The 60,554-nt window shown below is 33.1% G+C and overlaps 3 protein-coding genes across 4 annotated transcripts in view; 1 reads left to right on the forward strand and 2 right to left on the reverse strand.

Moving 5' to 3' along the window:
• Positions 1 to 9,777: 9,777 nt before the first annotated feature.
• On the forward strand, positions 9,778 to 24,205 carry LOC110992053 (organic cation/carnitine transporter 7). Its single transcript, XM_022257714.2, has 10 exons — positions 9,778 to 9,897; positions 14,890 to 15,048; positions 15,645 to 15,807; positions 16,981 to 17,102; positions 17,781 to 18,025; positions 18,534 to 18,682; positions 19,349 to 19,493; positions 20,038 to 20,318; positions 20,758 to 20,885; positions 23,302 to 24,205. The coding sequence occupies exons 1-10, from the start codon at positions 9,846 to 9,848 to the stop codon at positions 23,358 to 23,360; spliced, it is 1,503 nt and encodes a 500-aa protein (XP_022113406.1). The 5' UTR covers positions 9,778 to 9,845; the 3' UTR covers positions 23,361 to 24,205.
• A 395-nt stretch (positions 24,206 to 24,600) lies between these two features.
• On the reverse strand, positions 24,601 to 43,943 carry LOC110992052 (synaptic vesicle glycoprotein 2B-like). Its single transcript, XM_022257713.2, has 11 exons — positions 43,845 to 43,943; positions 43,239 to 43,316; positions 39,900 to 40,061; positions 37,812 to 37,979; positions 37,453 to 37,569; positions 35,176 to 35,408; positions 34,116 to 34,288; positions 28,448 to 28,673; positions 27,409 to 27,689; positions 25,972 to 26,099; positions 24,601 to 25,164 (listed from the first exon to the last, which is right to left on the reverse strand). Exons 1-11 carry the CDS (start codon positions 43,876 to 43,878, stop codon positions 25,052 to 25,054), a joined length of 1,713 nt encoding a protein of 570 aa, XP_022113405.2. The 5' UTR covers positions 43,879 to 43,943; the 3' UTR covers positions 24,601 to 25,051.
• Positions 43,944 to 51,351: 7,408 nt separating this feature from the next.
• The window catches only part of LOC110992051 (chorion peroxidase), a 9,739-nt gene continuing 536 nt past the window's right edge, over positions 51,352 to 60,554 (reverse strand). For both annotated transcript variants that reach the window (XM_045629303.1, XM_022257712.2), the window contains 14 exons: positions 59,872 to 60,039; positions 58,753 to 58,901; positions 58,473 to 58,602; positions 57,585 to 57,731; positions 56,994 to 57,167; positions 56,262 to 56,455; positions 55,594 to 55,780; positions 55,076 to 55,273; positions 54,581 to 54,725; positions 54,324 to 54,477; positions 54,070 to 54,225; positions 53,210 to 53,414; positions 52,684 to 52,798; positions 51,352 to 52,124 (listed from right to left, as the gene is read on the reverse strand). In XM_045629303.1, the coding sequence (XP_045485259.1) occupies positions 52,055 to 52,124; positions 52,684 to 52,798; positions 53,210 to 53,414; positions 54,070 to 54,225; positions 54,324 to 54,477; positions 54,581 to 54,725; positions 55,076 to 55,273; positions 55,594 to 55,780; positions 56,262 to 56,455; positions 56,994 to 57,167; positions 57,585 to 57,731; positions 58,473 to 58,602; positions 58,753 to 58,901; positions 59,872 to 60,039 (2,192 nt within the window). In that variant the 3' untranslated portion in view covers positions 51,352 to 52,054. The remainder of the gene's footprint in view (positions 52,125 to 52,683; positions 52,799 to 53,209; positions 53,415 to 54,069; positions 54,226 to 54,323; positions 54,478 to 54,580; positions 54,726 to 55,075; positions 55,274 to 55,593; positions 55,781 to 56,261; positions 56,456 to 56,993; positions 57,168 to 57,584; positions 57,732 to 58,472; positions 58,603 to 58,752; positions 58,902 to 59,871; positions 60,040 to 60,554) is intronic.

Genomic DNA, 60,554 nt, shown 5'->3' on the forward strand with positions numbered 1-60,554 from the left:
AATGTATAATTGTTAATAATTAATATGTTTTAAATTGTGTTACTTAAGTGCATGTTTGGATCATTTTACAAAATAATAAAATTGTAAAATAATTTTGTATATAAGCCAGTAACATTCTTACAACAGCTTATACTTTAATCCAGTTACCTATAATCACAATTCAAGCCATATTTGATTTCACAAAATATCTGAAGTATTAATGAACCATTGGTGCTTTAACCCAATATGTGCGTGTTTTATTGAGCAGGCGATCAGCCTGTAATAATGTGTGATTGAATGTCGTCGATTTTGGGTTTAAGACATGTCCCTTCTCTTAAGAAGAAATAATTTTTTAGAGCCAAAGATTTTTGAATTTTCACAAAATGTAGTTATGATATGATTAATGTCATGTCAAGCAAACTTTAATCTCATTTCAAGGGTTTTGTCTGTATGAAGTTTGACATATTTTACAGCGCACAAGATAAAATAATAAACGTAGAGCAGACTACTAGAGCCACTCTCATTTCTTTAGCTGAACGTCCGGAATCCGGCGTTCAACAATGCATATTTTACTAAATTATATTTTATCAGAGATATTTTTTAAACATAAACTCTTTTTTTAATTAAAATTACTTTTTTGCTAATGATCAACGTTGTGAAATGTTATGTAAACGTATTAAGTTATTTTTAAACAAGCAACGACGTTATTTTTAGCATTCTTGCTGCTGCATATTCAGAGGTTTAACTGTCAAAAATGTCGCACAATCAGATAAAAAATGCATTAAAACTTGCGTATGCATACTTACATAGATCAATTCCTTATTTTAATACGTATTATTAGAAATCTCCTCACGCCATATCCATGTATGAATAGAATTTGTTAACATATAATTAAGGAATATTTAAAATTATGTACTAAAACTTTATACTCCGAAACGTTTTGCCCACACGACTAACGGATATAATATAGGGTTTAGATTAAGATTTTCAAATAAGGATTAAAATATGTGACCATGTTTCCGGTCTTAGTTAATGGGATTACAATCATGGTCATTCTTAAGAAGCCTCGCCCTTGCATTGGAAACCTGAGGTAAATAATAAATAATAAATATTAATAATATATCTTTGAAGACAGTAAATCCGTTTGTTTCGCTAAGCTTACACTTGATTGGTTTCCGTTCAGCATGTAGCTTGCCTAAAAGAAATGAGGCTAATGATTTGATTAGTATTAAATCGACAAACGCAAAACAATTAACACATTTTTAAACAATTAATTCGGAACACTCTCGGTAATCAAGCAGTTCATAGGAACAGAGAGCGACGAAAAGAGTACACATAAATGTATGACAATTATTAATAATAATAATAAATAGACGATTTTAAATTGTCCTTTCCGCCATGTCTGCATAATATAAGAAATATTTTTTTATAAATATTCTAATCTATTACTGTTTGATGTTGTGTTGTATTTTTCTGTATGTTTTGTTTTATATGTGATATAAATGTTCTTTACTTCGCATTAGAGTAAGGCAAGTTTAAGAGCCAATTTGTATCTTTTAGGCAGGCGTGATATGTAAGTAGCAATTATGTAAATTGTTTGACAATAAGGGTCTGTTTCACAATGTCCGGATAAGTTCCGAATAAGCTATTTATTTCTTATTTGTAGGATAAACAGTATTTTTGCATTTCACGACTGTCAGATAGCGCTATTTGTCATGAAATGCCAAGCATCTTATTCGGAACTTTTATCTTTCGAATAATTTATGTCTTGCATAGCTATTTGGCAATTTATCCATACATTGTGAAACAGGCCCTAAATGAAAGAAGGATGTTTTGTTTGGTAGCACTGTGTAAGATTCTGAAGCCTAGTACGCACCTCAGTTGTCTCCAGGAGTTTTTCTGTGCAAAATTGAGACTTGCTCCTTGAAGTACAGTATCTGAAAACTGGCTTAGAAATATCTATCAATCACATGTGTCTCCCACCAACTCGCATTTAGTACGAATGGTTAATCAACATCATTAACAACACTGTTAATCTTTGTATTTTGCGTTTATACTTAGGCTTTTTTATTTTTAAAAGTAAGTTAGTCTTGGCAGTAAATTCGTCTTGGTCTACGTTAATCAATTTTATGAAAACTTCCTTGCTCCTAATCTTGTAATTGGATCAGTTCCGCATTATTGAAATGGGCCACCATCGATGTTAAATTACATGTGAGGTAGTCCGGTCGTTACGTTACCAAATATTATATAGATATATAACTAAGAATATAGCTTTTAAATTTAACACTATTAAAAAAAACTTTTTCTTTATAGAACAGGGGGCAGGAGGGTCATCTGATGTTAAGTGATACCGCCGCCCATGGACACTCTCAATGCCAGAGAGAATAAAAATAAAATAAATAAATAAATGTAAGCGGATGAAGCGAGAGAGGTGTGTAATGACCGTGGCAAAATAGAGAGAAAGATAAATATTTATTTTTATGCACCAAAACAGTCTTTCGACCCGAAACGCATTGTGCCCATGGAATCTAAACGATATTGTGCTACACGGGGCGGTATACACAGAGTATGTTACCAATAATAATTATTAAAATAATTTTAACCTATACCGATCCGATAGATATAATAACACACGACACACATACACACCATCACGTACACACCCACACTTTACACCATTACACAACACATCCAATTTAGGCTTAATTAATTAAATTTAATCAGTTAGTTAATTGTATTGAATACTTTGTTTGTTTGTTCCCTTTCGTAAATCTTTTTATTATAATGTATCATGTATTCCATCTGTGGCTATGTTCTCGGTGTATTTGTTTGCTATTATATGTATTTTGTGTTAGCTGTAGGAGTACAAAATAAATAAATAAATAAATAAATAATAATAATACGCCTTTATTCTTCCACATCCTATTTACATAAATAAAATAAAATAGAGATGAATACAGTTTTAACAAAGATGCGGGCCCTGTCCGGGAGTAGGCCTCCTCCAACTTTTTCCACCCTAATTTATTTTATGCCATCGTCATCCAATTTCTTCCAGCTACCCTCTCGATCCCGTCAGCAGACCAGTCCATTCCGTTACTGCGATAGATATACTGATCTATATTCAGCTTGGAAAGGCATTACGAACTGTTAAAATTTTCCTCATTACATTAACCTTTAAAAATGACTATTATTACATTAACTAAAAAAAACTGATAAACAGCGCGTAATTGATTTAGCTCATTATTAGTTTTTTTTAATATAATTTAAAATACAAACCCTTAAGTATATTGGCCTTTGTCTGATAGGTAATTTCCTGATATGTTTATTTTACTCATGAGGTAGATACTGAATTATGATTCCAGTCATAAACAGTCCAACAAATTACGTCTTCATATTTCAATTATTTTAAACAAAGTATAAACTATATCTATCTTTATATGAAGATGCCACGTGTACAAGATATCAGGTGTATTACATTACATAGTTGCAATTAAGTATTTTGCGCATTGCATATATGCGATAACAATATAGCCATATTAAATATTACTTTACCAATACACTCCGTTGCACGAGAAACGCCGGATATTACATTCATAAAACAGAACTGAGGTTCAGAACTAAAAAGGTTGTTGCACAAGTTATGTAACCTAACATTAGTTAACGTTACATATATATATATTTAAGGAAATAATTAGAAGTTTAAACATATGTTAGCAATTAGAGTTTGGTTTTTCCAACATTACTAAATTGTAATACATATAACATTCTCGTTTCCGATAATGTTGAAACAGCGTCTGTGAAGTTAGCAGAGCACAAAAAGAAAGAGTTCTGGCAGCATACACAATAGTTCCTGATAGTTTTTAGAAATAGTTTTGGACATTTAAGACCAGATTTTTTTTTAAATCGTAGAATGCTCTGCCAGCTTCCCGATCACAGCAGAGCATTTCTTCTCGAATTCAATAAATAAGGTGTCATTAAAAAAACCAATTCAATTGTAATTAATGTAAAAACTTTCATTTAAATCCAAAAATAAAAATGTTTAGTTATAAAGAAAGTAGTGACGAAATAATGAGCGATTTTCAAACTTTTTTCTAAATTAAAAAAACATATTGTAAAAACTTGGGAACTTTTTTTCTATTAGCTCTATCAAATATCTAAGCAAAGCAATTAAAGTCGTCTCAGGACTCGTCGCCTTCTCTCAGCAGAACATACCTCTATGATTAAAATTGGCAATTTTTTCACTTATTTTATAAAATTAAAAAAAAAACATTCCGCGGTTTCTCTTAGAATTGTTTATTGTCTAGGCAACACAATTAATGCCTAGGCCTACCCGCCTAGCAAAACTATTGTGTGTGTGCATTAACCCGTGTTTTTTGTGCTCTGCTGTGTTAAGTGCTCTGCTAAATTCTCAGACACGTTCATATAGGTCACGAGTATAGTTATATTGAAGTGTCAGACTTGTAAGAACCCTCAATTAGGTTTGCCTGGAAGAGATCGCTTGTTAGCGATAAGGCCGTCCGTTGCATCCCTTGTAATTTTTATATATTGTGTTATTTGTGTTTCTTTGCAACGAATTGTGAATAAATAAATAAATTAGCCAAGGTATTTTTTTTATTTTCCAGAGTCGTAATCCCACTACCCCTAATTTTATATTACTTATAAGCTCATGTATTTAACGATTAAAGCCTGTTGACACTCACCTCTAAACAAACACTTTCACTTGTCATACATATTTTGAACTTTCCTCCAACAACCGCAACCAAAGTTAACTCAGCATTGATTTTTTAATATTTAAAAAATCAGGGGACAATGAAAGTCGAAATTTTCAAGTGTCAAGGGCATCATCTCTAGTCTTAATACAGATAAAGTACGACTTTTTATACATATTAGATTCATGATCATAGATCATCAGTCAAAAATATTAATGCCTATACACTATACTTAAATTGTGCGCTAAAAAAAATATGAGTAAAAGAAGGAAGGGAGTAATATATCTTGTAAGTTGAGTAGCTTGTGGCTAATACGACACCGGAAAATTGTAAGACCGCATGGTTTGCGGTAAGTTTCTTTTCTAAGTTAGGTATTAAAGAATAAGCTTCGATTAGTTATTACACTTGCGATTTGTAATCCTGAGGTCTTAGGTTCAAAATGTATACTATGAATTTTATCTCTGCAAGCGCAATTGCGTCTTACAATGAAGGAAATTAACGAGAGGAACCGGCATGTTTATGATTTAAAAAAACTTAATGTCTGATCTAAGGCTACAATTCAATGTGTTATTCAATCAAAAATTTATTTATGAAATTAAAAAGTCATATAAACGTAACAAATTAATATTTACTGACGTAATTAATCACCTCGTCTTCCTTAAAGTTTAATTTTAAATAGCATGCTTAATACAACAATGTTTTAAAAAATAAATACGGATATATATTGCCAATGCAAGTTGTCCAGCTATTTTTAGAATGAAAAACCTGTAAAATTTCATAATTATTGTGCAACGTGAAGAAGTTAGGGTAATTTAGGAATTCTTTGCCATCCATCTCAACTTTCAGGAATTGGCGGCGGAAAGTCAGTCAGTCGTCTCCATATCTACCTATTCTATTATAACCACAGATTATTATTATTACCTTTGTCTAAAATTATTACTTTTATTGTAAACATCAATAATGTTTTTGTTCATAATTATAATACCACCAAATAATGCTATAATTCATTTAAAAACAGTCAGATTCAGACATTGACATTGTCATTAGATTTACGGATGTAGAAAAAAAATAAGTATTTGTTTAGAATATTTAAATATATAAAGAAAAAATCAAATTTTTATTAATCAATTCTTAGACTCATTGTTAACTTCAATTCGCAGTAAGAGCTATTTAATTAAAATAATATGTATATATTAATGTACATAGATTGTTTAATAGAGTTTATAATACATAATATGTAGTTTTAGTATTTTTTTTATACGTAGTTGGTTTTTAAAAAAAGTTATGTTCTAATATTGTTGTGTATCTGTGTGAAATTTGTGATATCATAATTTCTTGTATATTTTAAGCGCACATGTTAATTTAGGACTTATAAATTAAATATAGCTAGATATTTTTTTTTAATATTGCTAATTTTTTTGTACAGGTTTTTAAATAATTTTTGTTGATTTTGACACATAAATACATAACAATATAATAATATAGTAAAAGGAGTGCTTTCATGTTACGATTTACATAGAAGCAAACGACAAGCCTAAATTAGCGAAAATTTTATCAAAATTTGTCAAAAAATGTCAAATTTTTTTTTCAAAATGTCAATTACTCTACTGTGTTACTCGTTATTTACCTGGAATACCACTGAATATAATACATATAATAATTTATAGTTGTATTTTAACAAATCCATTGCCTACTTTATTGTTTAATTTGTTTTTTTGACGTTTACAAGTGTACATGTTTACCTATATGAATAAAGATATTTTTGAGTTTGAGTTTATTATTCTACCTTGAGCAACGAGTCTTACGTATATATTCAAAAGTCTTGAATTATTGTTATTGTTACAATATGGAAAATAATCAAAATTCTTATATTTTTTCTTCGTACAGCTTTTGCGTGATTGTGATATAAATAAACTTGTAAATAACCTTTATTTTATTACGTCAGTATGTGCTTACCAGATCGATAACAATTGCTTTTATCGTACTTGTAATGAATTAAAAACACAACTCGAAACACTTTGGTTCGGTAAACGAAAATATGATTGTTTCAAGGCAAGCTGAGTCCTCTTTGCCTATTATTATTTATGGGGTAGGGGAACAAACAAGCTAACGCTCTAAGAGCAGTCATCGCAGCCCTGTAACGTAGTGTTCATTTCACAGTATCCAACTGGAACGTTGCTTCTAGCCATCAATGTGATGATTAAATTGCGAGTTAATACGTCTCGTACGGTGTTGAACCGATCAACCCAAACAACTCTTCAGAACACTCACCATAGTACACTTTGTACAATACGCATAGGTTCGCTATGTATCTGTGTAGAGATAGAGAGAATTAAGTCGTCATACATCGGAAATTGACAATTCGACAAGCTTTTCGCTGAATTTGGTATTTTAGAGTCCTAGTCCAGAGATGTGTGCCTAGAAACATCTGACGTTAATCAAGCCTTAGACTTATGGTAAATATGTCATATGCGTTAACCACTAAGTTGAAGATGAAGCCCTTCGTATCGAGGCTGAGAATATTGAGATTTTGACACAATTATCTGTATAGTTTCAAGAGCCCTGATTGAAATGCACGGCGGCGTGCGAACCTAAAAGCAATTGTCAATCGATATTTCGCGTTCCATCTGAATCGCGAATTATTATTCGCCTACCTTTACACATAATAATTATTTTTAAACTTGTATATGTATAGAATAAAGTCATATAGATACAGGTCGTGTAACTACATATATATTGGTCTGATTAACTTTCAGCCCCACTTGTTCTCATGCGCTTCGGTAAACAAATTGAATAATTATTAGACTAATATTTCAGAACACTATATATATACTTATTAAGTATGTGGTATTACGTGTTTTACAGAGTACGTGGTCACGGTGACTGTATGAAATTAAAAAATAAATTCTGCGTTAAAAAAATATTTAAAAACACTTTTAAACCCAAAAGACAAATGAAATCAGAAAAGCGAGTGGCACTATGACTGGCATAAAAGTAATATGAAGGCAGGCATAGACAGTACATGCTAGTACTTTTAGGCGACGGATTCGCCTAAAGTAAAAACTGTTCTTATTTGATTATATTTCACACATCTCCCTATAATTAATTTTCATCTTATCCTTATAATCTCAATACTTCTATATGTCGCAGCCAACGAGCTCAATTAGCCGTTCAATTAACAGTCCGGCCTGAAAGATATTCAGCCGTAACGTCTGTTACAACATTTAATAAACTGGCTGGATAATGCTTAGTCCATTCTAACGATAGATTCATTATTTGGCAGAAATAAAAAAAGTGAAACATAATATTATGACATAAAAAATATTGTTGTTAAGATTAAATTGCTTCAGTCAAATTCACCTTATTATTGTCACTACACTCTCCCATTTTACTCGTCGTTTTTCTTTGTAAAGTTTGAAGAGGCTCGTTTATGTCCGAGAGTGACAGAAAAAGGAATTAAAATAAAATTAGCAGACAACAGGCAAATAACGAAGCGTCATCGATCGATGTAATTTACCTAGCTGTTTGATAAACTGGCTGAACATCTTTCAGGTCGCTAGTTAAACTGCGCCGTTTAGTTAAAAGACTAGGGTGTTATTAAGCTATTTGGCTGTGATATAATCATTACTCAAACTTACTTATAATATGCAAATAGCAAAATTGTCTAACATGTTCTTGCTAAGATATTATTAGCAGGGTTTAAATGTCAGTACAGTACCTTAATTATCAAAAAATATTTCGTACAAGGATTCCTTCAATACTGGCAGCATCAAATAATAAACAAAACCCTTGGTAAAGCAACTCAGGTGTTTTTTTTCAGTTCACATGAAAACATACATTATATTGATTAAATTATGAATGATAAATTAATTACACATTACATTGAGGGAAGGATCCTGCGTTGTGGCAGGTTAAAATTTCATCAATGGTTTGGGTTTTACAGAACACGAAATAAAACTTTCTAAAGTCTATCCGAGACTATGTAGGCATATAACGTTTTCTTTATTAATCTCAACATATACCTTATTATTAAGATGTTCTTGACTCTCCCGCTATAACGGTAAATTGCTACAACTTTATAGCAGGCGTTAATTCTTAACTGGTTCTCATGAATTTTCATTTACAGAAAAAATCATAACAGCCATTGTTCAGTTCTTAAAAGTAGTATTAAGTGAGACATTTGTTTAAAATTCAGAAATAAATTTGAGATTCATTTCCTAAGCTATACTTTATTATTGGAAGTCATTTTTAACAAGTTTGTGTCCATTATACACATCTATACATATTACGTGTAGTTCTCTGTTTTCAACAGCTGGCATCTCAAACGTCATCGATCAAAAACATCTCAGCTTTCTGGCAACACGCACGCCATGCCGTATTGATATTTTGGTTTGAACGTGTAGCTTTCCCGACCTTGTCTTTACAATTTCATACCTATTTGGCCGAACGCCATCTTCAAACAAAGATATAATAAACGTACATTACTCCCGCAGTTTCATATAGAAATATTGCTAGTTATGCGTAGTTTCCCATCCCTATTAGTTAAGTTTTACATTGAGTTAAAGAAACGCTATTTCAAGAAATATATATAGTATAAGCAAAAAAAGCCAATAGATTTACACCGCTATCGTTTGAATTATCGAAAAATATACGATTTTACAAACGATTTAAGACATGAAAGACATCTCTTATCACTCTGTATAAAATCCGAAAATTACAATCTGTTGATTGAGGGTTTCGGAAAAATGTATTTTCATCTGATTATACAATGATAAACCATTCCTTAGAATAAACGATTTCCTTTAATAATCAGATAGTCAATCAAAAGGAGAATACTCTGTAGGTATTTTCCTTAGCAATGACATATTTGTGTCGTGTTTAATAATTGTATCATTCTATAAATACTCTTGTGATTATTAAGAAATAGGTTTAGGTTAGTAAAGTGTGTGAGTGAAGTCCTCTTCCACTTTTCAGTAAGCTTTGTAGTTGTCTATAAAAGATTATATAACTACATTTAAACAACAATTTTACGTGTGACGGAAAACGACGCGTTTGCGCTGCGTCTCTCAAGTTTATTGTGCGTCATACCGTGACTGCGAATGTTTCAGAAGTTTCATTTAGTCCAATTAGAAGATATCGGTGGACGGTCGTGTGATCATGACCACGAAGGAAGATGTAACAACCTTCGAGGCAGCTTTGGAGAGAACGGGTGAATATTGCTTTGCATAATGTCTTTATCTCTTTTTGACACGAGATGAATTTTTGGCATACTTTTAATGACTGTTATGAAATATATTGTTTGTGAAATGATATTTTATACATTTTTACATTATTATGCCATGTACAGTGACCATTGTGGAGTGATCGTAATTGATAAATATTGCTCATTACTCATTTTACTCACGTTGAAAGCTGTATCGTTTAAAAGTGAATTAACATTTTTCTTAACGTTAAAATGATAGTATAGTATTTCTATACAATACATTGACAGCGATAGAAAAGTGGAAAATTAATAAAACATTGTTTCACGATTCATGTTATGAAAACACTTAACTATTTTATCAACATTGTAATTATTACTATTCCATTTCGTTTTTGCTTTTAACACATAACTTTCGACATGAATAAATACGTTTTTTAAATAAAATTATTATTATATCCCAAATACTGTGTTCCATTTAAGTGGTATTAGCTACGAAGCGCGCACAGTTGTTACAGTTTTGAGTTACCCACAGCATCTATTGTCACAGGATTTAATTTTATACCATTCCAAACCTAAGGCTAATCTCTATTGGAAATGTTATCCGTGACTTCACTTCATATTCCATAAGTCTAATGTGACTCTGTAGGTACATCTGTGGTACGCTAGTCAGGCTTTATCCGAAGTTGATGACTATGATTTTTGAACGTAGTCGACATATAAATCATCAACTATCTCCAACTTCTGAAAAATATCTAAAATATGTAACGGCTTAGTAGCAATTTAATATATTATAATGCATTACGTAATACATTCCTATTCACAATTAATGTGCAAGATTTAATTATGATTTATTAATTAATTTGTTCTACATTCTATTAGATGTTACAGCCAATATAGTGTTAATTAATATTGTAGAGTGTTCTAGATCCAAAATCGATTGGAATATATAAAATACAACTAGGTATAGGCAATGTTATAATGACTAAGCTACCATAACGTAAACTAGTTCACAGTTTTTCATCAGCATTATGAGCATAGCAACTAAAGTGTCAATTCGATGCTTAAATGATACCACAATCAAACACATTGCAAGATATTTTAGATGTAACACGTCACTATCGGCTATATTAGTTGTTTTTCAGATGAGAGCTTGAGTTTGTGTATTTTCATAGATGGATTTCGAATTTTCTTTCAATACTTATAAACGTCAAAAAATAAATATACATTTAAGCTTCTAATTTTACATCGCAGTTCTCAAATCAAAGGCGTAGAACGAATGAGAATACGCTACTCTTTTTAATCGCCAAGTTTTTTGTTTTACACAATGTTTTTAAGTTCCAACCATTACACCATGTTCCACATAACATCAAGTGTGATAACAATCATAAGTGATAAATAATAATAATATAAATTAAAAACAAAGATCTGTCCCAGATTGTCATAGAACCCCTATCAGCAGTAGGCATGGTGAAATAGGAGCACGCATTTCCATTCTCTCTTCATATACACGAATTCAAGTACGACCGGTCATCCTAGTAGCACCCGTTCACGAGTATGCCGTAGTGCCAGCCATCGGACCCTTGGCCATATATAAGGAGAGAGACAACCCGACGCATGGACACCGCCACCTGCTTATGCAAACTATTTGTAACATTTACCAAAATTATGATAAATTTTCATAAAAGAGCTTGTAACATATACCGTAGATTTATTATTATGTATGATATGGTAAGCTTCATTAAATAAATATATAAATAATGAAGAATGTTCCAAATCTAACTAAAAATCTATATTTGATACTGAACGCCTGCCAACAACCTTTAGGGAAAAATAAAATAAAAAGAAGTTGTATAGAGTTTCCAGTCTTAACTTTTTAATTTTCCTTAAACATTTTTCCGCCTTCATATTTTCCAGCGCAGGGAAAACGTTTGAAAGCTTATTTATAGGGAAAATCTATATCTCGAGAATGGGTTTATAGAATAATAATGATATTATCTTACATATTATTAATATTGTCTTAAGTTGAAATACAGCAAAAGAAAGTTTTAATTAAACTCAATATAATTATTATTTTACGTTTAAGGGTATTTAATTTATTCCTTACAATTATTATTGACAAGAAAATGTATAATATTATATGTATACGTAACTCAATGTGCAATAATTACAATTAGTAAAAAAATATGGTACTAAATCTGAAGACAGAGAAATAAGAAGACAGACAATAAAAGAAGAACTAGTAATAAACTCTTCATCTGTCGTATAAACTCTCAAGGTTTCTTTTTTCTATGTTGGTAATCTGCAGCCATACATACATACATCACGCTGCTTATCACATATTAAAGCAGTTAATAATGTTAATGAAAAATAATCATCTCTTGCACCAAGGCACGGTGAAATAGGAGCATATACTTGGCAAAAATAATAGTACATACTACATACATTTTCATTCTCAAATTCCCTTTAGAGAAGAGTCTTCTGGGACTCTTGGGCCGTGGGGTTCAATAGCACAGGCGCATTAAATATATTAAAGATTTAAGTTGGCGCCTGGTAGATAGTACCGGTGACCCCAGAAGTGGTGCATTCCTCGCTCAACGAATAAGTATCGCAATACAGAGAGGAAATGTTGCAATTTTCTATTCATAAATATTTAATTATTTATATTATTTATATGTAGGTATATTTGTGTGTTGGAATTATTCATCTCCATTAATAATTTTTAAATAATGAAATAATAAAAATATTACAAAGCCGAATACGCATAGCTTGTTACAGATATTATTAAATTATGTACTCTTGATTGAATTCAAAAATCTAGTCTCTAGTAAAAAAACTTTAAATGATTTGGAAAAAAGAATTGATTCCATTGATTCCTTGATATCAGTTGTAATAATTGATGGGTATTTATTGCTAAGTAACGAAGCGGTTAATCTATAAATTATGCTTACACGCGCTTCAAGTTCTGACATGAATTTAAATTACAGACTTAGCAATAATCGTTAAGATTACTTTAACATTATTTCTACTGAATTAAACTTTGAACTTTTAAGACTTTAAATTTCGCAATGCAAGTGATTTAATTAAAGAAAATATAAACAAATATAAAAACAAACTAACCTATTTAGGTTGAAATTGCAGCGTTCTTTTTATATTATCTATTATTTTATTATATTTTAAATTGGGTTTAGTGAAAGTGATTTTTTTAAAATTATTTATTAAAGTTTACAGTAGTTCACACATTGTACTAAATCGACGGTATTTGTTACACACTTTTTATCTTAAATGTATGACAATTTAGATAATTATAATTGTGACTAACAAAATTAAAATAAAATAAAAATATCACAAATTTTTTAAGCAGAAAAAAATTAATAGCAAACAGGCTAGGTGCTCAACAATGCTTTTTTTAAAATTGATCAACTGAATATATACAGTTCCGGAAAACCGTTAAAATCTCGAGGATTTGATAGATGTGCCTGAACTTCTAGAACTTGCAGAATGAAATTGGACAATTTTGCTGACCATGGGCATAAAAGGGACAACGATCATAACGTCCTGTAAGAGATAGAGAGATGTTTAAATTATTATTGTATGTATCGGACCAACATTTTCATATATCCGGATCCAATAGGAGAGACACATTATTTAAAATGAATGAAAAATAGTTTTCTTTTTATCTATGTATAAGTTTTTGTATAAGGCATAATGTATTTAATTAAATAAACGAAAGTCATATTCAGCGCTAAGTCTCGACTTAGAATCAATTGGTCCTGCTACTCGATTATATTGTATATACAAGTTATCAACCATATAATAATAATCAACTATATTTTATGAGTTATTGAATGACTAATTGTTTGGTTCTATTGAAACTTACGATTTGTGGTCAACATGTGGTTTTTAATTTACAATTGAATAGAATTGTATTATGTTAGGCAGATCTCTGATCAGATCAGATATATCGTTTTTTATTTATTTTGTCCTTAAAAGTAATAATTTATCAACCACAGGTGTGATAATCGCGTAAATATAATCCTATGATCGTTGTAGTGGGATAAAATTAAAGTGGGATACCATAAGAGTAAATACATACATACTCATATTATGCAATCTCCTATGACAAATCGAATCATTATTTTACAATTTAATCAATCACATCGGATTCGTATTTAGGTTGATCTACGACTTTATACTTTAACTGGTACCCTATCTTCCACCTAATTCAATATATTTCCAACACTCAAACATACAGTATTATCAATATCCTTAACCTCCATAATAATAATAATTACATATTAATAAATAAAAAATTAAAACTGAAAATAAATTCATACCTACTCTGTGCTGTACCTTCAACCATGGCAACTGTATTGCGATACTTAATCGTTGAGCGTGGAAAACACCAGGTACCTGGCGCCAAGTTCATTCTTTAATTAGCACTAGAACCTCACGCCCCAACATTCTCTACTCCAAATTTATTTGTAATTTTTATCGACGATCGATATTTGATACTTGTATCGACGATTTTTTTTCTTTATAAATAAATATCTAAGACGCCCTTTAGTCTATGCATATATAAACATTCTTGATTGATTATTTGAGATTTTATTGACATATTTTCCAATTAAAACCAATTATACGTATATATAAATTCATAAGTTTTATTTTTTCTTCGTTATATTATGGAAACAGTTAAAAGATATGAAGATGGTGCAATTATAACGTCATTTTATTAACATAGTAATGTAAAGGAAAATAGTTTTTATGATTTATAAACGTGTGAATTTATTTAAATGATTTATTTTTTATGCATTTTAGATATTTCCAAGATTTATTGGTTGATTTTATTTTACAGTGGGTATAGTTATATATTAACAAATTCACACAGGCAAATGATGGAAAGATATACAGTAGGGTCTTGCGATGTTGGGTTCATATCCCGGGCACAGGATTATTATACTACGAAAATACTAATAATTGATACCTGTGTTATTGCAGGAAATGGACTTTATAACATTCTGCTCGTGGCTACCTGTGGGCTGATACTCCTTGGTATCGGTGCTGATCTGTTTGGGTTTAGTCTCGTGGTAGCTGCCGCCTGCGACCTTAATTTATCAGTCAGTCAGAAAGGCATACTCACTTCTTTGCCCTTTATTGGTAAGTTTCTATTTTATTTATATTTTTAATATACAAAATGTTTGTAATAAAAAAACTGAGATATAAAGAGAATCCAATTAATAGCTTATGATGATCAGATCATTTGAGGGTGTTTTAAGTCTGAAAGGTGATTAAAAAAAAATATTTCTTATTAAAATTAAATTCAATAGAAACACATGCACACATCTGTATAAATAAAAAATCATTATTTTCACAAAGTATGTATTTGTTTTAATAATTCAGTATTGTTAAAAATTAATCTTATTTGCGTATTATGACAATGATGCGTGATGACTTATCATGGCATATGATTTTCATATTTTCGAATATCATATACGAGTAGTTTTTTGCATTATTTGATATAGTTCATAAATAAAAAAGGTGCATTGAATTATTTTCTTAATATTAATAAAAAGTTTACCGTTGTTGAACAATAATGCATACATTTGACAAACAATAAGACGAGAGAAACTAAAACCTTCAGTTTTTAAAGCAAGAAACGTAAAATTACACGCTACCTAAAATAATCAAAATACTTCTAAAATACTTAAATATTAGTAAATCACACCTCAACTTAGTAATTCAATTGTTTTCAGGCATTCTTCTCGTATCATACCCATGGGGCTACGTGGCAGACACGCGTGGACGCCGGTTTGTGCTCATAGTGTCTGTCTTGACGGCATTTGTTTTGTCCTGCGTCGCTAGTCTTGCCACTAATTGGATACTACTAGGCCTTATCAAGTTCGTGTCTGTCTGCTTGTAAGTTTATCCATATTATCTGAACACTAAAAGTTATAATTAGAAGCTTTTCGGCGTCAGAAGAATCTTCAGTCAATCATGAGTGTATGGTTCCTGGGTCAGGATGGCTTAAATAATAGAGGATATTAATTTTACTCTAACCACTCGCGTACAACAATTTAAGGTACGTGAAATAATTAAACGTTAATTGCTTGGAATCGAATGCTCCCGAGCGTAATTTCGACGATTTAGGTCATCCCCACGCTTCTAAATCTAAGAAAGCCTGAATGAGCAAAATGTATAGACAGCTTCAAGGAGAGTACAAGAACAGCGAAACTCTTTGGAGCTAAAAATCAGGTTTTCCAGGCCTTTTAATGGCCGCAATGGCAGCAATAAATGAAGATACTCGTAGCAAATACGGACGGTTTAATAAAGAACAAACAGTTCCTGATTATGTTCTGATAATAAATAAATTCATAACATTGAACATTTCCGAGTGATGTACGATTGAATGAATTATATCGGTGTAAATTTTCTGTTACCATAAAAACAGCTATACACGTGCTTAAAATGTATAAATAATACGATCTTGACATTCGTCTCCGGAACATTCTCATCAATAAAGTGGGTCGAATTAATTCCTACATTCTTACACAACATAGTTAATATGATTCATTTGTTTTGCAGCAAAAAATTAATTGAAATTGAATATTCAATTACTTTACGACTTTGTATCGTGCAGTATAAGTCATTTAGGGGGTAAATAATATGCGTAGGAGTCATTTAGAGGGCAGGCGAGAGGCAGGCCTTCACAACTGAACGTTTTTTAAGGCAGTTTTTGCTGCGCACTACCACTATGTGGATCCAGCTGTCCACTGAAGAATTTCCGTAATAATTCGACTTAGGGTCCTTCAAGAAAAGAGCTTACCAGTTCTTAAAAGGACGGCCACGCAAATGCGAGGCTTCTAGCAATGTGAGTGTCCATGGGCGGCGGTATCACTTAACAACAGGTAAATCTCCAGCCCGGTTAAAATATTAGCTGGCCTAATCTTTTTTTTTACGAGAACTGAAAATAGATATTATTTTGCCTGTAAATCAAGTCTTGTTTAAATTAAAACAACTAATCGGGCTTCAAAAATAACTTAACAATAAATGTTTATTAGATCTTACCTTCCGGTTATTAAAATATTTCAGCTCCTGTGCGGCAAACTCAGCAACGTACACACTGGTGGGGGAATCATGCGTTGCACGCGTTCGTAGCAAGTACATGCTTATAATAACATGCCTTATTATTGTTTCACCAGCAGTCGCAGCAAGTAAGTAGATTCTGGACTTGAATATGTATAGCTTCTAGATTAAAATTAGGTGAATAAATCCTGGCACTGATGATGGCTTCAGCGTGTGATTCTCATCCCAGTGGTCGTAGGTTCGATCGCCGGTTGTGCATCATTGGACTTTCTTTCAATGTGCGCTTTTACCATTCGCTCGAACATCGTGCGGAAGCCTTGCCTTGGATCTAAAAAGTCGTCGGCGTATATCAGGAACAGGAGGCTGATCACCTACTTGCCTATTAGATAAATAATCATGAAACATATACAGAAATCTGAGGCCCAGGCCTACAAAGGTTTTTTACAAATTTTGGGTATATTATTTTGATTACTTGCATATTATAAAACGGTCTAGGACAAAATCCAATACATTTTTTACCAATCCAATACACGTAAGGAAGGCAGACAAAGTTAAATACATACAAACCTACGAATAAGCCGACAAATAACGCACTTCCTTCGTCTAACGCTACAATTGTTAAATTATAAAATATTAAGTGTTAATATGTCGACAGGAAGAGACCAGGTGCCCATGGCACAGGGAATCATAGTATGGGGGCTAGTGCACTCTCTTTTTAACTAAAACCCCTTTTAATTATGTATAATTAAGGTCTTTCGTTTCTTTCCTATATTTTATTAAAATTTAAAGCTTTTTATTTCTTTTAGTACTTACATATCCAACACTACTGCTCTCGTTCAAGTGGAACATACCATTATTGGGAATTACATTCACACCTTGGCGATTTTTAAACATCGTTCTGGCAATACCAGCTGGATTGGGAGGGGTGGCCATCTGCTTCTTTAACGAATCACCAAAATTCCTTGCAAATTGTGGCCGGAAAGAGGAGGCAGTTTCTGTATTGAAATCGATTTATAGAATAAATCACGGAAAGAATACACATGATTTGCAGGTGAGGACATTCTTTAATATGTTAGACGTGTTTTGTCCTACACTCAGGTGAAAAGACTTGTGTCGCTGATAATATTTCAAGCAAGTAGGTATGATTAGTTAGTTTACTGCAGCCGTACTTTTGTTTACATTTGAAGGATCATCGGACGTCAAGGCAGAATGAGAAATTCCACCCGCATCACCTTGATGTACGTCGATCCACAACTGAGCGTTTCTTAATGCAGCTTTTGCCGTTCACCACCACGTGGTGGAACTAGCTGCCCTCTGAAAACTTATCAATTAAGAAACAGCATATCAAGTCTTAAAATACCGTCAGCGCACTCCCTAACGCTCTGACATAGAGAGTGTGCTTGGGCGGCGGACATCAGGAGAGCCTCCAGGTGTTGACATGACATGTCCATTACAGATGGATTTTATTTAGTGAAAAGAAAGTAAACAAAATAAAACGTTTTAAAATAATGAAAGAGTCAATTTAGTACATTATTTAATGAGCCTAAATTTAATTTCAGCTATCAACCTTAGTGATAGAAGATGTCGCCTCAAAAACGGATAAGTCTCTCTTCCGCGCCATGCAAGAGCAAAGCTCCCCTCTCTTCAAGCCGCCTCTTCTTTTGCGGACCGTGCAACTCTACTTCATTGTCTTCGTCGTGTACATGACGTGAGATAGAGGTTTTATTCTTAATTTAACTTAGGTTTTAAAGCTAAGTAAGATCACATCGTGGATTAACATTTCCTAGTTTTTAACGCAAGTACGTACATTCAGCTCCATCTTTTAGAACCAAAACCATGTTATCTGATTAAAAAAGAAGATATGGATAAGCAGTATGCGTTCTATCCTGTTCTACCGCGTATTGACCGCACATATATTACGTCATCGTGTGTTAGGTTTATTTTCGTTACGGAATTTCTTAATTCGATAAAATCTCTGCAACAGGTTTAAAACATTACAGTGGGGAATGAAATTAAACATGAGTTCCATGTCAATAAGACTTTATTTTTTGAACTTTACTTGTCGTAGAGATAAAACATTCATAAAAACATCTTGGCGGAGCCTTCGGTGTCATTTCTTCTCGTCCGGTCTACTATAATTTGATAATATGCAGTTAGGAAATTGTCAGTAAATCTTGAGTTAATTAGTCAGTTGATATCTTAAGTGTAAAATAAATTATGTGATATGTGCCAAAGAAGAAATGGGAAATCATTTAGATGTCCTAAACTCAAAACTAGAAAATACTATTAAATTTTTTTCTTCATTCACGTACCATGTTTTTATCTTGTATTCGTATATTTTAACGTTTATTTACAAATTAAACATTTATTTCAGTAACAATAGTTTCCTCGTATGGCTCCCTTACATCTTGAACCTTGTGAGAGCTTCCTTGGAAAAGACCACCGATTTTAACAATCTCTGTGAGCTGATTTCAACACATTCCAGCAATCAAACATATATTCATGATAACTCGACTGAGGTTTGTTTGTCTTTATTATAGATTTATGTTTCCGGCTAAAGTAAAAACTTTATTAAAAATATTTACAAAACTTTAATCTTTTTGAATTATTATAATGACGTGAAGTGGTTGGTGGTAGACGTTTAAGAATAGAAGACGAATGTTAATATCAAATAGCCAATTTAGGAAAAATAACTAGAACGCGATAGTTCTTGGTCTTCATACTTCAGAATTCATCTATTTTATGATCGTGATCATTTTTTAATATAAAGCAGGTGATCAGAGTTTTGTGGCTCACACATTACCCACTCTTAGGTATAAGGCATGTACTCACGCTGTGGAAAGAAACGCATTGATGCACAGCTAAGGCTCTAACCTATGACCTCAAATTTCTGAGCCAACGCTGTTCTTTTTGGAACTTTTTATTGGAACAGGGGCAAAAGCCCCTGTTCCAATAAAAAAAATGAACAGGCTCACCTGATGTTAAGTGATACTTTATCTTTCATCCCGTGCGAAGTTATATAGGCACTGGTATCAAAATAAAACCTATAACGTTGTGTTCCAGGGTCCACCCTGCCTTGGCCACATAGAGGAGAACATAATCTTCACCCTCGTCATCTCACAGTTCACTTTCTCGTTCCTGAACTTCGTGATATCCTACCTGATGAAATGGAGACGGCTGGTTCTCCTAAGTATCTTAAGCCTCTCAACCCTAAGTGGATTGCTGATCAGTTTTATGCCAGAACCAATATCTAGTGTAGTATTATTTATGATGTTCACATGTACCAATTTGGGTATGGGCATATTGGCATCGTACTTCGTGGATTTGTACCCTACGTCTTGTAGGTTCGTGCTTTTGTTATATAATTTTAAAATAGTATTTGTATTATTAGCCTGACGCACACAGATATGTGTCCGTCAAATTATGATCATTTATTAGTCCCTAATTGAATGTTGATATCTTTATCGTCATATGTATGTCATATTTCAAAATAAATATTATTCAAATAATTGATCAATGGCGCTACAACCATCTTAGGTTTCTAGGCCTCAGATTTCTCTATCCGTTTCATGATCATTTGTCAAGTCAGTAATTAGCCTCCTGTGCCTAACACGCTGACGACTTATTGGTTCTAAGGCAAGACAGTTCCCTCACGACGTTTTCCTTCATCTTTTTAGCGAATTTGAAACGCGCAATCAGAAAGTCCACAAGTGCATAGCCAGGAATCGAACCTACAATACTGCTTTATTACATATTATTATAAATTTAATTTAATACTTACAGGGGAATGGCCACCTGCCTCAGTATAATGGTTGGAAGAACCAGCAGTTTTATTGGGATAAATATCGTTGGGAACACAATTTTTACACATTGTGAAGTAACTTTCTACCTCTGGGCTCTATTGGTCTTAAGTAAGTATTACATATCGCTCATTGAATGCAAAACAGTCACAAACCGGAATCCTCATTTTTTAAAGGAGAGGCGAAACAAAATTTCAAAAATGTTTATTTGAAAAAAAACAAGTTTTTATTTTTAATTGTTATGATGTTAATATATCATTGTTTTCCTTATTTGTTGCTCTATCTTTTAAAATAATTACCTCTGTGATAGCACTCTTCCAACCGGATAAAAACAACAAAAGCCCTTTTTGCATTCAAAATTTGAACCAATGTTAGGGTTATTATCTCAAAAAAATTAAACAAATATTAAAATGAAACATGCTTTATTTCATTATTTACTAGGAAATAACTATAAAAAATAAATTCTCGCTGTAAATCTAAAAAAGCTACAAACTATTCAAATGATTATCAGAAAATTAGTCCTTTTTAGATTGCCAAAAGGAGATGTTACAGTCCTCCATGAAAATATTACAATATATTTTATATAAAACATGTGGCTTATTTTCTTCTTTGCACTTGATAACGTACAGGCGATGCAAAGCACGACAATAATGGCTTTCAATTCTAGGGATTGAATTAATATGTGCTTGGACACCATCTTTCAAAGCGGTCTCTAACTTTAACTGGTTCCCATGTTTCCCTCGTTTTTCTTGCATTAATCCAACTCGTCCAGAATTTTTCTTGACCACACTTCTTATCGTTTTATCAGAAATAGCAAGTGTATTCATAAAATATACTTTGCATACTCGAATGCGTTTATCGTCTTTAGGGAAATAATATGCGTGATTAAAGTTCTGACTAGTGCTGCCAACACGGACATAGCGATACTTAGGTTCAATTTTTGTCATGTTGTCGCTAATGAAATGCCTCTGATTTGTCAAGTCACCCATCTTCCAATAGTTCTCAAACAAAGCCAACCTTTCTTCCTGTGAAAATTGGTTAGCACATTTTAATTTACATTTATCGCAAGTCCAATTTTCTTGGCTTCTATTTGTTTGTTTGATTTGGACATGGTTTCATATGCTTTTCCGCTGTTTTTAAGAGCCTTGGATTTATTTCTCTTTCAATGTGCTGGGTTACATTTTCTTTTTCGTGATAGCAGCTGAGGTTGCACGCTGGGTGGCTGACAATCACCACTGTTGGCTGGGTGTCAATGCTAGTGGGCTGGGTGTCAATGCTAGGGGATTGGATGTCAATTCTAGGGGGCTGGATGTCAATGCTAGAGGGCAGGGTGACAATGCTAGGAGGCTGCGAGTAAATGCTAGGAGGCTGAGTGTCAATGCTAGGAGGTTGGCTGTCAATACTAGGGGGATGGATGATAATACTGGGTGATTGTGGTTGTTCAGTCTCTATGGGTTCATTATCTGCCCTAGAAGGTCCCGGTTGCGGTAAGAAAAATTGTTACTTAGTCCGTTTTGTTTCTATGTGTTTCTCAGGTAGAAAATCAGGATCCTTTCCACTATCGTCCGAGGAAAAATCAGTTAAACTAGATAACGTACAACAGTTCATGTAACTGTCGTCAGAGTCGCTGTCTGATGACTCTGATGAGTCACTAGGTGGAACGATTTTAATAGATTTTTTCCAAGTTCTTAAACTCTCTTCATCATCACTTAACCACGATATATTGTAATCAGGCTGGCTGTCAGCGTAGGAGTCCGTATCAAAACTAAAATTTGCCATTTCTCTTTGTTGTCCATCCTGTGCTGCTATTTCAGTTTCCTGCGTGTTGTCGTGGAACAAGGTTTGATTCTGTTCAGTTCTAGATGGTGCGTATTTTGAGCATGGCCAATTGCCATTGTTCTAAAATTGACAAATTTTTAAAACATGCAGTTTAGCTGTACATAAATTATTAATACTTCTGTAAAAATTCAATACAAAAAGTACACATTTGTAAATATGGCATCGCCTTATTTTATTTTGGAATGCAAAATGTACGTTTTCCAAAATATGGCTATGTTGCACTAAAAAATCAGAATATACTTACTTGAAATTGGAATGCAATACAGACGTATTTCAAAAAGTGGCTCTTTTGCACAGAACACTGTATTAAATATTGGGTGTTTTTCCGAATTGTGGCCGTTTTGTATTGAACTGATATGCGTTCGCTCCGAGTTTTGGGTCGCAACTCACAAAATGGCGGTTTTGTTCTGAAGTTAGCGCGTAAGTCAACCCAATACAAAAAAGGCGGTTGATCAGTTTGGCATTAATATGATTGAAAATGACGGGTGTCTTCAGCAAAACGTAAAATACTGTAGCTTTAGTCCCTAATTTTGAAATAAAATGATTTTCAATAAATTTTGATTTATGGCCGTTTTGTATTCAATGAGCGATATAACCATTCATAACTGAGGTCTGTGTTTTAGAAAGTCATAAGAAGAATTTCAATCCATGAAACCATTTTCCCTAATTTTTCAATGTTAAATTACAGGTAGTGTGCTCGTAGCTTGGTTTCTTCCGCCAGACAAAGTCAAAGAAATTCCTAGTTAATATTTTAATTGTATAATATTTTTAAGTAGACATATTTTATAACTTGAACAAATTTGTGTACTTTTTGACTTTTTTATCCGATAGAATTTTGTGTTGAGGTAAGGAAGCGGTCTTTCTAAATGAAAAGAGACTCACGTTAATATTTACCCAACAAGTTGCAAGAGGCCAATTAAATGCTATTGAAAAAACTGTCGCTTGCATATTATGTGATAATGTCGGCACGCAGGCAACCTGCAACGTTCCCACTAACTCTTTTTTGAGCGTCTCGAAGCTCGATTACTTAAATAAAATTAAGTAATCTCACTTATCATTTAAGTATGCTAATTATAAAGTAACTTTGGTCTATCATAATTCAGATCTAGTTAATTTACTATCTGTGATTTATTGTTAAAAGTAAGCTAATATTAATATTTGTTTATAAATGTAATTGATGTTAAATTCAAATTACCTAAACCAAATAAATTTAAATAATCTATTGTTAATATTATCGAAAAGAATTATATTTTGTTGTCCATATTGAGCAAATGAATATTATCTGTACCAAATTATTTATAGGAATTAAAACACATATGAAATAAAGCGTATATTTAAATTATAAATGCTTAAGTATTACATACTTAAATATTACACCTATCACAGTTACCTATAACTAAAACATATTTTAATTAGTTTTAAGAGATCTTTGCTCTGTTTAGCATTATTGTATGTTAACACCTTTGTAAAATATATATAAGATACTTAAATTGACAGTAATAAAAATGAATAAATGTTTTACGTAGTTTTAAATCCTGAAAGTGGATAGAAACGATTATTACCTTTGGAAACAATTTTATAATCAGTGAAAAGGGACTACAGTAAATTCTGAAGTGCAAGAGAATTTTTCGAACGAATCAATATTATTTGTTTTAAAAATCTAATACAAATAGTCATTTACGCGGCCTTGATTATAGAGAACTGGACAGATCTTTGGACACAATTCCATCTAATGTTAAGTGAGATGATGCCTATTAAAGTCTGTCCAGGAGATGCCTGATCTGGTGATCCATTTAAAGCAATGTTGTCACCGCCTTATAGACGTAATTGTTTTACATGCCTAGTTATATCTAATACCAACACCAGCCATGTCTAGAAAGCTTATGTTTCCAGTTATAGATGGTATTATTAATGAGTTACAATTTTACTAAATGTTGCTAGTATACAAATTAAAAATTGATGGATTGATAGTTTACAAATAAGTTTCATATTGCTACTAATTATTTGTGATTGAAACTTTTTTATATTAAAGTCTATAAATATATATGTATAATTTTTCTAAAATTATGCAAATAGCGAACTTCGAATACATTTTCCACAAGCATTTTATCCACACTTTTCCAATTCATTGTGGTGTTAATTATTTACTACGAATCGTAAATAGTGAAATATAAACATTTATCAAAAATACAGAGGACGCTAAATTACCTTTTGACCTAATTTAAAGATATGAAAATCGGCTTATTTTGTACAAAAGAGCCACCACAATTTGGCAAAGTATTTATAAAACGCTTCGTTATACACGGCACTATTATACCTAGCCAAACCCATGGCTAAAGATTTATACGCAAAAGGCACTAGGTTGGATCAAGTCTTAGATCCCAATTCAATGGCTATAAATACTGTCTGCCATAAACAATCAGACTATCATATTATTACTACATATGCGTTGATATATATCGTTCTAAGCCAACTGTTTTATCTGAATCCATTTTTTCTTCTTGTTCCTTTGTCTCTTCTAGCTTTATCATCATAATACCACCAATGGATACTGAAACAATGTATTTCATAATAAATTATTAAAAGAGTAATCATAATTAGGTGTGAGAATAACTACTATGATTATATCGAATATTTATATAATTTAAGTAGCCAAGCTAGAACCTATAAATTCTTGTAACCCCAACATTTCGGGGACAAATTATATGTATAGCCAAATAGCCCTCGGAAACACGTCGTAAACTTTGGGCTTAATACACGTATTTCAACAATTATTTCTTACAGAAACCAAAATCCGAACACATGACCTAAGTAACCTTGAGTAACCTTTACTACAAATATACTTTTAGGCGGAATGCTTAATCTATAATAAATCCAGGACACTGCTGTACATACACACATATTTGTTTAGTCACTTGCAGCTTTAGAATTTTAAGGACAGACCTATTATAACACATATTTGAAACTTCATACAAGGCACTTCAAAGTTTTATCACATATAAAGTGCTATTATCAAATTTTCCGTAAATTAACATAAAATTTAAATACATTAAATACAGCAAACCTTATTCAGGATTTATAAGCTAAGGATTAAAACGCACGCATGAGGTGAAAATTGGGTGTGAAGTAATTTTTATTTTGCCCCTGCAAAATTCGCTGTAAAAAATTTGACTTGCGCAATAAAATATAGTTAGATAAATTATATTCACACCGCAGAATATTTTCAGAGTGCAATAACATTCATACATATACTTTCTTTAGGTTCCCATGGATGGAACTAATATTATATAATAAAACAGTATTACGTTACGATAAAACACTTAAGTTATAATGACATCTAAAGTCTTGGAATACATACATGCTAGTAACGCAGCGACCGACACGAATGGTGCCGGGCAAGAGTAGTCAAGCAAGACACCCACAGCAAGGTTGGAGGCAACTCCTCCAGCGCGTCCCCACCACGCACCCCAGCAAACTCCGAGGCCGCTGAGGAATAACAAATCACATTTAGGATTTATTTTATATACGAATATTGAAGAACGGTGATCCTTACATAGATAGCAACATTTTAATAGTAAAACTACCAAAGTAAACAGTTATATATCTTAAATAATTAATGACTTATGGAGTTCTGGACTTTTTTTATCCTACACAAGTGCGTTGCCGGCCTTTAATGAATCGGTACACTCTAGTTATTATTATATTTCTTTAGCGTAACAAGATAAAGCCTTTTTGAAACTTTTGTATTCCTTATTCTATGTTTGTAGGAAAAAGACACTATCAATTGAAAAAAAGGTATTTAATACATAAAAGTTTTACTATAACGCATTGTAAAGTTAAATAAAGTTTATTTAAATATCACAAAAAACTAAAATGTTGTCTATAGCTAACTTCAGGATGTCGTTTATTTGTGAAGATGTGCGCGCACATCGTAAAAAAATTACTCTGATTTTGAAGTATAACTTCAATAAGTAGTATATGTGACGGAATAGCGCTAATTCGTAGGAATTTAGTCGGTCTTGTTCTCTGAACAGTTGATCTGAAGATTATATCAAACGTATTAGCTAATTAGGTCATCCAACAGGATGAGGTTAAGAAGGACGTTAAAAGTTAACGAAACACTTTACTAGTTCATACTATGACTTTGTACTTTCACTTACACCGCAAAACAGAGTTTATGTGAAGTGTGCGACAAAGTACACACGTCTGAAGTGAAACTTCTTTGTAAATTAATTATTACTGTGACAAAAGGGCTCATTAGATAATCATGTACCAGTATGGTCACTCCGTGTATCTGTATTCCTATATTCACACTGTATACCTGCTAGTGATAATATAAAACAATGAAAAATTGCGTTTACTGCACAAGACGTTTATATGCGACAGAATTGCCGTCTTAAGTTCTATCTAACTACTTAACGAATACAGCAGCCAATAGCTTGTATTTTTTCTCGATGTCCCATTCCCACTCTCTCTCAATCGGTCTCAATCGCTCACTCCTTTTTCTTCTACAGAAATGCTGCACATCTTCGTAACGGTTCCGTAAAATTTCCATGATACGCCTAAAGAAGTTTCGTTTCAAAAACGGGAAAAAGACTGGAGAATATTTTCCATAAAGATGTCTGACCTTGTCAGAAATATTGATTTAGTTTAAAATTGTCATGTGACAGCATTTTTCTATTAATAAAACATAAATTAAGAATTGAATTTTACAATTCACAAAAGTCACGTATTGGTCTTGATTTTTACAATCGTGTAATATCTATTACAAAATAAGAAAATATACCAAGTTTACCTTAGTTTCGCTGGTAGGGCATGTAACAATAGCCTAATTAGCAGCACATTCCCATTTAATGATGCTGCATTCAATGCTGCAGCCGCCGCAACAGCAATTTTACTTGACGCAGTACATGCGCACACACAGGCTGCCAAACAGGCACACGCTAGTGCGCAAGCTAATGTGCAAATGGTAGCGGCCCTTTTGACCCCCTGGCCCCCACCGCGAGAGGATATTAGGGCACACGCTGCATTCCCAAGGACGCAGCACGCCCCCACAATTAGGCCAGAAGTAAACACCTAAAAAATGTAAGGAATTGTTACAAATCTGAAAATAATTTCTTTTGTTTAAAATTAAATCTTTAAAGTGATTTATTCAAATGTTTTATATCGTTCATTCCTTCTTATGGAAATAACAAAACCGATATTTCTTAGAAACAGTATTGATAAAATTTATAAGTTAAACGAACAACTGAAGTAAAAGTAGTATTGAAGATATCGATTCGTGTGATTGTAATTAAAAAAATTTATTTCTGTTAATTATTTACGTATTGCTCTTGATTTTTATAGTTAGATAGAAAGACTATTCCTTTTAAGTTAAATAATTTAATATGCTTTGTGTTGTTTTTATTTAATTATGTCATAGTTTTGAATCATAACCATCGAATAAAAGTACGAATATTGTTACAACCAATCAGAGCAGTGTTTGTTCGAGTGTGAGTGGGATCGAGGAGTCATCTTGACTTTGGATAGTGCGTTCAGGAAACGCGGCGTAGTACTGATTAAATATTCTGTGGAGCATTGTGGTGATGAAAGGACCAACTCTAGTGATTAAAAGTGAGATCGGTGCCCAAAACCCGCTGCTCATTATAATTTTAGCTAAAGTGTTATTCGAAGTGTTTCAAGAAATCAACCTAAATTAAATACTGTACCATAATTATTTTTGTTTTTGTGCTGACAGGTTACCCACATGACGCGAACTAAACCCGTTAATAACCCGATAAACCATCTGTGCCTGACACTTTAGGTCATATGCGGGTTAATTACATAATACTCACAGATTCGTCTATTCCCCCGTGACACGGTTCGCGAGAGTCTTCAAGCTTCGTGCTTCCATTATACCTGTCCACTTCAGTAGGGAAATTATCGTAGATTTTAGGCAAATCTTTCCAAGCTATGTTGGTAGCATTAAAGAGTTTGGCTTTCTCAGGTAATGATGATTTACAGTCCTTGCCTTGCATTCGAAGAAGCAATTCGGGGATCCAAAGGTTGAGGCCGAAACCACTTAAATAAAGAATAATAACAATTTATTTGCTACAAAAAAATATTAATAACATTACAAATAAAAACAATAAATTTAAATCATTCAATTCAATTTCAAAAATTCTTTATTTAATGTTCAGTAAAAATTAAAAGTGCTACATGTCCAGTGTACATTAATTCCTGGAATGTAGCAAACTTATAACTAACACGTTTTATTAAAAGCCGTATTGCTTTTTTTTAAAAAAACTTATGAGAAGGAACAGATAAAAACTAAAGATAAACAATAATAATTCGAGGTTTGGCATTGATAATGAGGTAAACTATGCAATCTTTAGCTGAGATTTGCGATTTTTGACATATCTAGATTTAACTAAATAATGAATTATAACTAGCAATAAAAATAGGGTATAATTATAAAAATAAAATTAAAAATAGGGTATTATAGCACCGAGAACAAAGGAGCGGACGGCAAGCAATCATAATAGGAACAGTCACCCGCTAAAGGCGCGAGCATCGATAACGCGACGCACGCGCATTCCGGCTCTATATCATTGATAATAAGATCGGAGGTCGCGCGCGACGCGATGACCAATACTCGCGCACCTGCGCAGGCCTGTCATTCATCGCACTCAAGAAACAAGTGATGGGGTAATTTGTATCGGTTGTATTTATCGATGTAAGGTAAATTTTTCTTCCGCGTTTTGCAAAGATTATTAATATATTTATTTATACTATGACGGTTGTTATGTAAATAGAATTTCTTAGATTGTTTGTATATGAACTCGTAAATAGTGGGAAACTTAATATTAATATGAAGATTTAGAAGGTTTGTTCGAAACGGAGTATTAAATGCGTATTTTAATGCTTTATTTTGGACAACTTGTAGGCTGTTTAAGTTAGCAGGGCATGTACTGCTCCATACTGGGCAGGCATATGTTATGCATGGTCGCACTAAAGTGCGATATACACTTAGCTTAGTTTTGCTACTGAGGCACGATCTTCTGTTAAGGATGGGGCTCAGTGCATTCAAAGCCTTCATGCTCTTGAGCCTAATGTGTTGCGTGTTGAGGGTCCAGTTGAGTTTATTGTCCAATATGACACCCAAGTACTTAACAGAGTGACTCCATGGAATCGCATAACCTTCAATGTTGAGGGTACGAGATGGTAGCGACCTAGTCCCGGAGAACATAATTGCCTCTGTTTTAGAGGCGTTAATTTTTAATTTCCACGTCTTAAAAAAATTAGTCAATAAATCGAGTGAAAGTTGGAGGCGACTTATTATCAAATCCAGGTCTTTGGAAGAGGTAAAGGATGCCGTATCATCGGCAAAACAGGCGAGATTGGTGCGGGTTTGTATAGGTATATCGTTAAGGTATAGTAAAAAGAGCTGGGGACCAAGAATTGATCCTTGGGGGACTCCGGCTAGGACCGATTTGGGGGAAGAGAGTGTGCTATTTATGTGCACCTTAAAAGATCTATGGGTTAAGTACGATTTCATTATTTTAATTATTGCTATAGGTACGCCAATTCTTAGTAGTTTGTGGATAAGGGCTTGGTGCCAGACTGTGTCAAAGGCTTTCTCAATATCAAGGAGGAACATGCCTGTCGACTCACGCAAATTGAGTCCATGAGACACAGTCTCGGCTACTCTAGCGAGTTGTTGGGTAGATGAATGACCTTCACGGAAGCCAAACTGCTCATCAATTATTATAAGCTCTGTCACTCGGCGAAGTCGGATGCATAAGATTTTTTCAAAAAGTTTTCCTAGGCATGGTAGGAGGCTAATTGGACGATAACCTGCAGGATCAGATGGATCTTTGCCCGGCTTGCGTATTGCGATAACTTTGGCTACTTTCCAGTCATTAGGGAAATATGCAGTCAGTAAGCAGGCATTAAATATTTTTGTAAGCAGCACAATACATTTTTGGGGTAAGTGTTTGATTAAGTGATTCGAGATTTCGTCCGGTCCAGCTGCTTTACGAGTTTTGAGAGAGGATATAAATTTAGCTACTTCAGCTGGTTTAACCAGTTGAATTTGATAACCATCTTGTTGGAGGCAGTCTAGAGAGTGCCAGGAGGCATCGACAACAGACTGCTCGTCGCTGGGCCAGTTATGGGTGAGCATCATATTGTTAGAAAAAGCATTAGCTAAAACTTCACACTGTTCCTTGATATTTGAGGTAGTGGAACCATCTTTAGTTTTAAGTGGGGCTAAAAGTGGGGTAGAAGTTGATTTCAGCCCTTTGGCAATGCGCCATAAATCGGCACAAGGATTGTCAACTTTTCTAAGTTTACGAACCCACAGGTTGTCATGGTGATTTATTATTGCAGCATTGATATCTTGTTGGAGGTATTTCACTTTACGGTTTATAAGTTTACGAGTTAGAATATTCGTTTCTCTAGCGGAATAACGTCTGAGACGATTTTTATTTCTTATTTTTCTTTTAATACTTCTTGGCAGTGAGGTCTCCCAAGGTTTAAGGGTTGTTACCGGAATATTGAAGTTTTTTGCAGAAATTATAGAGCTTTGAAGGTTTGAGATGGCGGAGTCAATATTATCGGGAGATTTAAAGGTAGTTTTGTGTAAAGATATATTTTTGTTTAAATATGAGCGGTAACCGTTCCAGTCAGCCCTTGCATAATTTAGCTTAACAATGGGCTTACGACGCGCTTTAATAGCGAGGCGTACGAATACTGGAAGGTGGTTAGAGGAGAGTGCATATATGGTCTCAACAGAGTCAACAGTATAAATGTTTTTAGTAAGTAACAAATCAGGGTTGGTAGGTAGCCTATTTTCATTGTAATGCACTAGAGTAGGCTCACTAGGGGCATGGACAATGACTTCGTCGTCGAGCATGAGTTTGTAGATTATATTACCGTGGGCGTTAGTTGGACCAGGTGACCAATAAGGGTGCCTAGCATTGAGATCACCCATAATTAGTATTTTATTTTCCGACGAAAATAGCGCGTTTAAATCACTAGTGAGCAAGGGCATATTGGGTGACTGGTAAACGGAATATATGGTAATTTTGCCGTGGTTAAAATAAAGGGATATTCCTATGGCCTCTAGGTTAAGGGTTGGCGGAGTTGAAAGAAGTTCGTGATCTAAATCGGCCCTAACCAAGATAGCAATACCCTGACCAGAGCCGTCGACCCGGCCATCGAGTCGATAGCAGAAAAAGCCTGGAATTTGGAGAGTAAGCCGCTTTGTTAATCTAGTTTCGTTGAGTGCGATGATGTCAACGTTAAGATCTCTTACCGCCAGCTCCGCGAGTTCCTGCTGCTTTTTGTGAATACCATCGGCATTCCAATATAATACACGTAGTTCATTAAAGTTAAACATAATGACCAAGGTGAGACAGAATTAATATTACTTTGTCCATGAAAGTATCACACTTTATGAAGTCCTTCTTGAGGGTTTTGATAGATGAGAGAATTTGAAGCATTTCACTAGTCGTTGAGTCTTGTTGGAAGTTTGTGCGGTCCTCACTCGTTGGGGCAGTCCTTGGGGGCACTCGTGGTGGCACTGGTTGCGAATCATGGCATTTAGGTGCCCCTGTTGCCTGGGCGGGAAACATTTGGGAGGGCATGCTATGCTTGGTAGCCGCGTGGGTTGGTTTCATGATGGCGTTGCGAAACGATTCTCTCTTGGACTTGATACGTTCAAGGTACTTAACCCGCTCCTTGCACTGCGAGAAATTAGCTGCGTGGTCTTGCCCACAATTGCAGCAACGAACAGTTTCTATAAAGCCCTTTTTGGGGCACTCTGAAGTAGGATGTGCCAGAGAGCATTTGACACATCTAGCGGGTCTATTGCAGTTTCGGGAAGCATGGCCGAAACCCTGGCAACGGTAGCACTGGGTACAGTTTTTACTACTAGTCCTGTAGCGCTCAATCACAACAACGCAGTTGGCCAGGTACTTGATTTGCTTGAACTTTGCCATGTCGGTCCCTGTAGGAAGCTGTATGATTACCGGGGGGCATTGAACGGGCTTACTCAGCTTTACTTGGGTGGCAGTGGTGCCAGCAAAGCCAAGTGACTCTAGCTCCGCTGGAAGGCAATCGATCAGGTTCGAAGGAAGACCTTTGATAACCACTTTAGGCATTTTTTCATCCTTCCTGGTGAACGTATGGAAAGATACATTTTCATTTAGGAGTCCATTTTTGACGACTTGATGACCCTCAGATGAGTAACATTGGATTTTAACTCGATTTCCACCCCTGTATTCAAGATGGTAGCTTTTGTTATATTTCTCAATTATATCCTTTAGTTTCTGGTGAGTCCAGTCTTCACGAAGTTCGATTACGATCGGCGGGACACGTCCAATCTTCTTCTTTTTAGAGGCATTTTTAAAAGGCTCTGAGATTTCATGGTCCTTATCCACTGGGAGGTTGCTGTAGCGGTTGCTTGTTGGAGTGACGGCGTCCCTCGAAAAACGCTTCGGAATGGCGATCCTCTTTGGATAATTCCATTTGTTTAAATCATCCCCACGTCTTTTGGCAGAATTACTAGCCAGATCTGGATTTGAAGACGATCGTGTGACGAATTTGTCCATGTTATCGACTTATCGACAGGGGCACATCACTAGCAATAAGAACCGGTCGGAGAACAACTTAAAGTGCGTGCGGTCGTTACGAGAACCGAACGCCGAATGAATAAAGAATAATAACAATTTATTTGCTACAAAAAAATATTAATAACATTACAAATAAAAACAATAAATTTAAATCATTAGGGATGCAACGGGCGGCCTTATCGCTAACAATCGATCTCTTCCAGGCAACCTAAGTAAGGAAAATTACTATAGGTAAAGGAGAAGAAGAACAACAAAATATACAAGTTTATATATTTAGTTATATATATCTGACTTATGTGCCATGCGTAACTATTTTGTAACGGGTATTTAAACTGAGAAAACTTGTGCCTCAAGTAACCACCATACAACGACAGACCTCGAGGTTTTTAGTTTTCTGCCTGGACGTGCGATAATGAAACACAGCTACAGGTATGAATCCGAACAACTCCACTGAACACTGTTCATGATAAATGCGGAACAAGATTATTTTCAGAATATAACATCTTATAATGTAGGAATATTAACTGTATTATCTAAGCGGGGTGGTGATGTTATATTGTAGATAGTTATTGCGTGGGTGGGTTAATTTTGGGATATATTTTTATATGGAATTAATGAAAAAAGATTTTTGTTCTTGGGTCAGAGCTTTAATTATTTTAGGGTCTTTCAGTTTTTTTTAACACTTGATTACCAGCTGTCATAACAGCCTACTCCTGTATCAGCTTTACTTCATTCATCAACTTTTTTTTTAACAGCAGGGGTTAAATAGTATAACAGCAAGAATCTTTTCTTGCTGTTATACTCGTACATTGATTCAGAAGTGAGTCCGTTTCATTACGAACCAGTAATATGGCTAAGTTATTAATAATTCAGAAAAACAACTTACGCTGCCATATTCGCGAAGAAAATGAATAAAATAAGAGAAGACTTCATTGCATATGCCTTGGATACAAACAGTTTCAGATCTTTTAGTACGCTTACAAATAATGCTTTGGTTCTACTCTCTTCTCCGCTTAGAGATTTAGTTACAAATATGTTGTCTTGAATTATCTTCTTTATCTGAAAAGGCAATAAGTACACCTGTAATGTGAGTTGCCAAATTACACTTGCATACTCCTGTCTACCAAACTCATACTCATGCATTATTTTACGTTTCTCACATCAACACCAACTCTGCAAAAACCTCAGTTTTGTATCGCGCAGCCTGGACATACAAGGACCTTTAAGCCTCGACTTGTTTAAGCTATCACGGAATATCGTTAAAAGTACTATTAAGAATAATAATAGCTCTAAATCTCCTGCATCATGAACACACCCCACATATACTCTCACACTGTCACACTACACTGACAGAAATAGGAGGTATTACATATTTATGAATTATGGTTTATCTATTCCTTTCGTAAATGTTTTAACCTTTGTGTATGTAATACATTTGATATTTGTATATATGTTAATCACTACATATTATAAAACAAAGTCGCTTCCTCTGTCCCTATTTCCCTTTGTATGCTTAAATCTTTAAAACTACGCAACGGATTTTGATGCGGTTTTTTTTTAATAGGTAGTGATTCAAGAGGAAGGTTTATATGTATAATAACATCCATTAAATAGTGGAGAAGTACTGTTATTTTTGAGGTTTCTAATTTGATGTCGTAAATAATTACATTTTTTCCGCTTACATTGCAAACGCAGGCTGAACCCTACGAGTTTTATCAAATAATGCACTAAGTGTTGTACACATTGAAAAGGTCTACAGAAAAGTCCGTGATGGTATATGTCTATCTCTTATGGATAACCCACGTATTTATATACAACGTTCACACGTTTTCTGTAGTGTATTTAGTATCAGCATTGCACCCGTGCGAAGCCCGGGCGGGTCGCTAGTTATAAATAAATATCGTTTTGCTTTTTCATGGCTCCAGTGAAACGACCTTGCAACGTACCTTAAACTGAGTATCAGAACCATTATTCTTCTTGTTGATATCCTTCAAAATGTTCAAAGCTTCATCAGCTCTATTTGTGTCAGTCAATAGTCTAGGGCTTTCGGGCAAGAAGATCAACCAAAGGCCTGCGATGAACCCGGGTATGCTTCCAACAGCAATATACAACCTCCAAGAATGAGTGGGGAAGATTGTTGATGCTCCAACGTTGAAAGGAATGACTAGCCACGCTACAGCTGTGAATATAAATATTATATTGTATAAAAATAAAGTTAAAATAAAACGTCTTAAAAGACGATTTATTATAAATAGTGGTCTCAACAACAATAATAGTAGTCTGTTTAACGTTAGTGCGCAAGGAATATAATATAATATTATATCTTTATTTGACTAATTATATCACTGAAGTTTTATATATAAGAGCAGTGTTGGCCTAGTGACTACTGAGTGCTGAGTGCTGAGGCTACTGAGAGTGAATCACATCCCTGAGGTCGTAGAGTTGAGCCACGGCTGTGCACCAATTCACTTTCTTTGGCGATGAGTTGGGATGCCTACAGGTTCAAATTTAATGATGTGGAATAAGTCTGTCTATCTTATATTCCATAATAAACATATTTTATTCTAAGTTTGGCCAAACGGTGAAAGAAAACTTCGTGAGGGCCTCAGACCCCCAATAAATCAAAAGCGTGTGTGTAGGCTTATCACCTACTTAGATTGACAAATGATTATTAAACATATACATTGATCTCAGGCCCAGAACTAAAAAGAATGTAGCGCCACTGATTTGTTTTATATCACTGATAAAATCGTAACATATAAAAATTTAAACATTTAGTTTTAGAACTAGGATTCAAGAGCACACATATAGAAAGTCTAGGTCACCTAGATATTATCGTATAAAAAGTCAATACGCCCAATCGTAAATGTAATGCATATTTAATATTTTTTGTTTACTGACAACTCATTTCTCCTTGTAAGTGTCAGTCAAATTTCACTTACTTAAAATCTAAGATAATTATTTATTCATATAATCATATAATCTAAATTTCTTGCTAAAATATAGAATATAAATTATTATAGTTACAAAACTGAATAATTTGTTTTACAGAATAATATAATTTAAGTCTTAGTATATTACATTTGAAAACCACTGACGTTTTTATTAATTCAGCAGCGGTCTTATTTTCTATTCATACGAAAACAATTCTTCAACTTTATGTCGCTGTTTACTGATTTTTATAACTGTGTGTGTGTGTGTAACTGACCGGGTAGTCCATTTATTAACAGCAAATATCGCAACGTTCTCTCAACATAGACTTTGTTTGCTCTCGAAGTACTGAGTCTTACCTGCGTTACAGCACAGGGCTTTTCAAACCTTTCAAATATATAGGAATATAATATGCAAGTTCCAAATAATAGCTTCGTTATATTTTTATTGCTTTTGTTTACATTTTACGTTATGTCAAATATAAATTTACTTCTCATTAGAGACAAGATTTCTTTTACTACTATCTTAAAGACGTTTAATGATGCAAACAAATATTTAAATAAATTATCAGTTAGCTGCAGAGTAGCTTTAGCGGCGTAGAAACAGCAAAATCTTTAAGCGTAATTGATTTACCGTTGATGGGTCAGCAAGTGCCGAATATTACTGGAAAGTCCTAGATCACTGGTTGAATGACAGGAATGCTAATCTCTTGTTTTTATTTGAGTACTAATTCGTGTTTGATTAACTGTTAATAGAATGTATGGATTCAATTTGTATTAACTGTAAAAAGTTTGGCTTAAGCCTGACGGTTCTTTTGATCTCAGTTAAATAAATTGTTCTTAGCGTAGATTATCTCTTATTTATTGATTACACCAACAAAGTAGTCACTCATACATGCATGTAACACAAACGCAAGCCAAGTGCTACCCCAATTATAGGCGCAAACCACTTCCTAATTATATGAAGCTTATTCATTTAGAGTTTTACAAAAATTAAAAATCTACCGTATTATATTGGCCTAGCAACGTTCAGTTATTTAAAATCATTAAAAGTATGTATTTTGCTCTTTTAATATTTGCACGATTGACGAATTTAAACGTGTATTGCTATTTTTCCCTCTCATCTTATACCACTTTCTAATAACGAAATTTTTACTATCGATTAAAATTTTCATACATTTACTAACAATATCAAAGAACATCTTCTCAGCCCCTTCTAAGGTGAAAAAAAGGTTTTTATTAAATATGGAATTCTGCAAGAGAGAAATAAATATAATGAGAATTAAAATTTACCTGGTAATATGAGCCACGCAGCGACAAAACTCATACCAACTATGTCCAAATAAAACTGTCGTTTCTTAACACCAACCAGATCTGATAGATATGTAAACACCAGTGTGGAAGGCGCACCTTAGAAAAATTACAAATTGTTTGATATAATTTTAGAATAAAACAGTGATAAAAAATGATCAGTAGACACAGTGATGAAGAATTATCTTAATGTGTTAGTCATTTGCTTTTATTTTCATTTTCTTTACTCTTACATATTTATTTATTTACACTGCATATTCGTGGATGTCTGGCGGACCCATGTGACTTATTGAATATAAAATATAGCCTTGAGCTGAGAAGCCTTAGGGTTTTAAACTTACCAATTAAAAATCCGTTAATCGATCTAGCAGCTAAAAGCAATCTATAGTCCGTTACAGTACTCTGGGCCAGCAATAGAGCAGAATCTATGAGGAGTGTGATACTGAGTATATTTTTTCTGCCAAAAACATCTCCTACAATGCCCCAGAAAAATGCAGACGCTACGCCACCTGTGGAGAAAACGTCTTGGTGAGGGCAAGGAAGACAAGTGAATTTTGACTTAATGCACTTGTAACTTATTCTTTTCTGCTTTCGTAATCTCTCTCTGTCTCTGAAACTGTTAAAATTCTTATGTCAATGTTCGATTACATGGAGTGATACTAATCTACTAACTTACTATGGATCTAGAGTTAAGACAGGTAAAAGACTCTGGTATTTTAAAAAGTGTGCAAGAGTCAAACTTTGGACACGCTCTTTAATCTAAATGTAGCCCTAATCCAAGAGTAAAAATGTTAAATTTTTCGCGAAAAAGTCTATATTACAAAAATAGAGGTTGAATATCTTCTAATTAGGTAGGTAATATAGATAAAAATCGTATGACGTAATAATTACTATAGTAAAATTAGCACTCAAGTGGGTATTGTGCGCCAGTTTGTCATTCCATTTAAGTAATTTCTTATAACAATAATCAGAAATTCCCTATTTGGAGTTATTAGCATGTGTATAATAAAATTAATAGAAAACAGTAACACCTGTAATCGTAAAAATATTGAAACATTTAGTTTATTCAGTACTAAGGCCTATTTCAAATTCGCATGACCGTAGTGAACATTGCGTTTGCCATGGCTCAGCTGCACAAATTTATGCGTTAAGTGATTTTTGAATCACCAATCACAAAAAAAAATATTTTGCAAACAAGCCTACCACGCCGGGCAGCTCATGGACACCCATTTTTAGTGGGTGCGTTGCTTTGAAAAAGCTTTTTATTTTTATAATGGGGGGGGGGGGCAAACGAGCTTGCGAGACGCCCAAAACAGGACAGTCATCGCAGCCCATACACATTTTCAGTTCTTGCGTTGCCGGCCTTTCAGGGAAGACCCCCAGAGAGTCGATTCCAAAGTTTGCTAGTTCGCAAAAGAAAACGCCTTCTGAAGTGGACCACGGATGACTTCCGGCCATGGAGGTGATGCTGATGTATTTTTTGTATAATTTTTATTGTTAAAATCTGGCCAAGTATAAGCTGTAAATAAATTTGACAAAGAAACTAAGAACAATCATTCCAAAATACGAATTTACGCTTGTATCACAATAATTGCAAAACAAATTATTATAACTTTAACGTTTTGCGTTATACCGGGTATAATAGTTTTTAATTTCGCTAACAGACGTCTCTGACGATTACGCAGTTTACTTCATTTAGCGGAAGGGTTTAATCGGCTATCAATCAATTAATTTAAATTCAAGATAACTGCGATGCGTTTGAGTTCTAGGTTTTCAAAGATACAAACTACATTTCAATGAGTCATATAATATAGCTTTAAATTTATATTTAATTAATATTCTTTTACAGTAGTGTCGATGGTGTGTGTCAGTCATTAGAGGCTGATCAACCTAGTCGCCTATTAGATTGCCAAATTGTCATGAAACAGATACAGAAATCTGAGGGCCAGAACTAAAAATATTGTAGCACCACTGATTTATTTATTTACTTTACATAAAAGTGAGTATTAGGCCATAAGAATTGATAACAATTAGAAATTAATGTTTTCATTATTATTAACATAATGAAAATTAATATGATTTGCATGCCTATTTTTCTATGGCTCGATTGATTGTGCATGCTTTTTTGTAATTAAACAATCGTCGTACTTACCGTAATTTTGTGTATTAATGAGGAATGGAAGTTTTTGTTTAGTTTTAGTTTATTGTTTTTGTTGCTTGTTTGATATTTGGATGTTCTAATAAATGTATGTGTATGTTTCTAAAATCTTACTAACATGAGAAAATATACTAATACAAACATATAAACATTACACATATTATTGCTATAAAAAAACTGTTAAATATTTAGAATATTTAAATAAGTCCAGATCCAATCTGGAGATAAATAACCCTAAGCTCATTTACAGGACTACACCATATATACTGACCACTCATAAAAGCCATGTTAATTAATCCAGCCTGATAAGTGGTCAGTTGGAGTTCACAACGCGCAGCAGGAAGGACGTATGACATCACACAGTTCTGGACGCCTGTGGTGAAGAATGCGCAAGCGCATGCCCCTAGGACGCTGCGACTGAAACGGCCATAACCTGCAACGAATTCCACATTTGTAATTTAATATATTTGAAGACCACCTTATTCATATTAATGTATATCATATGGGAGCCATAAACATACCATTGACATTCTTGTGCATTACTATCTTTTTACTTTTAGACATAAAACCTTCGTTAATAAAAATATCCTTTTTGGCGATGTTTTTTTCATCATTTGTAAACTGATAAATGTAAATAGAGACATTCAATGAATGAATATATTTTGAATTTTATTTTCTTTAAAATCCTATTTTTTTCATAAAAAATAGGTATTCATAAAAAATATATATAATACGTATGTCATGTAACATATTTATATTTATAGATAAATCGCAAAATATTTTGAAAAGCGTAAAATTCAAAGACCACAGGACCAATTCTAGGGATTTTTATGGGGAGAAAAATTGTAAAAAAAATAATTTCCGAAAAGCGAAAAGTCTCTTTGGTGTAGCAAATCAAAATGTTCCATGTGTTGGTATTTAGCTTCAAAAAATGTAGGCTAAGCAAATCACATTAAGACGAAATGAAGTTCGCGGGGACAGCTAGTTTACAATATATTTTACGATTACCGGCCAATTGGGCTGGCAATAAACTTCACCGCATATCTTATTGAACAATAATATATCGAACAATGACACACTCACCGTGTTTATATAACTAAGCATTGTCTGAGATGACACGATGATCTAAATAATAATAGTGACAACAAGATTAGCAAATTAAATTGACGACGAGGCATTTAATTTCATATAAGCAAAATATGCAAAATATTCTTAAATAGTTTTGTATAAATCATGGTTACGCAGATTATTCGTAAAACAAATCAATCCAAATTGTAAAAGAACTCTCACCTCTTTCCGTTAGAAGGTTAAAAAAGGATCGAAGGATTGGCATACGGTAACAGGGCAGGGTCATAAACATTAAAGAAAAGTGCCATAAACCAGCAACTGCAAAGGTTTGTCCATTTTACGACTGAAAACGCATTGCGGGGTCGTGTCGAAGTTCATGAAAACATTTAGTATGTTTGTCGATGTGAGGTCAGTAGGTCTATTCAGAAAGCTTCTTAAAAACTAACTGCAGCAGAATTTTATTTAGTTGTTTAGTTAGAGTTGATTTAATCAAATATTTTATTGCATCGACTTCAAGTTAATTAAACACATCTTCGTAACTATCGCCAGGTTCATTGTTAGATGTTATAAAAATAAAGATTATACTATTGTAGGCTAAAGCAGTTGAGCTTTAACAAAATGTAAATATTAAAGCTTGATACAGCGTCACACTATGTCAAGAGCAGTAGGTACGTTAAACGTGAATATTATTTGTAAATATATTAAGTAAAATAAAACTTCATCACTATATTAAAACTTAATGGATTTTTTTGCCCCCAGTAATTTTGGTTGTAGCAGTCTTGTGATCAGTACGTTTAAACCCCGGCTGTTCACCAATACTTTCTATCTCCAATACACTCGCTCGTACGGCTAAGGAAAACATCCTGAGGAAACCGGCGTGCTTTGCAAAAATCGACAGCGCGTATCAGATCAAGCCTGATCATTAACTTGCCTATTATATTAGAAAAAGCAATTGATCACGAAACTGAAATTATATTTTTTGTAATGCCGCTAAAAATTAAATATAAAATATCTCTACACAGTAATGGATTACCGCGGCCGATCTTAATGATGATTATTTTATTTTATTAGTTACTATTGGATCTCAAAAATGACCGAACGTATTTTTGAGATCCAATATTTAGTGTGTTTCTGAAGAAAGTATAAGTTTATATTATTTAAATGTACCGTTTTGTATATAACGATAAATGTAGGTTGAAAAAATCATAAATGTACACGATATCTGGGCGAAGCTGCGGGCTGAAGATATAGCATAAAAAAGGGGTGTGGTTACGCAATAACGCAATAAGTTAATATAAGATAAGACAGTACAAATCTAGCACAAAGTAGGTTTTATCTATGGATACGTGCACTATTTCCGACACACGTGCTGATGCAGCCGTTAATATAAACAAAAAATCCACTATCATTTTTTTAGATCTTTCGTTTTAGATTTTAATAACGCGTCATGTTTCTGAAATATTTACTCGTTAAAGTATTTTAATTTTTTTTTATATCTTGTCAATCTTCTAGCGAATATTTGAGTATGATGATCCCTTTAGGCAGACAAGAAAATAAATAAAAGTACTTGTCAGAACAAGTAAGCCACATTTTCTATTTATATAAAATATTGTAGCGAGTTTTTGTTCTTTCATATTGTGAGTTTGGACCCAGTAAAAAATTCTTTTTTTTTAAAGTATTGATTAACACGCATTTCTAGGTAAATAAATTTTTTAAAAAATGTAAGCTTTCAATGTAAAGTGTTTATTAATAAGTATTATAATGTATAATGTATTGCAGGTTAAAATGAACGAATCAATTAGTTATTACACAGTTGGTTGACTCCTAACCAGTTATCTTTAAAAGGGAACACAAGAAATGCCTCTCACAATTATGTCAGAAGAGAAGAACGAGAATTTAAATACCGTTTAATGACGGCGGAAAGGATCTTATTGCGTCAGCCGTCAAAACGCCCAAGAGATTTTGAAAACCTTTGATTGATTGCGAAATGGAGATGTCGGCTTTATAAATTAACAGTATTATTCATTGCATACAAATACTATACAGATTATATAAATTGCGTCTTGCAACCTCTAATATTACTTTTCTATTTTTTGTAATAGATAAACGCAATTACTAAACATACTAGATTTTATTGTATCATTTACAGCGAGTAACCTGGCTAGATAATATTTCGCTAATTGGGTATCAATGAAAAATGTTGTAAAACAGGAAAAATACATTTGAGAATTGAGAGACAGCTTCTTTGGTTGAATACTTTATCTATCTCCGAATCAAACTTGGGAACCATGAATTGAACCTATTTTTGGATAGTAAATTTTATTACCACTGAAACAACACGGATGTAACAAACGTCAAAATATTTTTACGGATTTGGGAGCTTAATAAAAATATTAAATACGAATGGATTTTAGTCATGCAGTGCACAGAGATTTGTAGATTCTTAAGAAATATATAACGATTATTTTATGTATATATTTTAAAATATTTAATATGGTTTTTTAACTATGATTGTATTTAAATTGGTTTGTCGCAAACTTACCGGCTGTGTCTAACGCAGTTTCAAAATCAGCAATTTCCAGCGGTGTTTCTTGTGACTCCCCATTAACTCTCTGAGATGCTGTAATAAATAAAATCTTCAAATTAATTACGCGGATTTTATTTAAAATTGTTTCTGCGAAAAGTCGACTATCAACATTGCTTAATTAATCAATATTTTTTATTATTTTAATTTCTTGCATTGTTTTATCAAAATAAATGTAATTATAAAATCAAAGTTTGCCCAATGAACAGTTGCGTTTACAAACTTCACAATTGTTTTATCGCGTTGTTTGGTTCGTGATAAAAATTGTTTAATACACTAAATTGTACAGCTATTCTTTGAAAAAACGCTTGAATATTTAAATATATATTTTCTTTACAGTTCGTCATTTTAATTATACAAAATTCTCCCTCTAAATATAAAGTTTCAGAAACAAAATTAACAATATAAAATACGTCTCTATAAATCACAAATATAATAATTATGAAAAATCATTATAATTTTATTTATAAATATTTATAAAAATATTCCGGACTAGACGCAATTTAAATATATGAAACGACTTAGGTGGCGGTTAATAAATAATAATAATAATATATAACTTACGGTTACTGGTCTTCGGCGCTACCTTACACACCATTTTGCCACTGGTTCACAAACGCATTTACGAAGCCTCCGCGTGCGTATATGTCTGCGTCCGTCCAGGCACTGACCGACCATGGCATTGCTACAAATGTTTATCACATATCATACATAGAGAAAGTGTAGTGGATACATAAATCTTAAAAGCTATCCTTTTAATCACATTCGATGATTTGCGTAAGGCATATATGTTGGTATATGGCATAGACTAGCGATAATTAAACGCATCTCTTTCTCAAAAATGCCTCCAAAGAGATGTTAAGAGGTCGGATCTGTATATAAATCTTAGACTAACGATTCTATATACTACTAAGAGATGCTTCTTTCTTCCATAAAGAAAACCTGAAAATTTGTATAAGACGTCAATAAGACTAACTTTTGTAAATCTGTTATTGCAATAATATTGCCGAATACGGTAATTACCTCATGTTTCCCTTGAGTTGCCTCAGACAAGAATAAGACGAGGAATCAAATTTGAAAAGTCTCTCGACTTGAAGAACTCGTGAGGCTATTGTAAATGCGAATTGCCATGGGCGGTATCACTTAACATAAGATTAACCTTCTGCCCGTCCTTTAAAAAATCTAAATAAATTTGCGAGTTAGAAGACGTCATGACTGTAGCATGAAAAACCAATATTTTCTATTCACACTATATTGTACTGTATTGTATAAGAAAATATTTGAAATATGTCATATACTATAAATATCTGCAGGTTTCTACAGATACCAACGGAATTGCGTTATCTTACGAGTAATTTTCATATTTTTCCGGCTTTCCACGATTATTGCAAGGTAGAGTCGCCATTTTGTCACTTATTTGTTATTCCGATTCAATTCTGTTAGAAATAGATGCGACACGTGTTTAATAATGAGTTAGCGATTGACAGTTGGACGAAAGTAACGATGCAAGGAGACAGTTTATCGACTCGATCTAGCCGCAATTTATTCGAAAAAGATTTGTTACCCCCTGAATTAAGATAAGATGTTTTATTTAATTGCACAAAAGTATACTTAAATAAGAATCTTGTTCATTATATGAAGTAATTTGACGGTAACTATAAATAGTTAATGTAAATAATACAATTTACAATTTAAAACCAACAACACAAAATCTGTGAGGTAGATTCACTTCACACAACGGGTACATTTCTGTGTCTGTACATTTAATACAGCTTTTGAATCTGCATCACTTGGTCGTGATATACAGTTTCATAGACAATTTAAATAATTCAGTCACTTATAGTCAAAATTATTTAGGATGCGGTACTATAATGATAGCCGATAGGTGACTTTGTGATAGAGTTGATTTTAAGTAAAAGTAACCTCCAAATCAACAGCGATACTGCTACGATACCCTTCTTCTGTCTGGGTACATACAACAACTCTTTTATGTTTTAGCTCTATATTTCATATGTTTCCCTATACACTTTCTATCGATTTGAACGGCCTTCGCGCTTTACATATATCATTTTTATTTCGGCATTTAGAATCATTATTTTTTCGTGTATGCTCTGAAATCGTTTTTTTTCTTGATAAAAGCTTGCCAACTGTCGGTAAAAGAACCTTCATGTGACACTTATAGGGTAATACCTATGATATACACTAAAAGATAATACAAATATTGAAAAACACAAATTACGAAAACTACACAAAAAATTGATTTTGCTGTGATTTTTTTAACAGGCGAGTGCTATCCCAAGTTCATAAAAGCCAAAAACATTTTCGTCACCTCAAGCTAAGTTTAATCAATAATATACCTATGCTCCAATTTGTACAATAAATATTGTATGTATTTTTTTATTGCGACATATCTTTTTTCATATTATTATGCATTAACATTTTATCGTATGACTATTTCCGAGTAAGTGAGGATAAGGTGACATAATATAAGGTAACAATTAAAATTAAAATAGTATTATATTAGAAAAATTACAAAAATGTTTAGTTATGAAGTTTTCCGTGACGTATGTTGTATCTAGTTGTGCGTATGACGCGTAGTTTTTTCTATATTATTTGTTTTTTTGAGCAGTATTTACCTAATGGTTTCAGCGTGCGACTCTCAAACCTGAGGTCGTAGTTTGGATCCCTGACCAATAGATTTTCTTTCTCTGTGCGCATTTAAGTTTTGCTCGAACGGTGAAGGAAAACATCGCGACGAAACCGACTTGCGTGAGACCCAAAAAGTCGACGGCGTGTGTCAGGCACAGAAGGCTGACGCCTATTATATTAACAAATGATCATGAAACAGATACAGGAATCTGAGGCCCAGAGACCCAAAAACAGGTTGTAGCACCACTTATTTTTATGTTTAGTCTTAATTATCGATTAATATTAGGCCCGCGTACCAATCAGTTGTATGGAATTTTTACTAAAAATTTATTTGGGCCCCCCAAATTACTTTAGCCTATATTTTCTGTAAAGTGGAATTTTTCAAAATATGCACTATATTTTCTTAGTCTTACCAATTCAACTAAAGGTCAAACCCTATACTATAAGCCTTATATATAACGAAAGCGCGATGCAGAAAACGCACAGCGCCATCCGTTGGTGAATTTCACAACCAAAGCACAATTTTATTATATAACGTTCGGACACTAAGTTATTTATTCTAAAAATAGATGAGATAATTTTAGTATTTTCTACATTCCGCCTTTTCTCTTGCGAAGATTCCAGTCCCTGGCGCCGCCTGCAGCCGCATTAATAACTAAGGAACTTCGCCACTAGATAGGGTTCCCAATTTATGTCTTAGGTTAAACTATTAAAAAGTTATTTAATTTATGTATTAAATGATTACATATTAGATAGATTTATATATTGTCTCTTTGTCTATTAATAAACCTGTTTAAAACTGATTAATATAGTTTTAGGCACCTGTATTATCTATTAAAAATATATATGCTAATAACAAAATAAAATTCAAAGTAAGTAAAGTCAGAAAATTTATTGTTGCTTTAGTTTTACGTTATGTATTGTAAGATATAATTTTACAATTTGAAATCATTTTACAGCCCTGTCCCGTAGTAATAATTACCATAGAAATATCAAGATTTTCGATTTGTATAGACAATTCGCTGATCTATTCCGAGTATTAGAGAAAATTGTTTTGTTTTATACCTACATGGTAAATTAAAATTTAAATGATTTGATTAGCCGTTTGGCGTCTCGGACGCGGATGAATTTAAATATTTTTTTTAAACAAATTGATTGTATTTCGTATTTTTTATTTATTTTAGTTGACCAAATCAAGTTCAACATCTTATTTAATGCTTTATTTGCAGTATTTGTTTACAAGTCATCTATTCTAAAATTCATAACAATAAAAATATTAGTAATTGTTGCTTAGTCTTAAACAACAACAAAAATATAAACTACCTAAGTTTTACCATTAACATACAATATAAATCCGATATTGACGTCTAGAAGGAAGACTAGAATACAGTACGTTCTCGTTTCAGCTACCTGGGCCATACCATAAATCTGTCATGAGTTACTTTGATTGTTAAAACCCAAATTCTAATCAAACGTATTTACTATTCATGTACTCTGTAGCCGAGATCTCGTCCTGTGACAAGGCGGTATATAAATCGTCTGCAAGTCTATTTATGGAACACTTAGACATTCCTAGAGGACGTTAAGCTTCACAACACAACGTTTTTGTTGGAAACATTGATTGCAATTTAATAAGTGTTTTATCCAGTGTCAACCGAGCTAACATTATTTTTCAATCTTATGTCGAATAGTAGAACACAAATAACTCTATATTTAGTTAAATACTTTTTTCTAATAAGCAAGAAGCCTGCTGTTTATTACTCGTGAATGTTTCTAGGTTAGCCATGCCACCATGCCAGGGCGGAACACCGACCTCCGAGCCTAGAAAGATACTTGGAAGTGGACGGCTTTAAATAGGACGGACCTTTTACTTGACCAGATCTACACCATATACTGTTGGTGATAAATACTTTGTCTTTTTATTCTACTACACTTTAGTTTACGCTAAACTAGTAAATTGTATTAAATAATTAAAAGGCTGGGTAATGACGGCGTCAAACAGTCGCCAGTCCTACGTTTAAACTTTCACTCGTACCTATGTATTAAAATCAAATTATGTCTTGTAATATTTCATTAGATACTTATACTCGTAAATGCAATCAACTTGCCACATTTAGATAGGTACTAAATACGAAAGTACTGTATTGAAATTCTGCTTAAATACCTTTTCAAGATTTCTTTTAATTTGTAACTGAAAAGGTTTTAATACTTAGTAGAGATAAAATATGTTCTTAGAAATTCATTGCGTTAAAAAAATATTTTTGTGTTGTAAAAGATTAGCATTGTATTGAGGCCACTGACCTCATGCCAAAGTGTCAAAAATCAAATTTAAATCTATAGTAACAGTAAGTACGAAGTAATTACTCAGTACCCAGGAATCAAAAACGAGTATTGAGCCTTCGTAAATCATCCAAGACTTGACTTTGAACTTGGACAGTCGCGGACTTAAGCCTTTTAAATATTATTTTGAATACTTAAAAACCTTAACACATAAATTAATACGTTATCTAAAAAGAGTTTATTAATTTAAAAATAATTCAATATGAGGTACTGATAGTCGTGTATTTAAATAATTAAACAAACAATTTATTTGAAAGTCTCCTGTACTTAAAATGAAATAAAAAAAATCAAAATAAAAAAAATCATTTATTCATATATAGGTAACATAATGTACACTTATGAACGTCAAAATATACTTTAAATGACTAGAAGACTAATAGGAAACCTTAAAGACGACCTACATATGTAATATATGGGGTTATGTAGTTAGTGCAAAGTTTTCTAAAGTATGATACTCCAATGGGATTTCCGACACCGTGATCATCTCACCATAGAATTATTATGAAACATGAATAATGAGAACGAATGTCCAGCGTACAATCTTGGAATTTTTCGCCGAAACAAAAGTAAAACCAATTGTGTTTGCGTCGCGCCCAAAAGTGTTCATACGTTATGTACGGTTATGTGCCCACTTCACTTTTTGCTGTTAAGGCAATTCATACGAGTTTTACATCTATGTTCAAAATGTATCATTCTGGCAGCGTTGCCACATGTTTTTTGCCAAATCGGCATCTTAGAGTTTGTTGAGTGAAAAAAGCGAGATAGTAAACAAACGTATATATTTTTATATATGTTCGAATTGCGTTTACGTGGCAATAGATAGCAAATAGCAGCCATACAAAAGGTTTTATTTAAATAAAAATATGATTTTTTAAATCTAAATGACCCTATCCTTAAATAGTTGAGTTTTAAATGTCTTCTTAATTAAAAAAAAATAACTATTCATTGGAACAATTACAATATGAGAATAATAATGTGTGTTTAATCTGTAAAGATTAATGTTCTATTAGCTTTCTTTTTCTCCTTTAAAAAAGAAGAACTCTTCTCGTAGATTAGGTAATTTGGATGAGTAATTCTACTTTTATTTACGGACAATTTCTTTCTGGGATCGGTCCATTTTTTAATTCCTCTTGGATAAAAGGCGTTCAGGAATTCAGTTTGAATTTGGGATACTTATTATGAAACAGACTAGTAATAACATAATTCTGGTATGTTTTTTTGAAAACTTTTTAAAGAGCTTGTGCGATTTCAGTGTTTGGAAGTGGTGTCTTGTAGTGGTAAAAGTAAATAAAATATAAATAAGGGCTTATTATTATTATAAAGATTGAATAAGGATGCCGAAATTACAGCGCATTATAAAGAAGCCGCTCATATGAAGACACCTTACTCACACTTGAATTTCGTGGAGAATTTATGTTGCAAGCGATCAATTCCAAGGACGGATCAAGTTCAAAGAATATAATAACATCGGCATGTTGAAGATTTATCAGGAAACGGTACATGATATTTGTTATTCACTCCTTTTAATTTATGGGATTGAGGCCAAAATTACAATTCGTTACTTAATTGTCAAACACTTTCTGAAAGATGCATTTATCAAATAAGTAAAGCAACACTTACCGAGGTAAGAGCCCTGATGGGTACATTCCTGTCTTCATTTCAATCACGAGACCTTTGATTAATTGTTATTATTTTAATGTTAATTGAGTAACTGTTAATGCTGTATAAATTTCCTCTTATTAGTTTGACGTGGTTTTTTGTAGCGTCTTTCGTTTAGTTCCCGATTTTGAATCGTCTGGGATTCAAAATTTCTTTATTTATTTCACTACATTTTAAATCTCTAAACGTTCTCTTCACTTAAAACTTACTATACTTATGTTTAGGTTCATTACAAGTTTTCTAATCAATTAAAGTATCATTTTCTAATGGGCAAACATTTTGACAGCTTCAAGCGATACACGCGTATAGCAGCAACAGTGCGATCATTCACCCTTAAGAATCTAAGGGTAAGTGGGAATTTATATATAATTTCCTTATTTTGAAGTTATTTTGTCACAAATTACTGTTTCCTGGATTTTCTGGAATTTATACATAATAGTATACGACTGAAGTTAGGTAGGGCTTTGCAGCCTTAGTTTTTTTATAAAATAGTACAATTTATGGAAATTACCTAGCAGCAAGTAGGCAGAGGCTCTTTGTACTAAATAAGCGGATTTTTTTTATGTAACAGGAGGTAAACGGGCAGCATGTTCATTTGATATTAAGTGCCCATGGACACTCACACTACCAGTAAGCTCGCAAGGGCGTTGCCGGCCTCTTAAGAATAGGTACGCTCTTTTCTAGAAGGACTTCAATTCAAATTGGTTCGGTAATACTTCAGTGGGCAGGTGGTACCACATAGTGGTCTTTAACACTACCAGGCTTAAAGAAACACACAGTTGTGGTTCATCGAGACGAAACGGATGGTAATGATAAATGCCTTTACGTCCGATGATGAAACTCAACTGAGGATATTAGTCCGAAAAACTCCTCCGGTCGAGAGTCCATGGTAAATGCTGTAGAAGATGCAGGGAGACCTTACAAATCTACGCAATCATTGACGATCGTCGATCGCAATTACTTGAAGCGAATTGGCGCTTCTAGGAGTAAGACAGGTTGAAGTTGCCAACGCTATTATTTTACCAAACGCAGTCTTCACTAATAACAGGACAACTGATCCCAAATTGAATTCAAATATATGCTGTTCTAATCTTTTCTAAATATAAAATAAAGCTAGAAAAGATATACTCAGAAGGATTCTATTGGAACTAAAACTATTACGTAAAAATTGATTATACATTTTATTTATTTAAAAATAATACATACGTTTTACACAAAAAAAGTTATAATGGTGGCGCCAACCAAATACATTATTAATTTCATTGTAACATAGCAAAATCATACTTCTTAAATAAATCTAATCATGCGCAGGAGCTCCTTACAAACACGATGCCGCTTACAATAATTATTACACATTCACTTAAAAAGTATTTACACAGAAAATAAAAAACTTATTGAATACAAATTGTTAAGGAATAAAATAAATGTGTTAATGAGACAAGTGTAAAATATAAATAAAATATGGCAACACCGCTCCGCCGTCTAGGAGGAAATTCTCAGGCTAAAAGTAAGCTTATTGAAATAGAAGAAATCACTGGAGCTTTTTCAATTCTGATCGAAGAAAAGAAAACTCAGATCTACTTCATAAACAAATTTTGCGCCTGTTGTTTTTCCATTTATTCTGATACAAGAAAGCCTAACGTAAAAGAATTAAGCCTAAAATTTGAAGTGACAGATGACAGGTTTTCTGAATATTTCTAAAAAAATTATGGATTGATGGCTGAAGTGCTGTAATTTTCAAACTGCTGCTTTTGCTAATATTAATCAGTCTTTACTCTCCCGATTTCTGGATTTTTTACGGAAAAAACCACTTAACCAGGTACTTTTTCGGACATTTTCAAAACAGAATTCAATAGAACGAAAGTTAATTTTATTTAATTCGTAATGGCAACGTAAATTACTATAAAATACAAATGAATTAAGATAAGTGAAACTCCTGTAAAACCCTACAACAATTGAACTTATTTTAAAAGGTAAAATTTAAAATTCTCTCCGAAAGACCGCTTTTAAAATAAAATCAAATAATTGTAAAGTACCCACAGATTATTGTTTTCGAATAATTAATGATTTGTTGAACTCTGCTTTAAAAAAACTATCATTATACCTTTCCTTAACGTTCTAAATATTTATATATCTTTAAATATTCTTAAGTCTATTGCTGGGATCTGGGGACTGTCACAACGTATGGGCTCATTTCTGTAAATAAACATTCAAAACTATAATTATTTGACAAAACATTGCATGATTCCAAATTTTTGCATGTGCAAAATAAATAATACTGTCTCAGTTTCTAAATGCATTAGGTTACGTTAGGTTTATTTTATTGATTCTAAGCGGCGATTGTGATCAGAGTACACATTTCACAAATCATGATGTTATAAGTAATTTCTATGGGATTAAAGACCAAACATGCACCAGCACAATATTACACGGTACACCATTACCTAATGATGAAGACACGTAGAAAAAAAATTGAAGTTGTTATAAGGGTGATCCGTGATTAAACAAATGTACCAATCTTTTTTATTTAAGTTACATAATAGCATATGTTTATGGGTAAAGTTTTCGTGATGTTTTCATTAAAAGTCAAGTCAAGTGTATTCTTAAACAGAACTCGGGACAAAATTACAGATTCGGACTGGATAACCAAAATTTTATATTTTAATGCTGACTCTATGGGCACGTGACAAATATGTTTTAAATGTTAATAAGGAAGGACTTTCGTTATTGCTTCTTAAATAAAAATAAGACTCACCCAGGCAAATCTGCTCTCAAAAAAGCATCAGGTGCTTGATTTTCTAATTCAATATGATCACTGTTGTCACAAATAATTCTTGCAAATGTGACCTTCTTGATTTCCAGTAATTGACCTTAAATATATAATGTAAATGAAAATTATGTCATCTCACTAAAATATAAAATATCTTCCTGGTAATACTGAGATTTAGTTTAGTTTATTTTATCTCATGTGTTCGTTTTTATAATTGTCCGTTTCAATGTTTACATAATATGTTTTCATTGATTTGGTTTTTTATATTAGTTCAGTCTAAATAACGATATGTTTTGTGAATTATTGCACTTTTAACGATTTTGATTTTTTTTTCACACAAAAAGATGTTCTGGAAAAGATTTCTCGAAAGCGATATATATGTCCGCCAGTGGCATTCCCTTTTATTTTAATTGTACTACGTTTCAGTATACATGCAACAAAGTGTTAAAAAATATTTAGTAACATAAAAATACACAATAACACACATACAGTAACTAATTAGTTTATTTACCGATTGTAAAGGCTCCAGGATTAACATCTGGCCCGTAATCGAAAAAATACCGGTCCCCCCTTTTAAATCTTGTAAATTGATCGGCTAAAATTTGGGCAAACGTTGGCCCCACCAAACCTCCATCAATTGGCTTCTCCAGGAGTCCACCAATCCAGAGATCGATGTCTTGTGGTGAATGATATACTATCGCCAAGCGTTTTGCTACCTGAAAATGTTAACTTCAGCAAACTTTAAAGAAATCTCAAAAAATATGTCTAAATATAAATATAGGAAAGATTTACGCACTTATACAATAACGTCACTTACATTATTGTATAAGTGCGATGCCGAATTCACAATAATTTTTCAGCAGCTTAGTATTGTCTTTTATTAACATAACTTTTACACATTTAAAGAAAAACACTTTTTACGTATTATAGTTATGTATTATTGTATTTAATCTTATAATTATTTAAACATAATGTTTAGTCTTAATCTTTAGTCCTACGTCTTTTAGTCGAAATAAATACAGATGATACAACATCTTCTACAGCTGTGACTTTTTAACATTTAACACCTTTGTCTTCAGTCACCGTGACTTGCACGGTGTAAACTGTAAAGCACGCGAAACGTCGGTTAAATTTAAAATTATGTTTAAATAATTGTAAGTTTAAATACAATAATACATAACTATAATCTGTAAAAAAGTGTTTTTCTTTTCAGCAGCTTTTATCGCATTTATTTAAGTATGACTGGGGTACTCTTTACAATAGTGGTTGTTATATCAGCGCTCATGATAATGACTGATGGTACAATAGGTATATTAAAATTGGTATAGTTGTTGAAAGTAAAGATAATAAAATAAAAAATATGATATTTACATTAAGTGAATATTGAGTAAATTCAATTGGTTCCAAGCCAATCAATTTTCTGTAATCATTGTAGGAACGCAGCCCGTAGTCTCTTCCCCGTTGTATGTTGATGGCAGCCAGGTCCAGACCGTGAGGATGACCACCATGGAATAGGTATTTAGAGAGCTGGAGTTATACACAATTATACAGTTATCATGGGAAAGCATTAAGAACTTCAGTTAAGTTTTTCAACGAAATATAGTACATTCTAACTAAGCACTTACTGAGCTGCTAATTAAAGGATCGACATTTTGCATCGGCTGCCAGGACATCCCGATCAGAATTCTATCCAAGAAAGGCTTAAATCTCATCCGGGAAGGTTGGTACATTACTTCTGATATTGGTAGTGTTTCTACCACATCACCGGATTGAGGGATCCTGGAATTAAAACAAAACATTTTTTAACTTATGTATGCTTTTAAACAACGCACTGAGGTATAAATGTAACTGAGCTTACAATTAATAAACTATATACACTTACATAATATTATTATCGACAGTAGAGTGTCCAAATCTCATGGCTGCTGCAGCAAACTCTGCTGTGGTTGAAGGGTTGATACTTGGATTATATCCTGAGGAGTAACCCTTTGGTGACGATAATTTGAATAACCTCATGATTTTCGGGCCTGAAATTTATTTGAAGTTTGCTATGTATTCGATAATTGTCACTTAGATTCGGCGTATAACGTTTTACAGATATAATTTTATTATTTATACTTAACAATTAGTGACGTCAAATATAATTGTTTATCTTAATATATATAAATCTCCTTAACTTAAGATATATGATAGCTTATATCTTTAATGATAGTCGCAATTTTATTTTATTGCAAATTATTTGTTTATTATTTGATACAATTCTAACAGATGGCGCTGTGTTAAAAGTACCACCGTTTCACATAAGCTATACCACCTTTTTCATACAGATTACATAAGATCTCCTACCATTTCCCTTGAACCATCAATATAAGATTACCTAAGAGCAACGGCAACCATTCGTAATAGACAATATTCTGGAATTCAGCTTGCACTATTCTTCTGGCTTCGTTGAAGATTCGCTCATCATCCCATTCGGAGTTTATAAGAGAAAGGGCTCGAGCTATTCTATTATGTTCCCGAAGGAATAAGGTATGCATCGCCGTTAGAGAAATGATTTGATTGCCACGGTTATCGCCTGAAAGATTTAAAGCGAAAAATTTAGTTAAACCTAAATGATTTTTAGAGGTTTATCAGGTAAAAGTGTATTTTTGTATGCTCTACATTAATATGTATTTGTCCTTGGCCATAATTGGCCAAGGAGAAATACCGATGAACGCAAACGAATGAAATTACCAGAAGTAATTTTTTTAAACACATTTCTTAAATTTTTATATTCTACTAAATTATGTATGTTCTATTCTACTAAAGTTATCAATAATTCTGATACATAAATAATATTTTCATAAGCATATTCCGAGGGAAAGGTAAGTATATTAATATCCTTCTATATCTAACCTGAATCAAAACAAGCGGCACCGTGCTTTTCAATTAGACACTCTTTTCTATCAGTGAGAGGTGGTAATGTTCTTCCGAAATCGTGGAATGATTTGAGACGACCCCCTGCAACCCTCAACTCTTGTAGCTTCTTCAATGAACTTCCATACAGCGGAGATAAATCTATGTAATGGGTTGCACCATTCATCTGAATCAACATACATGTATATGCATTAGTTGTATAATATTATATAGTTATATGTAACGTTTATGCTGCACTATTGTTTCAGTGGTCTCTTATTTAAAATGAAGTCTATCCGTGCCCCCATAATATGAAATCCCATTAATGTGAAAAACTGTAAAACTACGGACTTTTGTACGGATTAATCATCGGTGAGGAAAGTTTAAATGTTAAATTTAGAGACTGTTATATTTAGTTATAATGATTGAAATATATCGATTTTTGCTGAAAAGGAAGCAAAAACACCCGCCAAAAATACAGACTGAAGCTAGTTTAAAGATTAATCCGATAACTGTAGTAGTGAAGTAAAGTTGAATTGAAATACCATTTAGAGCGACGTGTTTCATAACGGGACTGAGGACTGTGTCATTAAACTATTATTAGGAAACTTAGAATAATAGCTGTTTTTAAATGCAAATTACACATAAAATTATGCCCATAAACTTACTTGCTTAGCATATCCAACCGAGCAATCGGCTGACGGCGCAAGTTGAGTTCGTACAAAGTTCATACATCGCTTGTTAAATTGTCCATAGAAAGTGTCTTTGGGACTCACGTCGATACCTTCGCATGCCCAGTGTTGGTGTTCGATTGGGAGGTGGGTACCGTCAGCTAAACAGCACGACAGAGCGCTGCCATTTGCTAAAAGGTAATTGTATTACTTGTATTGTACAGTAATAAATTAACAAAGCGGTGTCGTAATGTTTATGAACATCCTAACATTTCGACAACAAATATTCAGCAAAATAAACTAGAATTAAACGTTGTGAAGACAAGATCAGATAACTAATTAATACCAGCGAAGTCTTTCACGCTGTAATAATATTCGACGTTTAACTTATGTTACACCAATAGACTTCAGTTTAAGAAACTGTTTTGTATTTTTTTAGAGCCCTGTTGGCCTTTTTTTAGTGACTTCAGCGTGCAACTTATCATTGAGTTTGATCCCCGACCGTGCAACAATGGAGTTTCCGTCCATATGCGCATAAATAAATAAACATTCGCTCGGATGGTGAAGGAAAACATCGTAAGGCAACAGGCTTTCAATAGACCCAAAATCTCGACGGCGTGTGTCATGCACATGCGGCTGATCATCTACTTGCTTATTAGATTGACAAATGATCGTGATACAGATGCAGAAATCTTATATATAGTAGTATCTGTTCTTAATAATAGTTACCTGTAGAAAAAAGTACTCCAGCGCTCACGTCATGAGCTAGAAATTGTCCGAACTGCATAAACAACAAATTGTGGGACCGGCTGGGGTGACTTCTGTCAACTAGAAGACTAGAGCTGACATCTCTAGCGCTGGGCAATGGTGAACCGGTGATTGACAGACGAAATGCCCATATACCTAGAAAATCAATACATAATACATGCTTAATATGAAATGCCTGATCGTAAATTCTAAAGAGTCATTGAAGGTTCAGCAGCTCAGACCAATAACGATGCACGGGTTCCGGAGTTTCGGAAAACCCTTGGTGGCAAGTAAATTGTTGCTACTCCCTCACCGACGCAATCAAGTTGTATATATCTCGAGAAATTGTGATGGCATTGGCATGAAGATATAACTTATTAAATTCCACATACACAATGTCAAGAAAGTACCTACCATCACATATTACGTATTTAATAAATTTATTCTTTTTTTTGTAAATGTTTTAAACTTTTTGTATATATTATTTATTCAGTTGTTGGCTATACCTTTAGTATAATTGTATATATACAATTTATGTTATGGAGAAGACGAAATAAATAAAAACCTCTATACCATCTCTATAATCTGGTGGCAGTATTCTCTCGTAGCCAGTCAGTGCTGCTCCCCAACTTGGCTGCTGTTTATTGTTGCAATTGCCATCAACTCTCCTGTATTTACTTGGCACAGCTGGACAGGTCGGTGGCAGTGGACAGAATGGACCTTGATTTGATAGAATATATCTGATATAGTGAAATAGTATTGAGTAATGAATGAAATAAAAATATTTTTAAGAAGGATTTATTAAATCTGTGTCCAACTTGAATGAAATGCACGATTCCTTAATAGTAAATTCTTTAAATTAATTACTATTCTGAACCAGCTTCATAATTTCCAGTTAAGTTTCTTTTAGCGCATAGAACTTTTACATTACATCCTGCGTTTTGTTGACCATTAAGAAATAGAATAATACTTAGACTGTATACATGCCGTTTAACCTGCCTTAACATTATGACTGGACCGGGCTAAGTAAAAACCTTCTGTGTTGCGTCATTGCGCAAGTTTTATACCAGGCAAAAGCAAATTAAAATAATTATTATTGTAAGGTGGGCGACGTCCACCATCACTTTAAATAATATTTGACCAGTGAAAGGACTAAATAATAATAGAAGTTTAAAGTGTTTTATTTATCGGCGTAGTCATGCCTAGAGCCTACCGACACGAAACTTATTATTTCATCGGGACAGGCTTTCGCGTCGTATTGCATACACTGTGCAATGTATTTTTTTTATAGAATCGGGGGTAAGTCGGCAAGAAGCTCACCCGATGTTAAGTGATACCGCCGCCCATGGACACTCACAATGCCAGAGGGCTCACGAGTGCGTTGACCGAAAACTATTATTATATATTTAAACTAATTTACGTCACATTTAGATAAGATTTTTATTACGCTTACTGACTAACCGTCTATATTCCTTGTGAATGCCAACGCAAGGTCTTCCTCTGTTATATCCAGACGCGTTCGCAATTCCTGAGCAGCGAAGACATTCATCAGCCCACCGTGTCCCAAGTCATTTGTCTCTTTGTTTGTGGCCTGAAGAAACGTTATTTTCAAACTTTACATTATTATGTATATAACATGCATGCTAATGTATGATCCTAGCCTTGGTGATTTTTCATTATATGTGTGTGTAACTTTATCGTGATTTGAACGGCATTGAACTAGTATACTTAAAATATTTACCACGTGATGATGGATATATTCCTGGCTTTTATCGATATTGATTTTTGCTAGATCTGCCCTCTTAATCCAGTTATCAAGTCTCTGTTTGGAGATGTTGTGAACAGCTTTGATGTCGTCCTTACTGATTTCGGGTATTAGTTCAAACTCGGCTGCAAAATGTAAGCAATAAATGTGAAAAATATACATTTAGATCAATTTAATATTTTGACGTGTCGGTGGTGGTAAATGTTCTTAATTAATGACTGATTATAATATTAATGACTGGTGATGTATATCAATAATAATGAATAAACAACATTTATTTAAGAAAACACATTATATGAATACAAAACATTTAAATAATTTGTAATTGTGCAGTCTGTTTCTGTAGTATTTACATTAAATTTGCTAAAGTTTTGTTAACGAAATTGAGCGCAATATTGAATATTATTTTCTATCCTTACAAAATGTTTGTTTTTAAATGTATCCATAGTGCATTCAATCTAGGAGCTTTGTAATCAACACCATTTGCTGTACACAAGACAAACGTAAATATTTTCACTTTAATATTATTACACATTTGCTACTACGTAGCAAGACTAAGAGCGTCATAAAATTGAAAACATTATAACAATATTTAAACAATCTAAACTATTAGATTTTTTGTAGGATGTTCCGTTTGTAGAATTTAGATCTACGAACTGTCTTCAAAAACCTGAAGGTATATACTTAATTCAACACATATACCGATTAGAATAATAATGAAAATCTTTTTGTGAATAGTATCGCAATTATCTAATTTACAGCGACGATTTTCTGCCTGTGTTAAAGGTACGCTACCAAAGGGACCAATCATTCAAATTTCTTTAAATTTCAATTTTTAATTATTAATAGTTTAAGCATAAGTTTATAATAAGTTATTATGAAGAGTTTCGTTCGATATTTCAATATTATGCATGTTGTGATTAATACAATTTGTAATATAAAATATATAGGATGTTTAAGAACTATAAAATTATTAACATATTTTTTGATCAATTTGAAAACTACTCATAGTAATTATAACAGAAAACAAAATCGGAGTTACTTAAATTCAAATCAAACTATCTTTGGTCGTAATAGGCCCGACTTTCTTTTTACCTGCATGACTGTATCCAGTGAAACAACAAATGCCAATGTGCTGTTTGTCTAAATGACACCTAGGGTTGTATGCTCCGGGACGAACATGCGCGGGACATTGGATTTTAGGTACACAAACGCCATTTCTGGGACAAACTGCGCAGGGCGGCTCGATAGGGTGCTTGTGCTCTGAAATGTTTACGTGAAATTAGAGATAATTTGGTTAAGAAAATTAAAAACGACCTTACGAAAATATTACCTATAAATTTAAATTATCATATAATCATATCATCATAAAGTACACCTCAAGTAGTATGGCTGCATATATCCTAATAAATACTCAGTTTTATAAGGTGGAAAGGGTGGAAATTTCCCGTTTGGAAATCTGTCTTTCGTTATCTTGGTACTTTAACAATCGCGATTTTTAAATAAATGTTTAGAAATAAATATAATTAAAAATTGAATTAAAAAGTAACGTTTATAAAAATCTGAATAAAAGTAGCCTTTATACAATAACAGATTAGAAATAAACTGAATAGATTTAAGTTATAGCTATATCGGTAATTGTAACAAATAATTCGTTATTAATTAGTTATTAGGTTTTAGTCTGAAAACTTGTTAACACTCAATCTTTGTATGTAATGTCTTTTCGTCAAATTAGGAACACAAACAAAATATAATGATTTTAGTTCAATAGTAGAAAA

This window comes from Pieris rapae, chromosome 8 (assembly GCF_905147795.1).
Source record: "Pieris rapae chromosome 8, ilPieRapa1.1, whole genome shotgun sequence".
Taxonomy (NCBI): domain Eukaryota; kingdom Metazoa; phylum Arthropoda; class Insecta; order Lepidoptera; family Pieridae; genus Pieris; species Pieris rapae.

What these genes read in the sequence shown, in the direction of transcription:
- LOC110992053 (XM_022257714.2), top strand. Translation starts at nt 9,846, where the DNA reads ATGACCACGAAGGAAGATGTAACAACCTTCGAGGCAGCTTTGGAGAGA. An exon ending in TTCACCAGCAGTCGCAGCAA is followed by an intron (nt 17,103 to 17,780) that starts GTAAGTAGATTC and finishes TATTTCTTTTAG; the next exon opens with TACTTACATATCCAACACTA. An exon ending in TTCATGATAACTCGACTGAG is followed by an intron (nt 19,494 to 20,037) that starts GTTTGTTTGTCT and finishes GTTGTGTTCCAG; the next exon opens with GGTCCACCCTGCCTTGGCCA.
- LOC110992052 (XM_022257713.2), bottom strand. Translation starts at nt 43,878, where the DNA reads ATGGTGTGTAAGGTAGCGCCGAAGACCAGTAACC. An exon ending in AGCGCCGAAGACCAGTAACC is followed by an intron (nt 43,317 to 43,844) that starts GTAAGTTATATA and finishes TATTTATTACAG; the next exon opens with CATCTCAGAGAGTTAATGGG. An exon ending in GTTCTGATACTCAGTTTAAG is followed by an intron (nt 34,289 to 35,175) that starts GTACGTTGCAAG and finishes TTGCCTTTTCAG; the next exon opens with ATAAAGAAGATAATTCAAGA.